This window comes from Amblyomma mixtum, chromosome 5 (genome assembly GCF_055824585.1).
Source record: "Amblyomma mixtum isolate Tamu chromosome 5, ASM5582458v1, whole genome shotgun sequence".
NCBI classification, from domain to species: domain Eukaryota; kingdom Metazoa; phylum Arthropoda; class Arachnida; order Ixodida; family Ixodidae; genus Amblyomma; species Amblyomma mixtum.
Window position 1 is genome coordinate 92,705,850 of NC_143016.1, and position 67,230 is coordinate 92,773,079.

Genomic DNA, 67,230 nt, shown 5'->3' on the forward strand with positions numbered 1-67,230 from the left:
CGGGCATGTTGTCAGCGCGCGCGGTATTCTCCCAGATCCCGCTAAGAAAAACTGCTGCCTCCAGTTTCCCACGCCGCACTGAGAAAACGCCTCTACCACGGGTTTTGGGGCTGTGCTTTTACTATCGACGATACGTCGTGTCTTCTGTCTTCGTGTCGTCTTTTTTTTTTTTGCGCATAACCTTTCATGATTCGTCCTAAAATTCTCAACACATCACACCCATTTTGTGGGCAAGCGACCAAGAGGATGCTTGCGTGGAGCTCCGCCGCCACCTGCAGCGTCCACCGATACTCGCCCATTTCGGTGACGCCGCAGCAGTCGACATACACACCGAAGCCAGCAACGTAGGCCTTGGGACGGTCCTGGTAAAGTCGCAGGACGGCGCCGAACGCGTCATCGCTTGCGTAAGCCGTACACTTTCGCGTCCTGAATGCAACTGTCCAACGGCTCAGAGTGTCTTGCGGTACTCTGGGCCATCAGTAAGTTCCGCCTATACCTCTACGGAAGACCCTTTCGCGTTGTCAGTGACCACCACTCGTCATGTTGGCTGGCCAGCCTAAAATATCCATCTGGGCGGTTCACGAGGTGGAGCCTCCGTTTACAGGAGTACGACGTAACGGTCGTCTAGAAGTCTGGGCGAAAAGCAAGATGCGGATTGTTTATCACGCACGCGAGTGGACCTGGCTTCCCTGGAAATCATTGAAGACTTGAATTTCCTTGGTGCTGTTAGCGCAACCGATATGGCGCAGCTTCAAAGGGAGGACCCAGAGTTAGCGCCACTCATCGCGTACCTGGAAGGCTGCGATGGTACCGCATCCTCGTGTGTTTATTCGTGGGCTGAAATCTTTCACTCCGCAAAACGGCGTCCTCTACAAGCGCAACTTTGAGAGCAGCACAGTAACATTTCTGCTCGAATCCCGGCACAGCTGCGACCCGATATCCGATATCCGACATCACATCGCTCGCGATGTCAGTGTGCTCCTTATGGATATATTCAACCATATCAATACGCAGTGATTGGGTGGATGAATAACCGACCGCAAATGACAGTGTCCGAGTAGTACTCAGAGCTACTAAGCACTTCTTCTGGCATCTCCACTTCGCATACTCCGGTTCTGAAATTCGGGTTACAAAGATGGTAAACAACAAGCTAATTTATGTAAAGCCCTCTTTCAAGTCGTAGTTTACATCCGGTAAAGCAGTCATATAGAAGCTGGGACTGCAGAAGCTACAATTTCTCGGGAAAAAAGAAAATAAAGTTCAACCCTGCACCCAGGCAGAAAAGCGACCGTGTTGATACGTTTATCTTTCCGAGAAATTGCAAATGTTTGACAGTAGACTTCTCCGTGACTGTATATTTTTATGTGTTTGTACCACGCATGCTTCATGAGCATTGCTCTCTCCTGTTTTGAAAGAAAACAGAGTGAGAGGAAGGGGAGGAAAATCGTAAAGGCTTTCGCAAAAGGGCGAAAGTCTTGGTGCTTTGTTTTCCTTTAAAGGTGCCCTGCGACGCAGATAAAGCATGATGTCTTTATTCTTTGTATGCAGAGTAAGGAACATTGTCAGTCCTAAACGCGCAATGGGATCGCCGAAAACGTAATATTTGATATTTTAATCTTCGCCAGAAATGCTTGTTTCGAGCCGATGGTGTGGCAACGCAGCGGCCATTTGCGGCAGCGGAAATGAGGTGGCATCCAGATTGGGCGCTGCCTTTCTCATTGGTTGGGCGCCCAGTTTGCATATTGTTGCCTTTATACTTGCGAAATCGATCCAAAATATTATGTCTCTGACTACTGAAAGCTTTTCACATGCCACAAAAACTGGAAATAAACAGGGAAAGCGAACGAAAACTAAGAACAATAAAGCAAGAGGCGACACTTTCCATTCCGCTACAAACCTTCTTGGTGGCCAGCGCTGCTCAAGAAACGTTGGCTCGAACCACACCAAGACGGCAGCAAAAAAAAAAAAATCCTGTCTACACAACTTGACCAAAATTGTGAAGAGAAAGGCCGGACAGGAGACGGGAGTCGAGTTTGGGGTGGAGGGGGGTTACGGCCGACCAGCCTTCCAGTCCGACTAAAAAAGAAACATCGGGGAGCCTCCTTTGTCGTCACCCCTGCCCTGACTACGGCGCCGCGTATACGGGGGGAAGTTGCACGCTTCCGCTGCGTGTGTGTGCTTGGCGCGGTTCTGATTGGAAGCGCCCAGTCACGGTACTGGGTGAGTGAAATGGGCGAGTGAAATGCATTTTCGTCTGAGCTTTTCATTTCGAATTTTCAGAGTGGAATAACTTTCGTTTGCATGCTCCGATTTCAGAAATTCTTTTTCCTCTGCTCACTGGAACGCATGATGAATCTATTTAATGATATTAATCTGTACTGAGGAAATCATCGCAGTGCCCCTTTAATGAGCTGAAGCCGAGCTCCTCGAGTTCGTCGATACGGCGATAAACAGAACGCCGTATCGGTAGATGCTGCATGCGACCAGCACCGAGCCACAGCGGTTGCGTGCACTCCGCATACCCCTCCAATTATAAAAGAATCACCCCAGGGAAATAAGCCAGACGAAGCAGAAGAAATAGCTATAGCACTTGCGCTCGGCAGCTCCAGTGCTACCTATATACTCAGTGATTGAAAAACTCACTGCTAAATTAGGCTAGGGGCAGAGTCTACCCTGCCACCTACCAAATACTGACCCAGTACCAACCCCCCTCCTATCCCCTTTCTCCTGCAGCACTGAGCTCATCTGGGTGCCCACGCACTCTAGAAACCCTGGCAATGAGGCCGTCGATTCTTTGACCCGAGGGTCTAGAAACCGGGCACAGTCGGACCTTATGGGTAGTTTCTCAAAGGAGCGTACGCGTCCCTTCGCTGGACTCATTGCGAATGCTCGTGCCGAAAGACAAATATACCCACCCCCGAATCCTTTCTCACTACCAGGGAGCCACACCTTTGGCGCCGTCTGCAAACGCGCACCATACGTACCCCCTCTCAACTCTCCCACTATTGACCCATACCACCTTCCTGCCCTCTGTCCAATGTACAGAAGGCAAACCTGACCCATATCCTCCTGGCAAGTCCGGCTTCGCCTCCGCCCGGAGGGCCGGTGCCACACCAAACATGGGAGGACTGGGGGAACTCACTATGCTCCATGGACACGGCAAGACAAAATATCGTCGCCAGCGCGCTGCCAGCATCAGGACCTTTTAGGAATGAACGTTTAAGTGTGGTGGGTTCGTGCGGACACCCAGGGACCTAGGAGGCCCGAATTCCTCTGCACAATAAAGTTTCTCTATATCTCTCTCTCTCTCTCTCTTTCTCTCTCTCGCAACAAGCCTCCTTTGTTTTCGTCACCTATCACGAATAATAGACAACGAATACGAGATGTACTCAGGCAGATAGATGCCCAGGGGACCGTTACACGCCGATTGCATTGTGACGACTCGCGGTCAGCGTTTTCGCGTGCCGAGATAAGTGCGCACAGTGGCCAGACCTTCGCCGCTAAATTGTAAGAAGCAGCTATAAAGAATGGTGTTTGCCCTGCAAACGTGTATGAGATAACTCCAAGGTACTCCAAAAATTTAAGGAAAGGAATGAAAACCAAAACCTGAAGCAGGAAGCACAATTAAAGACAGTCGATCTTGCCCTGCACGTACCAGCATCGGGACACGTTAAACTTAAAGGTGCACTGAAGAGGATTCTGAACTCGTCTTTTTGCCGCGGGAACTCGATCTACACGTTCCTAGCATTCTTAGAAACTGCAACTTATTGCCCTGTATGGCCGATTTCCCTAATTAAATCGAATTAACGTCCAGCTCCCGCCCTTTTTTTTGAATTCTGCCTCGTACGATGGGCGGAGTCGACCAACGCGTGAAGTTCCTTTCAGCCAGCTCCGTGGAGGCTTTGCTTTCGCTTTATTTGGTTTTTTAGGTTTCCATGAATAAATAGTTTCATTCGCAGATAATATAACTGCAAAATAAGCCCGCAGAAATAAAAATACGCGCGGACTATTTGCTACTACGGACTACTACGTATTACTCCGCCGATGGCAGAGCGGCAAGCCGCCACGGGACTGGGTGAAAGGCACTCCACGCGTTGGTCGACTCCGCCCACCGTACGAGGCAGAATTCAAAAAAAAAGGGCGGGAGCCGGCCGTTAATTCGATTTAATTAGGGAAATCGGCCGCACAGGGCAATAAGTCGCAGTTTCCAAGAATGCTGGGAACGTGTAGATTGAGTTCCCGCGGCAAAAAGACAAGTTCAGATTCCTCTTCAGTGCACCTTTAACATTTCGCAACCAGATGTCACGGCATTGCAATGCAAATTGTAGATGCACTGAAATTCTGAAATCAGTAACAGCGCACCTTAGGCTACAGATTATATGGACTAAGTGTTTCTTTTTTGTTTTTGTCGGCCGCAATCGTATTTGTTTGAAAAAAAATAGGTGCACGACACAGTGGTAGAGTGAAATAACGATGCTACTCGCCAGTGACATCACCGCAGCCGTGGCCTAGTGATTGTTGGGATGCAGTGTTCTACTGGGATGTTTTGCAAAGAACCCTAAAAAAGGACTTGCCATTGACACCGCGCGGAATTCGGTACTTGACCACTGAAAGTGATGTTTTACAGTATGACCAGATTATGTTATTGGGCCTTCACAGCATTTGGAGGAGTAGAATGGCTGTTAGACATTGTGACGTGAATGCACGATCGGTATGTGATTATTTTGTGGAACATGTGTACAAATTGAGAGAAGTCTTGAAGCAACAAGATTACACGGAGGATGTATTGAGTCTGATGGACCAACTTGTGTTAATGAAAGTCCATTAGACACGGTTGTCTGCCAAGGGGCATGACAACTACGATATTTTACTTTTGTATTCATTCATGCAATAAAGAAAAAAAAAGCAGCCGTGGCCTAGTGGTCAGGGGCGTCCGCTTCGGGAGGTGCGGGGTTCGAATCCCGGCACCGCCGGGAACCCACCGGTTACAGACTTATGGGTACAAGCGGCCACCTTCGCCCGACCCCCGGCACTGTGTTGGTGTGCGCTTGGAAAGGAGCCCCGCGGCATGAGTCGACTGCGCTTGGAAAGCTCGAGTTGTTGCGAAATCCGCACAGGAAAGTTCAGAGCGTTCTTCTCGAGTGACTCCTGTGAGTGTACGCCGAGTTGCAGATCTGGGCTTCTTTTTATTTCCTAAAAGCAAATTACGTTTCTCTGTAGACCACAATGTCGTTCTATGGCACTGATTTAAATTACATCGAAGTTGTTTCTTTACTGAATTAAACTGACAGGTCAGTCGTCGCTTCATAATTGAATTTATGTCAGTGAATACCTCAACCTTCTTTTTTATTCCTCCACGCTGGCAAAACCGACCGTTGTGCTGTAATATTTTTTTTTTGCACACGAATCAATACGTTGTGCCTTCATAAAACAGAAAAAAACTGCGAAGCTCCACACCTTCTGTCTCCACCGGCAATCGATGAAGGGAGCGATAAGTCAGTTGTGTAGCTCTTACTTCAGATATATAATTTAATGACCGCTAATTCCCCTGGTAGTCAGGTAACTACTCGCAAGTAGCTACCTGAGTACCAGGAGAATCCGCGTTTTTTATCGGCTGGAGAAATTCTCAATGTATAAGCAAAGATAGCCCAAAGCACGATAGTTGAAATAATAAAAACAGTAATAGGAACTAATGCTCTATTTCCTCTTCTACTGTTTAGATCACCGCTGAGACAAAGAGCCGCCACTAATAACATATTAAGCATGAAATGCTTTTAGCTCCCGTTGTCGGCAGTGTGGTGACGTCACGCCGAGACCGAGAGCCATCATCCGGGCACTGAAATCCACTCATCCGGGCACTGAATTTCAGTCATCCGGGCACTGAAATCCACTCATCCGGGCACTGAAATCCACTCATCCGGGCACTGAATTCCAGTCATCCAGGCACTGAATTCCAGTCATCCGGGCTCTGAAACGAGAACATCCGGGCACCGTACGAGACTTAACGAGATTTAACGAGACTCTCTAAGCCCTCCTACGCGACCGGCATGCAAGCGCCGGTCGGTCTCCAAACGAGACAAAAAATAACTGCTGCCAGTGCCTTCTCAATGTTTATCAAGATATCAGTGGAGCTGTGGGTTTGATAATGCACGGAATTATAATTTCCGAATTCTAATAACGCGTGCAAAAATCACATAAATGCCATGTTACACTTCATTGTCGTACGTGATCCGGGGGAGAAGCGCTGCGTTCAAAGGGCAAGGCATCGCGCCGAACGGGTGGTGGCGTTCCTCCCTTCCTTTACGGTGCGGTTCGGGTGTCCACCGAGATGGCAGAGAATTACTGCGCCATTTCCTTTCCTCAAAAAACCTTGCGTTCAAATGGCAAGGCATCGCGCTGAACGGGTGGTGGCGTTCCTCCCTTCATGTACGGTGCGGTTCGGGTGTCCACCGAGATGACGTTAGGCCCGTAAACATTTCATGCTTACTCTACTCTCGTTTACGGGAGAGGCAGAGATTTTTTTAACCTACCGCTTTATCACAACACTTTTTGTCAAAGGCTATTAGAGTACAATGGTGCTCTGATATGGAATAAGATTTCCGATGACATCAAACTCAAGCTTAAATTTTCGGCCTTATTGAAGACATTTTTCTTGTCTGTACATAGCTGCGGGGCTAAATACTTTTGTGTTTGGTTTTGTACATTTCAGAATATGTTTGTTTTTCAGGATATGTATGCGCATTACATATTTGCAATCCCACGATTGTTGTAACTCACGTGTTTTTGTACATGTAGTTTGAATGTCTACCATTTCTTATGTGAATATCTTCTATCTGGACCTTTCACTAGCCGAGCTGGCAATCAAGTTTTGATGTATTGGTTTCACAAAATAAAATGATGATGATGATGATGAAAAAATGCGTCTCCAAACTTGGCAGCGAAGACCATGACAGCGTGTGATGTCTTGCATTGGTGATTTTTCAGCTCTTTTCATACCCAAAAATTATCGACAAATGCATTTTTGAGCGGGAAACCATTTATGAATACAACTTTTGTTAGATTTCATTATAATAATCCATATATCCGCGGATCACCTGATGGCAGTCTTGTATTTTTTATTAACATTTTTGCTATCGTCAAAAGTATTCCCCTTTGGTTTTCCGTGCCTGTCTTAACTGTCTGTTCAAATCGATGGAGACATTTTATACTAAATATTTTGCTGTATATCAGAAGAATAGTTGATTATCTTCAATATTTACATAACAGTGTCTTACCTCTTTCGAATTTTCAAACTTTTTCTCCGAGAATGCTGGTGATGACTAATTCAGAGAACAATTCTGCAATGCTATTATTATTAGTAGCACCAGCTATCATGATTGCTGTCTTGCGCAGAAGCAGAGGTTGCTTCAGATCTCGCCAGGCGATTCGAACCCATTGGAATTTCTGGGAACGAGGTATAAGCTGGAGCTTTCGTGAGATGAAGAAAAATTATTGCATTGCTGTAATTTACATTACAGTAAGGGTATTACATTGCAGTAATTTAATTACTGTTTTGTCTGCTTCGTGGTGCTGCCATATAACTCATTTAAGATACGGAACCGCGAACATGCAATGTTTCGAATGCGAACCGAATATGAATCTAGAGCTTGAAATATCTAATTATTTCATAGTTTTTGGGGAGTTTAATGTCCCAAAGCGACTCAGGTTATGGCGAACGCCGCCGTGAATGGTCCCGTAAATTTCGACCACTTCGGGTTCTTTAACGTGCACTGACATCGCACAGTACACGGGCCTCTAGAATTTCGCCTCCATCGAAATTCGGCCCCCGCAGCCGGGATCGAACCCGCGCCCTTCGGGGCAGCGGCCGAGTGCCGTAACCACTGAGCCACCAAGGCGGAAAAAATATCTAATTAAATATTCAATAATAAAGAAGAAGAGCATTTGATTATTCCTGCGTTTTTATTTCACATGCCGCAACACTGAGGCTGCTTTATCGATGGGCAAGTAAGGCATAACGCTCAGACGTGTCACATCGCTGGTGAGTCCATAAGAGCCGCAGTTACGAGAACATAGTGAGTGTCCTTTCCCAGGTGGAGAGGCCTAGATATAGCGAGGGATAAAATACGGTCACAGCTTGAAACAGCACATTTCGGCTTGTAATAATAAGTTATCAAAATGTGTTTCGAGGTATCAAAGACACAGCTGACTTCACACGCTGTCATTTGAAAACAACTAGCCTGCGTGACCAAGTGGAAGTCGCTTTATTACCGCATTGACAGTTTATCCAAGCGATAATATTGGTGATTCACCTGGTACTCAGATATCTAATTTTGTTTCTTACATTTTCATAAACCGAGATATCTGAAGTAAGGGATAGTGAAGAGTGAAGCTGATTCATGATAAGGTTAAAATAAAGGGACGTTTTTTCGTCTGTGATAGTGAGTGTGATGATATGGTGAAATTAAAATCAAAACACGGCAGGGAAAGCAACGTGGAATCGCGAGTGACCCGGTCTCGAAGACGTCAACATCCTTGTTAAAGTTGAATGCCCTTGGCCTTGTGAACAAAACGGAAGCCCTAGAAGTTACCTTACTGACATTTAGACCCATCATTCTCTGTGTTATAGAAACAAGGTTACATGCAAATATTTCTTATCATGAAACTGCTTCTCCCAGTTATGTGATTGTACGTAGAGATGGGGCAACGATGGGCGGGGGCGTAGCCATTCTTTTTAAAGATGGCATATCTTATTCTATCATGCCAGATGTTCCGGGCGTTGAGGCTTTGTGGTGCAAGGCCTTTTTCCAAGAATGCATTGTACACGTGGGTGTCATTTATAGACCACCAAATTCCGAAGTGTTCCATCTAGACTGCCTGTATGTTTACATGTTTAAATATACGTCTAAGAGCAAGATTATTATGGCTGGTGATTTAAGTCTTCCTGAAATAGACTGTAGCACTCTGAGTCCAGGAGGTGATGAAAATAATCGGATTCTAGATTTCTTGTTCGCCTTTAATCTTGATCATCTTGTAACTACACTGACTCGTGTTCAGGGGGCTTCTAACTCTTTTCTGGACTTAGCCTCTGCAAGTAATGATTTCCAAAAAGCAGTACCCATGTAGAAATACTCGACGGTCTGTCTGACCACAAATTAGTCATGTACTTTCTCATTGCCTCGTGTTGAACGTGACTGCCATGTAAAACATGTCCTTGCTTTTAACAGTGATGATGTTGCTGCTATTGTAACATATCTGGTTCACAAATGCCAAGACTTTTCCAATTTTTGTACTGATTCGCAGTCGCACATTAATGACGTATAGCTGCAATTTAAGTCCCACGTCATGTATTCCATCATCGGGCTCGTACCAAAAGTAGCTAAGGTGACAAGGAAACACAATACATGGATTACACGGGATATAATACACCTAAAACGCAAAATCAAGACTTCGAAAAGCTAATAAAATATGCAAATGTTCTGGGCACCACTCCCAACAGAATGGTCTTAGCAAATTATTAATGCTTAAAATACAGAGCGCTAAGCAACGTTTCAATATCACCACTCTGCACAATTTTATTAAGAACTCTCCTCAGAAATTTTCCCAATACATAAAACCCCTGCAGCGCTCCAATGTATCGTCTCATACGGATGGCATAACTCCGGCAGAAATCTTTAATATCTATTTTCACTCAATGTATTCATTTGATGTGAACACTCCAGATCAAATATTTATACCTTTAAAGGGAGACAAAAAACTATTACGTTTGCCTACAGTCTCAGAATCTGGTTTACTGTCCATGTTATGAAGTATCAATCCAAAGAAGTATGCCGGGCCAGACGGAATACCTAACGCTTTCTTAAGACAGTACGCCGAACCAGTCAGCAGATACTTACACCTGATTTTCTCGAAATAAATGCAAGATTGTCCCCTTTCAGATGAGTGGAAATGAGCCAAAGTTATCCCAGTTCACAAATCTGGTGACAGAACATATCTGACTGACTACCAACCAATCTCTTTAGCCTGTAGCTGCTGTAAGATGTTGGAGCATGTAATTTTAAAGTTCATTACAGAATTTGTAGAACCCAACCACATACTTCACCAAAATCAGCACGATTTCAGACGCGGACTTTCCACCGTTACACAGATAGTGGAAATTGTACACAACCTAGCTGAGGCGCTCGACAACCAGTCGTAAATTGATATAATATTTCTTGATCTATGAAAACCATTTGATCGGGTCTCCCATGCAAAACTTTTCAAACTTACCGACATTCTCGGAAACGGCCCGATGATGCACTGAATAAGCTATTATTTTATTTATTTATTTATTTATTTATTTATTTATTTATTTATTTACATACCTACAGCGCCCTTGCGGGCACTAGTGTAGGGGGAATGAAAAAAACAATATGAGTGCACAAATGCTATAATAAAATTCAGCAGCAAATTGAAAAGAATGAATCATCACCATTTGCATCAATTAATCACACTGTACCGTGGTAACGGAAACACAGGTATGCGAAGTTAAAATAAATGCTAAAACCCATTAAAAAAGAATATTTTTCAGATCCTGGATAAAAGACGAAGGGGTCCCGTAAACAATTTCGGCAGGCAAACCATTCCACTCATGTACTATTTTAGGGAAGAAACTGTTCTTAAATAAGTTTATTCGACAAGCATACTCACGCACTTTTCGGGAATGGTCCGTTCGTGCAGATACATATGTTGGTTTTTTTAGATATTTATCTTTATCGATGCCTGTTCTAGTGTTAAGGATATTATAAATTAGCGACAAGCGCAGGAATTTTTTCTCGTTTCAAGCAGCGGCCACCCTAGGTTTCTGGAAATATCGCGAGATCTTTTTGAAAAGTCATAATTACCTGTTACAAAGCGAGCAGCACGTGCCTGTACGCGTACAAGTTTTGCGATGCTACACTGGGTTGACGGATCCCAAGTACTGCAAGCGTACTCAAGAATAGGACGCACATTTGACATAAATAATGTTTCCTTTAGCTTTGTTGGTGCCTGATTAAAGTTTCGGTTGAGGAAATTTAACATTCGACTAGCCTTCATAGTTACGTTATCTATATGAGCATTCTATGACAAATTGGCAGAGAATACAACCCCCAAATATTTACATTCTCTTGCGACCGACATGCAGATTCCATCCATAAAATAATTGGTAAGAATTGGCTGTTTAATAGTTTTAAACCTTATAAGATTGCATTTGGATAAATTAAGAGACATCTTCCAGGACTCACACCACAAAAAAACGGAGTCCAGGTCGTTCTGTAATTGTTGACAGTCCGTCGCACTAGTGATTTCGCGGTAGATACAGCAATCATCTGCGTACAATCGTACACGGCTGGTGGTATGGTCAGTAAGCTCATTGATATAAATAAGGAAAAGTAGAGGGCCCAAAACTGACCCCTGTGGGACACCAGATAACACAGGCACAGTTGATGAGCACTCACCGTCCAGATCCACGCACTGTTTTCTTTCAGAGAGGTATGCTTGAATCCATGCTAAGAGATTGGCCGGTATAGTAAGAAGGGACATTTTGTGCAACAGAAGTGCATGGCAAACGGAATCAAATGCCTTCCGAAAATCTAAAAATATACAGTCAACCTGCGTGCCTGAGTTAATTGAGGCTGCAATATCGTGAGTAAATTCAATTAATTGCGTATCGCAAGAAAACCCAGCCCTTAAACCGTGCTGCGTTGGTGAAAAGAAGTTATTACTCTGTAGATGATTAATTAGGTTTGTGTAAATTACATGCTCTAGTGTTTTGCATACTACGCTTGTCAATGAAATAGGTCTGTAGTTACATGTTACGTTCTTGTCACCGCTCTTACGGATAGGAATAATACTTGCATTTTTCCAGTCAGGGGGCAAAACTTCTTGCTCAAGAGAGGTTTCAAAAAGTAGTACTAAAAACGGAGCAATGGCTAACGCGCAGTTCTTGAGGACAAAATTTGATATGCCATCTGGACCAGGGGCAGAATGTACATCAATCTTCTGCAATAAGGACACGATCACCGATCTTACCGATTGGAGGAAATTCGTATAGCTTGGCAGCCATAATTCTGACACAATTAAAGTTATTTCCGGGTGCCACAGGGCACCGTCAGATCTCCACTTCTGTTCTTAATATTTATAAATGGTCTATCAAATGAAGTTGGCGTTAAAATCTGACTATCTGCAGACGCCTGAGTGCTCTACCAGGAAGTCAAAAATATTAATGACCAAATTAAGCTTAATAGTACTCAGAACAAAGTTGTACAGGGGTGCGACACATGTAATATGTGTATTAACGCAGAAAAAGCAGTTTCAATTTGTGTTACGAAGAAAAAAAAAGAAACTAGTTTTTTCATACTCCCTGAACAGGACCGCACTATCCTTTGTCACTTCGCATCAATATCTAGGTGTTCTATTCGTCTCTGACCTAACCTGGGCACCGCATGTGCGAAAGGTAACTAATACGGCGATGCAGAAATTGTTCTTTATCAAGAGAGTTTTCAGACAAGCGACTACTGAGACCAAATCCCTTGCCTACGTCAGATTGTCAGACCGACCTTAGAATATGCAAATATTCTATGGTTCACACACACAAACGACAGTATCTACTCACTGGAAATGGTTCATAAAAGAGCTGTACGTTTTTTGTTTTGTTTTTTTAACCGCTACAGACTTTTCGATTCAGCTACAGAGCTTTTACAGCACGCTGGTCTTCATACTCTGACAAGCAGAGCAAAGCAGTTTTTGAAATTTCTTGATTTACTTCTGCACAACTGGTTCCAGCTAAATTTTTCAGACTTTTTGAAATATAAGACACAGGCGCCAAACCAGACACATACACTCAAATATGATACAGGAATTTTCTAGCAATAGTAACTCGTTCTGGTATTCTTATTTGCCGCAGTCCGTACGCGAATGGAACGTTTTGCAACCATGTATTACCGCGCAGCCAGCATTGGAAAAATTCATTGTGCTCGCTGAAAAGGCAGTTCTTTCTTATACGCACTGCTGACCCTGTTTCCTCAAGTGTATTTGTTTTCTGTTATTTTCTTCATTATTCAACCCACTCCTGCAATGACCCCTCGGGGTTGGCAGTAATCAAAATAAAATAAATAAATGCCCAGACCAGTGGCTGTCACTTTTTGGAGTGTTGGAAGAGACAGAAGGATTACATTTTAAATTTCGTATTGCTACTCAGCGATCACTGCTTATTAAGAAGTTGGTAAGGGTAACGTGTACCGACACTGGTACGTGTGGTCCAAGATCAACTGTGCTTAACTGTCCTTCGTTCTTGATGAGTTGTTCTCATTGCATTTCTTTTATTGTAGCCGTATCTTGGAGTTGTCCGATTTAGCAGTCTTGCTGGTAGGCTCCAGTCTTTAGCTCCTTCCTAGAAAAAAGCAGGGATCGGCTGGCCGCTCTGTGAACTTATCTCGGCACGCCAAAACGCTCGCGACGAACCATCGCAATGTGATCACCCTGTAGCGGTTGTCCGTGGCGGCTATCTGAACATTATAAAAGGATGTTAGCGCCAAGGCTACACATAAAAATGAAGACAACAGGGGCGCTTACTCAAAACAGCTTAATAAGGTGAAAGCGTTCGACATATGCATGCGCAGGCATGCTGTCAGGTATGAATACCGCAGCGCCCGACTATGCGCGTAAATCTAGTATTCAAGGTCACACAGATGGTCCTTGATAGAAAGAAAAATTGAAGGCAAGAGAAGGGGGAGGACTCTGTGATTTTCAACCTTCCCATTAAAGGTGTTTCTAGCTCTAAAATACAAAAGCTCGTTTTCAGCGTATTCGAGGTGAACAAAGTCCCATGTCTTTCACTTTTTTCGGCTGAGAAGGAACAACAAGAAGAGTGCCACGTTCTCTTCAGACGTCCTCGTCGCCCTCTCACTTCCCTCTTGTCGAATAAAGGAGATACAGCAATGCGCGTGACGCAGACTTGGCGCCTATACACAAAAATAAACAACGACGGTAAAGCCAGATCTGAGAAAATTGCAGGTTTCCGGAAAGAAAGCTTCGTCTTTTCTTCTAAAAAGCTACCACGGTCGCTTCCTCGCTTGGGAGCAGGGTTGAAGCTTTTTTTTTTTTTTCTCGAGAAACTATGATCCCTTGAGCGCCGACCTCTACTTGACTACTTTACCAGTGTCCACGAGAACTTGAGCCAGGGCTCTACATAAATTAACTCTTCGTTTCCCCTTACGGCAATCAGAATTTCAGTGACAGCCGGATTAGGTGAAGTAAAGGTGCCAGTCGAGGTGATTAGTAGCTTAGGGTACGAAACACGCAGGCCACGTGTGGGAGCTTACCCTCCACCCAATCAACCCATTTGGATATGGACGGTTCCAACCATACGAAAGGCACACGTCACGAGTGATGTCTTCCGATGCCGACCAATCAATGATTCGCCTACTGGCCCATTAGCATAGCAGAGTGCCATAAATTCATGCTTGACGTCACTTCAATCTGATCAAACAGCACGATGCTTTTCACGTGGTGTCTTAGGCCATACAGGAAACGTTGAGTTATATCTGTAGCTGTGAAATGTTCATGCGTTTCGGGAAGACTACATTCAAAGCATAATTCCTGGCCTTTAACCAGAACAACTTTTCTTTTACGGCGATATTTCATTATGAGAACTTTTCTGGTATTTATGGCGTGAAGTTCCCTGTACAACTGTGGCGCCAGGAAATTTTGCACTATGAGGGCTTCGAGGTTCACATCGCGGCCGATCACCCGAACATGCACCTGGACTAAAATGATTATTGAAGTCTACTTTCGGAACAAATTCCATTTCATTGCATCCAGGGCGCATAACTTCAGATTGTATGGTGCACTGTGTAATTCGAACACTAAGAGTAAGGCAGCACATACATATTTCTAGAGCGGCGAAGGAATTAAAAATTTGCGCTAATATTGCGTTCTATAACCTTTTCACTGCAGGTGTTACCTGTACAGGTTGCTGCAATATAAAAAGGAGCACACGACAAGCATCCATCCCATTACTAGTCCCCACATATGAGCGACAGGCACACCAGTAATTGCCCTTTGCATAATTTTCTTCAGGAGGAGTAGCCTGATGCCCGTACATTTTCAATTTCGCGGATTGATTGATTGATTGATTGATTGATTGATTGATTGATTGGTTGATTGATTGATTGATTGATTGATTGATTGATTGATTGATTGATTGATTGATTGATTGATTGATTGATTGATTGATTGATTGATTGATTGATTGATTGATTGATTGATTGATTGATTGATTGATTGATTGATTGATTGATTGATTGATTGATTGATTGATTGATTGATTGATTGATTGATTGATACAGGCAGATGGAAGCGTTTGTTTTCCCCGGGGCGGTGTCGGGCGATCGCTGTCCCGCCCTTTTGTGGGGACCCCGTCGAAGTGGCTTGCAGGCGAAGTGGGGATGGACCCCTTCCTTCCCGAAATAAGGCCGGTTCACATGCAAGCGACTGAGCGATTGAGCGGCGCGTCGCTGCGAAAATTTCCAACTTGTTGAAACCTCGCCGCTCGTCGCAGCGACGACTCAAAACAGGTTTTTCCGTCGCGGCGGCAGATTTCGCTAGCCTATTCGCTTCCATGTGAAACAGGCTATAGACGGGAGGCGCCGCCCCCCGCAGTCTCGTTCCGACGCCACGCTGTTGCGAGGATGGTGGCTTTGATGTCAATTCAAGGCTCCCGCATGCTCTGGGCCGTGTTGTTCGTTGGACCACCACAACCGCCCCTAGCTTATTCTACACACAGCCCGTAAGCAGTCAACAGTCCGCCTTGCACTATCGTTCCATTCACTGATTTTACGGATTTTCGCGCATATAAGCAAAAAAAAAAAAACAGATGTGATGTTTATCATGGCGCGAAATTCTATTTCAAGAGATGTGCTTTTAAAGCGCCATCACACAAAAAGCGACATGCTTAACAAGATTCATAGTTTTGAGGGCTGACTACGGGGGAGGAATCTCACAAGAAAGGTGACCGGAAGGAGGGCTTCCAACCAGTGGATACCGAAAGACGAAGCGCTTAGGAAAGCTAGTAAATTGTGTGTCGGCTTTTTCTGCTTTTGGATCAGTTCGTTTGAATCTGGGTTATGGGCAAGATTACAGTGTAACGCCTGGAGTTCCTGTTCGAAATTCAAACGTGACCCCGCCGGTGCATGCGCGCTCTCCGCGGCATTTTCATCCATTTATTCATACTCTTCTTATTATCAGCTGTTAAGTTCATTCACAATTAAAGCAGCCATTTTTTACTATTTATTTATTTAACCCTGCTTCTTTTAGTTCAGAAGGCCTCAGAAAGGGGGAGGATCATTCATAAAAAAATACCTCCGAATAACGCACAATACCTTATTTGTAATAACTAACGTCTGCTAGATTAAAACTTTGCGAACGCATTAGACAGGTTTGCGAGGTAATAAAAATACGTCATATAAAACATTATAAATTGTATATGGTTTATGGTTTATGGAGCTTTGACGTCCCAAAGCGACTTAGGTGATGAGGGACGCCGTAGTGAAGGGCTCCCAAAATTTCGACCTCCCGGGGTTCTTTAACCTGCGCTGAGATAGCCCAGTCCACAAGCCTCTAGAATTTCTCCTCCATCGAAATTCGACCGCCGCGGCCGGGATCGAATCCGAGTCTTTCGGGTGAGTAGCCGAGCGCCATAAACAATGAAATGTGTAGTCTAAGCAATAAAGATTTTAGGATGAAAACTAAAAGTACAAAGAAGTATTGCAAGGTTAAGATAATTAATAAATAGTCACAACAGACTATAAATAAACATTTGCAATAAATTTAGCCAAGGACAATGTATAAATCATAAAAAAATCAGGAATAACCTATATTCGGGGAAATAGCGTCAACGTCATGCAACATTGTCATTTCCATGATAAAGTTTTGAAACACCTGACTTACTATGGTTGATTGCAGCTTTCCTGAATGAGTACATTTGGGCGCCACATCATTGCTTCCACGAAGCTCTGCGCAGCTTGATTCGCTGTGCAGAACAGAAGCTTTAAGATGAAAAAAAAATAGTGTACTAAAAAAGAGTGGTTAGCAGTAAATGCCAACAATAAAATTAAGGACTGACATTTCATCCTGCTCATAACCAAGCAGCGAAAGCAGCAATAAAAAGCAGAAAAAGCCGCTACAGAATTTATTCGCTTTCCTACAACACTACAGAACGCTAGTGCATGACGGACTGTTCAGTTTATTCGAGCTCTGTATGGACTTAGCTATGGGCTCATTTTCACAACTTATTTCCAAAATATATTCTCTTAAGTCAGTTAGAATCACCCCAGCCTATCTTCACTTGCGCGTCATTTATAGTTACACCAGCATCACATGACCACTGTTGCCCCCTGCATACATGTCGCTACATTATGAAGTTCAACCGTCACTTTGCTCATAACTAGGAATTTTGTGATTATTTCAGCACTGAAGTTGAAAATGTCTTATAGCTAGTTACTCGTTTGGGCGGAAAACTGTACAGAGAAAGGGTTAATGTTGTCATAGTTGTCATAGAGATACATTGCTCTAAAACTAATGCAAGTTGTTCTCAAAATGACCAGGAAACACTTTTTGCGGCATCCTCTAATGTTGCGTCAGCATTTTATATCTACAGATATAAGACAACACTTCCCGTTTCTACTGCTTGGTCAATGCGTCATGCTGATTGGCCACTATGAAGTTAAATCTTCACATCACGCCATTTTGATTGGTTAGAATGGGAATCACTGATTGATCCGAACATAAACGCATCACTCGTGATGTCAGTGTGCTCCATATGTATTGATTCAATCATATCCATACGCAGTGATTGGGTGGATGAATAAGCGACCGCAAATGACAGTGCATGACTCAGACCTACTAAACACTTCTACTGGCATCTCCACTTCGCATACTCTGGCTCTGAAATTCGGATTACCAGGACGGTAAATATCAAGCTACTTTGTGCAAAGCCCTCTTTCAAGTCGTAGTTGACACCCGGAAAAGCAGTCAAATAGAAGCCGGCACTGCAGAAATTGTATATTTCGAGAAAAAAAGTAAATGTTCAAACATTGCTCCCGGGCAGGAAAGTGACCGTGATGATAAGTTTATGCAACAAAAGAATTAGCTCTCCTACGGAAAATTGCAATTGTTTCAGAGGTGGCTTTTCCATGACTGTATGTTTTGATGTGTTTGTATGAAGCTTGGTTCCCGACTACTGAGTTCTTCTCTATTGAAAGCATGGTGAGTGAGAGGGAGTGTAGGAAAATTCATACAGCTTTTGCGAAAGGCCGAAAGCTTTGGGGCTTTGTTTTCCTTTAAAGCGCTGAAGCTGAGTTCCTCGAGTTAATCACAGGTTCCTTTAATTGTGAGGTCGAAAACAAGCATCCTCCCCCTGCCGCCTTTGTTTCCTTCACCCATCACGAACAATTGACGGTGAATACGAGATGTACTCAGGCAGTCAGGCGCTGTCGGTCTCCAGATAGTTGCCCCCGGAGACCGTTACGCGCCGACTGCATTGTGACGACTCGCGGTCAGCGTTTTGGCGTCCCGAGATAAGTGCGCAAAGTGACCAGACGTTCACCGCTGCATTATAAGAAGCAGCTATAAAGACTAGTATTCGCCATGCAAACGTGTTGCATGAGATAACTGGTAGGTACACCAAAAACTTTAAGAACGGAATTAAAACCAACACCTGAAGCAGCAAACACAATTAAAGACAGTCGATCCTGCACTCCTCATACCAGCATCGGGACGCGTTAAACTTACGAATTTCGCAACCAGAGGGCGCGGCATTGTAATGCAAAATGCAGATGCACTGAAATTCAGAAATCAGTAACAGCGCACCATATACTGCAGACTATATGAATTAAGAGGTGTTGTTGTTTTGTTTTTTTTTTTGTTGTCGACAATCGCATTTGTTTGAAAAAAAAATAGGTGCACGACACAGTGGTAGAGTTAAATAACGATGCTACTCGCAAGTAACATCACCGCAGCCGTGGCCTAGTGGTCAGGGGCGTCCGCCTCGGCTTCGGGAGGAGCGGGGGTTCGAATCCCAGCACCGCCGGGAACCCACCGGTTACAGACTATGGGTACAAGCGGCCACCTTCGCCCGACCCCCGGCACTGTGTTGGTGTGCGCTTGGAAAGGAGCCCCGCGGCATGAGTCGACTGCGCTTGGAAAGCTCGCGTTGTTGCGAAAGCCGCACAGGCAGGACTCAAAGCGTTCTTCTCGAGTGACTCCTGTGAGTGTACGCCGAGTGGCAGATCTGGGCTCCTTTTTATTTCCTAAAAGCAAATTACATTTCTCTCTAGACCATAATGTTGTTCTATGGCACTGGTTTAAATGACATCGAGACGGTTTTTTTACTGAATTAAACTGACAGGTCAGTCGTCGCTTCATAATTGAATATACGAGGTCTGTTAGAAAAATATCCGACCTTTGGCTGAATAAAACAAACTGGCATAACTGGAGCGTTATAAACCTAATAACCTTCAAAGTAGTCTCCTTGGGGCTCCATATGCATCTCCCAGCGGTGCTGCCATTGTTGGAAGTATTCCGAAAAGGCCCTTTTCGGAATGGAATTTAGCTCTGCTGTCGTCGCAGCCATAATGTCCTTTCTTTTCTGAAATCGCGCTCCTTTCAATGACCTCTTGATTTTAGGAAACAGCCAGAAGTCGTAGGGGGACATATCAGGAGAGTAAGGAGCCTGTTGAACTACAGGAGTCTGGTTTTTCGCCAGAAAAGTCTGAATCAGATGCGAGGAATGTGCAGGAGCAATGCCACGAGGGATGCGCCAATTTCTTGTTGACCTTAATTCCGGTCTCTTGCGCCGCACAGCACCACGTAGGCGATGGAGGACATCCCTGTAGTACTGTTTAGTTATTCTTTGACCCTGTGGGGTGCGTACTCGTGGTGTGCCACACAGAGGGAGTCAAAAAAGCAGTCAGCATCACTTTGACATTGCTGCGCACTTGTCGGGCCTTCTTTGGTCTTGGTGACGTGGAATGCTTCCACTCTGACGACTGGGATCTGGTTTCCGGGTCGTACCTGTACACCCAAGACTCGTCACTAGTGATTATGATGTTGATGAAGTCGGGGTCACTGTTTGCGGAATCCAGCATCTCCTGCAAGACTTCAACACGAAGCTGCTTTTTCTCCACCGTCAGCAGCTTGTGCACGAATTTCGCCGCAACTCTCTCCATGGCCAAATCTTCGGTGATAATGGAATGTGCAGAAAAATTGCTGATGTCCACCTCTTCCGCAATTTCTCGGATAGTCACACAACAGTCCCGCATCACCACAGCGTTCACTTCGGCAATTACCTGGTCATTTTGGCATGTTGATGGCCGGCCGGAGCGTGGCTCTCTCTCCACGGATGTTCGGCCGTCTTTAAACCAGTTGCACCACTGCTTAATCTGTGTGCTGCTCATAGCATCATCACCGAAAGCCGTCTGAACATTTCGAACCATTTCCACTTGGCTATCGCCAAGTTTCTGGCAAAATTTGAGGCAGTAGCGCTGCTCCTCTCGCTCCGCCATTTTCCTTGAAACAAAAAACCGACGAGAGCACTGCGCACTCCCTCACTCAAACGCTGCTTCCCAGCGACTGACGCTATCGGCAGGCGGGAAAAAATTCGTGCATGCGCACGAGGGTTCAAGGTCGGCTGCTGTAAGCGCGCTTGTTTCATATCCATCAGGTGTTCGCAAAAAAAAATAAAGTCGGATACTTTTCTAACAGACCACGTATATCAGTGAATACTTGAACCTTCTTTTTTCTTGCTCCACGCTGGCAAAACCGACCGTTGTGCTGTAATATTTTTTTTACATAAGAATCAATACGTTGTGCCTCCATAAAACAAAAAAAACTGCGAAGCTCCACACCTTCTGCCTCCATCGACAATTGATGAAGGCAGAGCGATAAGTCTGTCGTGTAACTCTTACTTCAGATATATAATTTAATGAAGGATAATTCCCCTTGTAGTCAGGTAACTACTCGCGAGTAGCTACCTGAGTACCAGGAGAATTCGCGTTTTTTTTATCGGCTGGAGAAATTGTCAATGCATAAGCAAGATAGCCCAAAGCACGATAGCTGAAATAATAAAAACAGTAATATGAACTAATGCTTCATTTCCTCTTCTACTGTTTAGATCGCCGCTGAGACAAAGAAGAGCCGCCACTAATAACAGATTTAACCTACCGCTTTATCTCAACACTTATTGTCAAAGGCTATTACAGTACAATGGTGCTCTGATATGCAATGAGATTCCCGATTACATCAAACTCAAACGTAATTTTTCGGCCGTATTGAAGACATTTTTCTTGTCTGTACAGAGCTGCGTGACTAAATACGTTTTTGTTTGGTTTTGTACACTTGAGAATACGTTTGTTTTTCAGAATGTATATGCGCATTACATATTTGCAAACCACGATTGTTGTAACTCACATCTTTTTGTACATGTAGTTTGAAGGTGTGCCATTTCTTTCGTGAATATCTTCTGTTCGGACCTTTCACTAGCCGAGCTGGCGATGAGTCCAGTCAAGTTTTGATGTATTGGTTTCACAAAATAAAATGATGATGATGATGCAAAAAAGCTTCTTCTACTTGGCCGCGCAGACCATGACAGCGTGTGATGGATTGCGTTGGTGACTTTTCTGCTCTTTTCATACCCAAATATTATCGACAAATGCATTTTTGAGCGGGAAGCCATATGAATACTATTTTTGTTAGACTTCATTATAACAATCCATATATCCGCGGATCACCTGGTGGCAGTCTTGTATTTTTTATTAACACTTTTGCTATCATCAAAAGTATTCCCTTTTGGTTTTTTTGTGGCTGTCTTAACTGTCCGTTCAGATCGATGGAAACTTTCTATATGAAAAATTTTGCTGTATATCAGAAGAATACTTCATTATCTTCAATATCTACATAACGGTCTCTTACAAGTTTCGAATTTTCAAAATTTTTCTCCGGAATGCTGGTGATGATTAATTCAAGGAACAATTTGGCAATGCTATTATTGTTATTAGCACTAGCAATCATGATTGCTGTCTTGCGCAGAAGCAGTGGTTGCTTCATATCTCGCCAGGCGATTCGAACCCATTTGAGTTTCTGGGAAGGGGGTATAAGCTGGATCTTTCTTGAGATGAAGAAAAATTATTACATTGCAGTAATTTACACTACAGTAAGGGTATTACATTGCAATAATTTATTTACTGTTTTGTCTGCTTCGTGATGCTGCCATATAACTCATTTAAGGTACGGAACCGCGAACATGCAATGTTTCGAATGCGAACCGAATATGAATGTAGAGCTTGAAATATATAATTATTTCATATTTTTCCGGGAGTTTAACGTCCCAAAGCGACTCAGGCTATGAGGAGCGCCGCAGTGAAGTGTCCCGGAAATTTCGACCACCTGGGGTTCTTCAACGTCACTGACATCGCACAGTACACGGGCCTCTAGAATTTCGCCTCCATCGAAATTCGGCCGCGGCGGCGGGGTCGAACCCGCGTCCTTCGGGGCAGCGGCCGAGCGCCGTAACCACTCAGCCACCACAGTGGGACAAATATCTAATCAAATATTCAATAATAAAGGACAAGAGCATTTGATTATTGCTACGTTTTTATTTCCCGTGCCGCAACACTGAGGCTGCTTTGCCGGTTGAGCAAGTAAGCCATAACGCTCAGACGTGTCACATCGCTGGTGAGTCCATAACAGCCGCAGTTACGAGAACATAGTGAGTGTCCTTTCCCAGGTGGAGAGGCCTACATATAGCGAGGGATAAAATACGGTCACAGGTTGAAACAGCACATTTCGGCTTGTAATATTAAGTTATCAGAATGTGTTTCGAGGTAGAAAAGACACCACTGACTTCACACGCTGTCATCTGAAAACAACTATCCTGCGCGACCAACTGGCAGTCGTTTCGTTTCAGCATTGACAGTTTATCCAAGCGATAATAAAGGGGATTCACCTGGTTCTCAGATATCTAGTTCTGTTTCTTACATTTTCATAAACCGAGATATCTGAACTAAGGAATAGTGAAAAGTGAAGCTGATTCATGATAAGGTTAAAATAAACGGACGTATTTTCGCCTGTGATAGTGAGTGTGATGATAAGGTGGAATTAAAACCAAAAAACGGCAAGGAAACCAACGTGGAACCGCGGGTCACCCGGTCTCAAAGACGTCAACATCCTTGTTAAAGTTGAATGCCCATGGCCTTGTGAATAAAACGGAAGCCCTAGAAGGTACAGGGACGTCCTAAATATGTGCGAACACGGCTCAGCGTGGCCGCGGAGCGCGGCCACGCTGAGCATTCGGTGTGGCCGCGCATCGAAGCTACGCGGTGCAGGCGCACATGGGCCCTGAGGCGGTGCTTCGTGTCGTCTGCTACAGCGCACCGTGCTTGCTTTGCTGGTAAGCGCTCCCAAAGTAAACGCGCTCAGATGGCGTTGCGGGAAAGCGCACTTCACTCATTGCAGCGCGTTGTTGTTGGTTCCACGCACCACAATTAAGCGGCCTGTGTTCTCAGTGCCGCGATCTCGGTTAAATGCTGGCGTTGTTTCAACTTTTTCAGCTCAAATTTGGATTTTTCGATGTTGTTAAGCATCCAAAAGCGACCCACGCTTTGAGGGATGCCACACGGTTAGGTGGCGATCGGCGACCTTGGTTTTCGCTGGTTACTGCTGGCTTCCTTGTTTAGGTTTGGTTTATGAGGGCTTAACGTCCCAAAGCGGCTCAGGTTAAGAGGGACGCCTTAGTGAAGGGCTCCGGAAAATCCACCACCTGGGGTTCTTTAACGTGCACTGACAAAGGACAGTACATGGGCCTCTAGAATTTCTCCTCCATCGAAATTCGACCGCCGCGACCGGGATCGAACCCGTGTCTTTCGGGTCAGCAGCCGAGCACCGTAACAACTGAGCCACCAAGGCGGCCTCCTTCACGTGTGTGTGCGTGTGGAGAAATTCTTGTTGATGATGGCCCTTGTTAGAAAGAAAAATTGAAGGCAATAGAAGGGGGAGGACTGTGTGATTTCCAACCTTCCCATTAAAGGAGTTTCTAGCTCTAAAATACAAGATCTCGTTTTCAGAGTATTCGAGGTAAACTAAGTCCGTGCCTTTCACTTTTTTCAGCTGAGAAGGAACAACAAGAGGAGTGCCACGTTCCCTTCAGACGTCGTCGTAGCCCTCTCACTTCCCTGTTCTCAAGTAAAGGAGATACAGCAATACGCGTGACGCAGACTTGACACCTATACACAAAAATTAACAACGATGGAGAAGCCAGATCTGAGACGATTGCAGGTTTCCGGAAAGAAAGCTTCGTCATTTCTTCCAAAAATCTATCACGGTCGCTTCCTCACCTGGGAGCAGGATTAAAGCTTTTTTTTTTTTCGAGAAACTATGATCTCTTGAGCGCCAACCTCTACGTGGTTGCATTACCAGCGTCCACTAGAGCATGAGCCAGGGCTCTGCATAAATGAGCTAAAGTGTGCCCTCAGTCAATTCTAATTTCAGTGACAGCCGGATCAGGCGAAGTGAAGGTGCCAGTCGAGGTGTTTAGTAGCTCAGAGTACGAAACACGCAAGGATACCTGTGGTGGCTTATCGCTCCACTCAATCAATTCATTTGGATATGGACGGTTCCAAACATATGAAAGACACACGTTACGAGAGACGTCTTTCAATACGGAACAATCAGTGACTCGCTTACTGTCCCATTAGCATAGCAAAGCGCCATAAATCCATGCGTGACGTAACTTCATTCTGAACAGACAGCACGATGCTTTTCACCTTGTGTGTTAGGCCATACAGGGAACGTTGAGTTATATCTGTAGCTGTAAAATGCTGATGTGTTTCGGGAACACTACATTCAAAGCTTATTTCCTGGCCTTTCATCAGAACAACTCGCTTTACCTTTTCGGCAATATTTCGCTATGAGAACTTTTCTGGCATGTATGGCGTAAGGTTCCCTGTACAAGTGCCGCGCCAGGAAAATTTCACCATGAGGGCTTCGAGGTTCTCATCGCCGGCGATCACCTGGAACGTGCATCTGGAGTCAAATCTTTATGGAAGTGTGTTTTGCCGAACAAATTCAATTTCATTGCATCCACGGCGCATTACTTCAGATTTTATGGTGCACTGGGTAATTCGAACACTCAGAATAAGACTGCATATATAGTTTATGTGTTATGTGCAGTTGCACGAGAGTACACTTGCCTCTCTTGAAAGAGGGGAGCATTATGGGGGCTGCAGGTCTGCTTCGCGGAATTTAGTGCCCAGGAACAAAATCTTCAACTACGACTCTAGCCAATTTAGAGAAACTTCGAGCTCTCAAAAAGTGAGTCTGTCATAGCATTTCAACGGGCAAAGGCTTACTTAAAGGCTTACAAAGGCTTACAAAGGGCGATAATATGTACAGTCTTTGTCAAAAGTAGCCAGGCTGCACGTTTTTTTTTTTTTCAGACTTTATTTCAGCATCAGACGAAACACAGTCTGATGCAGGGACAGAAGCTAAAGGCTAATGGTGCCTGACGAGGCCTCTGACCCTACACAGCTCACAGCGGTACAGATACAACAAGCATCTTAGAACCAAAATAATAAATCGTGCCTCCCAGCGGTAGTCACAAAAGATAAAAAAAAAACGCAACATTTGACACCTGTACATAAACGTATTGCATATACAGGTGCACACACTACTGTGCACCTTTGAACAACAAATCACACATAATCGTACGCTACACAAATAACTTGAACAAATTAGCACAAATAACTGCTGTACAAAATAATACATAAATACATAATGCACTTTTTAAATTTTCAGTGAAAACTTCATAATACTGTTTGAAGAGACACAAAAGCAAGACACAAGCAACTGAAAGTCATTTTAAGTTATACAGAGTTTTGTGTTTCTTTTATGAGACGACAGTAAAACATGAAAAACACTGTTCAATTATGACTATATTTAATTTGACAACATAACAATAGCTCCCTAAGTTGGCATTTAAATGCTTTTAATTTGCATTCAAAGATTAGCTTGCCTTCAAATTTGTTTAAGATGGTAGGTATTTGATACGCCATTGTCTGTCTTCCATAATTTGTTCGGATTTTGGGTGTACGGTGTTTTCGGTGCCTCAAAAGGTATTCAGCGTTCTCGGAGGCAATAATTCCGTACAGTTTCTCCTGGTGTATTACTTGCAGTGCTTTGAAATAATACAACTGGTCTGCCTTTAGGATGTTGTGTTTTTGTAAATAGAGGAGCGGTTCTTAAGTCCTGTGGAATGCCACGATAAGATTCGAAGCAGCGTAGGATTTTCTTCTGTAAAGTAATTAGCTTAGTATAATTGTATTGTGTAGTAGTGCCCCAAACCATTAAGCCGTAGGTTAGTTTGGAATAAAAAAGTGAGTAATAAACATTCTTTTTCAGCCAGAGAGGTATGAGCGCAGATATTCTGTAAAGACATCCAACTGTGCGGGCAAGTTCTACACTTAAGTTTCTTACGTGTACAGACCAGCTCAAGTCTTCCTGAAACCAAACCCCGAGAAATTTTTGTGCCTGAACTTGTCTTATCAAGGTGTTCTCAAATTTCACGTTAAGGTTGTGGTAAAGAGGTTTGTTGGCGGGACGAAATATGACATATGTTGTTTTTGAGGCATTTAATCTTAACTTATTCCTTCTTAACCAGTTTGAAAGTTGTACAAGGTAGTCATTTACAGAAAATTCTAATGTCATTAGGTTATGTGAAGAGAAGAAGACATTGGTATCATCTGCATACATTATAGCTTGAGCAGAACTATCTATTCCGACAATGTCATTAATATAGATTAGAAATAGTAATGGGCCCAATATTGATCCCTGTGGTACTCCTTGTTTTAGCTTCGCAAGTGTTGATACTGCATCATTAATTTTCACCAGCTGATAACGATCATTCAAATAGCTATTTAGAAGATCTAGTGCAATACCTCGGACACCGTACCTTGATAATTTTTTGAGTAATAAGTCGAACTGTATGGAATCAAAAGCTTTCTGAATGTCTAAAAACAAACCTAGTGTATATTTTCTACATTCCATGTTTTCAATTATCCTGTCTTTGATGTGTACGAGAGCATGTTCAGTCGATCGATGCTTGCGAAAGCCATACTGACATTGAGTTGTTACCTGATGCTTTTCAAAAGGAAACTAGTCTCTCATGAATGACGCTTTCAAATATTTTAGATATTGCAGGAAGGACTGAAATAGGTCCGTAGTTTGATAAAGTATTTGCATCACCTCCTTTGAATATTGCAGTGACTTTGGCGATTTTTAATTGTTTAGTAAATACGCCTGTTGTCAGAGTGAGGTTAATTATGTAGCTGAGAACTTCACATATGAAAGGCGATATTAATTTTATTTCATTTGGACGAAGTTCATCCACCCCTGGAGATATATTATTTTTAAGCTTGCCGATTATACTTGAAACTTCACTTGGATCAGTAGGCCTCAAGAAAAGAGAGTGACTCAGTATTGTGTCCACTGGCAGGCGGTCGTCGCAGGCAGCTGCATTCGTGATACTGTAGGAGCCAGCATCCACAAAATGTGTGTTCATTGCATCAGCTAGTCGTTCACCACTGAATGCTTCACCATCGACTATGAGCTGCGTAATGCTATCCATTGTATTTTTTCTTGAAGTGAGCGAGTTTACAACCTCCCATACTCGTCGCTGATTATTATATATGCTCTCAAAAAGATTCTGGTAGTAGCACTGTTTTGTTTTTCTTAAATCGGCCGTTAAAGCTCGTGACCAAACATTTTTCTTCTCAGTCGTATATTATAGCTATTATGACAGCCCTCAAGCTCTAAATTTCTGTATGGTAAGGAGAACCCCTGCCCTCGCCTTCAAAGGACTTTTTGATCTTTAGGGAAGCTGTGAGGGCTCTGTAATACGAATGAGGAGCAAACCATGGAGCCTGGTTACTTTTGACAAAGCCTGTACATAAAGCCGCCAAAAAATTCCTGCTTACTGTAAAAAAATGGCTGCGGGCTTCTTTATGAAGGAAAACACCATTAAAAAAGGACACCGCCATAGTACCTTTCACGAGTTGTTTGGTCCCTGTACTCTTTAACAATGTAATTTTTTTCGAAAAACAGGGAAGCACGAAATTTTCAAAATGCACTGTACTGTTTGGCGGCTTTGTATACCATTTTACTTTCTTCGGTTACACATTAAAATGCGGTCGCCAGTCAGAGCCCCGCCCTGTCTTTTCGCGCTATGTCCATTTTCTGTTATTCGCACCCGCCTGTAAAAACGCGTGCATCAACGACTTCAAATCGCAGATCATTGGTATAAATGATAAGAGAGAGAAATACATCATTTTATTCGATAGTGCAAATCACTATCTCAAGATACCTTGGGCCTGGACGACCATGGTGAACTGGCCTTACAGATACGCCAGGCCCGGGTGCTGTCGCCAGTAGAAGATGACTGGAGGGATATAAAAGCAGTGGGCAGGGTGACAGAAAATGAGAAAGTACGATATTTAAGAGTTCCACAGGGAGGTGGGCAGCTGGTTGCACAATCGTTCATAGCGGAGTCGAAAGAGTCGCGCCGCCGTAAAGTGATATTTTTTACATATATTCTGCACAATATCTGCCCTCACGTGACGCTCAGCCGTGTATGTTGACACGGCCATGTCACTGCCTGTGCTCTTTATAATATGTTTTCATTCACTTATCTTTACATCCACTCGTAGCACTTAGACTAATTTTACAAAGTTGTCTTCCGTGCTAGGTACCAGCTGTAACAGTTAATGGCACAGAATTCAGTCTCAGTGATGATGGCATTGACATCCTCACTTCAATGAGGTAGAGGGTTTCAGCAGGAGAATAGGAGAAGGAAGTCAAGAGAGAGCAGATGGTAGGGAGGGAGTAGGATAACAGATCCGCTGTGCACAATGTCAGTGAAAGTAACCAGCATCGCTAGGACAGCTACCGGCGTCTTCTCGCGTGAGGCAGCATATATAGCCCAAAAGTCTCTCACTGTTTTACTGCAAAAGCAGTGACCTCCAGTTCAAGCAAGGAGCCTCCACCACCACCCTCCAAAAGAGCCATCCATCACCCACTCATCCAACATTACCCCACTTACCGCCAATGCCTCCACCTCCAGCGACCACAAGGCCTCCACCCGTTAGAAGTCCACGCAGCATACCAGCGAAAAAGCGACAGCGAAATCGATTTCAAAGGCACAGATGAAAAAGAAAGCCAGCTGCTCTCCAGATGCGGCAGCCACTTCCTCACCCTCCAAGCTAGTGCACTGGCCACCCACTGGCCGCCACCCTCGACTCAACCCGTCCACCCTCCAGCAGAATTCGGTGGCTTGTGTGAAGCCCCGGCTTAGAGTAAAATCATTCAGGAGAGTAAAACCATCAAAGGAACCGTGGAGGCTAAACACAGCTGATTTCGCAGAATTGTCGTCTCTGAGTGACAATCCCGTAATTTTTATTGCGAAATCACCCATGCTCTCCCCAACACCGACCGTGAATTATGTCAACCGATCTTACGATCTTGAGCCGTTGCCTAGCAATAGCCACGCCATGTTAAGTTTCGCGTTAATTAAGTGAATAAATAATAAACAATATAAGTAGTGCTGCGAGTCGGATTGGCACCCGTGGCGGCGCGAATACATCAGCTTCGCTGGCCAGTGCATCAGAGCACTATGCTGCCGCTTTTTTTTTTAAGCATAGTATTTATTACAGTGACGAAATGTTTTATGTAGATGAGCTAAGTACAAACTCAACTGATCACGGCCGTGTTAACACATTGTCGCGCTGTGCATTGCACATCGTCGTCTTCGTTAACTTCCATCTGCGGAGCGAACAGATCAGATCACCATAACCTGGATGAGAGCTTAACTTGAGTCGAATAACGTTGCCAGACGTGCAGACTACTCCGAAAAGCAAAACCATGAGCCAACCAGGCTAAACACATGCTTTCGCACATCTACTCGGTTTAACTACGTTAAAACCCTACCTTTTTTTTTTATCTTCCTTTTTGGTTCTTAGCTGGATACTGACGATGACTGTATCCATTTTTTTTTTTTGTAGTACAAATGAACTTTTTACCACTTTTAGATATGTTCATATTTCTTTGGCAGCAAAAAGTTAATTTAATGTCTACGAAATTTGAGTAAAAAGCGAACATCTTTTCTCGTCGTCAGATTCGAATTCGTCCCGTCAGCAACAGAAAGAACTCAGTGAGCACTGTTTTTAAGTAACTGCCTGCATATCTTGGCCTTACGAACTGACGTGCAGTGAACCGTACTGACCGTACTGACAGAATATCGATGGTGACAACACCTTTATTTCATTTCTCTGCCAGTACGGACTCATAAAGCTTTCTTCTTTCAGTGGAAATAGCCACTTTGTCATTAGAACGCGATATCTATCAGCACAGGTCCACTTCAATTGTAGTGATCTTAAAGAAAGTAAAAAGCTCAGTCGCTTTGTCGCCAGCCTACACCTTTGCACATGGCAGTTATGCGACCCCCTTTTAATATGTGGGCCGTAAGAAACGATGCGTGACCTCATTTACTGTTGCATCGCAAAAGCCTCGCCGGGGAAATATATTATAATTATAATGAAGAGTGGTCAGCAGTGAGCCCCAACACGAACTCTGGAAGGATAATATCAGCTTCTCCATGTTGCATACCTGGGGAAGAAGCGATAAAAGAATAGAAAAACGCGCTAAATACTATATTCGCTTTGCTACAACGAAGGCTTATTATTGTTCGATGCCCTCCGTCTCGACACCCTTCTTCACTGAAGCTGGCATGGCTTCCTTTCCTGTGCGGTTCCTTCATTGCCATCAGCCCTGAAAATAAAAAAAGTATGTCGCTTTTTCTGCAGTACAATCTACTTAAATGCATTTGCTAGAGATGCATTGATGGATCATTCCGAATTGTGTCATGATTCACCAGAATTAGCATTTGTACATTTATTTAATTTCAAGTACTCTGACTGGAAAGATTTGTGTTGCCAATTGCAGCCCGATGCAAATATAGGTGCTATTCTAAAGAACGAACTACATAAATTAAGAATGTAAGTGCGAGCGACGCTGTAGTGTCGGGCTCCGGATTATAGACCACCTGCGGATCGTTAACCTGTGCAGACATCGCACAGCACACGGGCGCCTTTTGCGTTATAATACTTATGCCGTCTCAAGGCTTAGCAGCACGAGGTGCCAGACAAATTCAATGAGGAAGCTATGCAACGACGAGCAAACGTTTATAGCGTGATATGGAATCATAAAAAAAAAAATTTTTAGAGCCTTAGGAATATTTTTATTCCCCAACAGATACGTGGACCTAATGTATTGTGCCCGGTACATAATTTCTGTCAACGTGCCGTGCTTGCCTATATGCTTTACGTCCCGCGAGTGGCAATTACAAGCTTCATACCAGGCCACAATGGCAAGCTGACAAGCAAATTTCGTGCACGACGTCAAAAGTGCACAAAAGGAAATCAACGCCCATCCCATAGGTGCAAGTAAACTCGAGCAAAAAAAGGCCACAGCATATAGACAATGTCACCAATCATAAATCATCTGTCATAAATCAGAGCCCAGAACATTAGCGAAACTCACAACTCAAGCAAAAAATGGCCACAGCATATAGACCAAGAATCCTATGTCATAAATCAGAGCCCAGAACATTAGCGAAAGTCAGCCACTGAAGTGTATACGTATGAAAATCAATACGTTTCCTTTCGCATCGATCGCGGTAGTGCATTCACGACTATGGTAACCTTCACAGCCATCAAGGTCGTCTTTTTAACTGGGACGGTTTATAGTTTGTGGGGATATAACGTCCCCAGGAGACTCAGGCTATTAGGGACGACGTAGTGGAGGACTCCGGAAATTTAGACCACCTGGGGTTCTTTAACGTGCACTCGCATCGCACAGTACACGGGCCTCAATAATTTCGCCTCCCTCGAGATTCGACCGCCGCGGCCGGGATCGAACTCACGTCTTTCGGGTCTTCAGCCGAGCGCCATAACCACTCAGCCATCGCGACGGCCCTTTCTAACTGGGAGGTCAGAATCTAGTTTGCATTATTTGATATGACATGTGCGGATACATCTTCAGTATTAGGTGTTTTTACCGTATTCGAGCAAAACTCAAAAGGAAAGGTGATTCTGGTGGCTCGGTGGCTTAACGGGTGTTGCAAATCAACCGAAGTAGGCTTGACAGTGAACAGTGACAGTGAACTCATGGCTTGACCGGGCGCACACATTTAGTTATTTTTTCCCCAAATACCACCAGAGATACGCGTTGATATTTCGATACTTTAGCGGCCCCCTATAGACGCATTGCACACGCTTCATGTTTCTGGGCCTCGACGGACTCGTTACCAAGGCCACGACTATAGTTGAACACGAAGTGTTGAACTTTTCTCGATTTCTCTTCTTTCAGTTTTTTTCTCCTCGATCATGCCCCTCCCGGGACATTGTTTGCTTGACATCCCTGCATTTTCTTCGTTCTAATTTGATCTCTTCCTATCGTGTTAAATAAATGACCACTGTTAGCGGACAGCGTCCATGGAAGAAACATCGAAAACTACGGCATCTGGCAAGACTGAGGTTAACGACTAGAAACAGCTGTACTATACAAATACTTCCTTGAAGCCTGTCTGAACCCAGGGAAAGTAGTAGGATTGTTAATGATGGCATATGCTTTCACTGGGCGCACTCTGAAATGTCTCGTTTGCCTCATCGGTTACGAGTTGGACATTTAGTAGTTACATATCTTGATGGTTACGTATATAATACTGGACACCTAGTAACTAGCCACCTGATTTAGAACTAGAAATGACCCTTCCTTGCGCGAGGCTGCACTCTATAACAATCATTTAGGCTCCACCTTTTGACCACGCCGGTGTCTTTATTGTGTTGTCCGACCAATATGGAGCGTGTTCCATGCAAAGCCTTCTGGAGCCATTTTAGTGTTTGGCAGTCTATAGTACGAAAAACTAGTGGAAACAGTAGGGTGGCCCCGTTTGCTCCCTCCCAACGTGAGCACTAAATAAGAAGCGGCTCCCCGAGATACTCAGTGGATAGAAGGGTGACACAGGCCTAAGTCTCTAGCCCCAGACGCTAAGCACACGAATTCCACTTACTGCTTAACCCTCACCTTTAAGCGCTCATCAGCATTTTCTTTCTCATTCTCCCTCTGCCAAACGTCGCGCGCTCAACACGTCCATGTTGATGGTTTTTACGCCTAATTATATCTCACCGTGCGTTAGCACTCCATCGATGGCACTGACAAGAAAAGAGATTAAATATCTTGAATAACCTTTGACGACATAATGCGACAGGAGGATATCTCCTCGCCTTCCTTTGGTTGTTTTTTGTTTTCCTTTCCGGTATTTATTGCGAGCAATGCAATAAACCATGCAGTTGTAAGTTCAGCGCTGTGTGTGTGCGTGTCTTCTTTCTTCGTCCCGTGTAAGCGCGCTGTTTTACGGTGTGATCATGTACCAAGTGGCCCGGCAACTATCCTTAATTATATCTCTCCTCACCTGGCATTGATTCTCGTGTCCGAAGCTTGCGAATCGAACTTGCGCATAAAAAATTATTTGGAACCTGATCGGAAGAGGTAGAAAGAGAGTGAGAACTCGATGAAATAGGCTGTGTTGGCCAATCCCCCGCCGTGGGTATGTTCCATTAAGCCTGAGGACATCATCATCTCTGTTGGTCAAACTGAAGAGCTGTCAGAACGAAGACGATTGATATAACTTTGAAAAATCGCGCACTCGCAGTACGATACGACGCGTCTTGGCACCGATTTCGAGCGCTCCTAACGAGAATGAACCCAGAATTTTCACTCAATTTCTTGTGTACACGTCAAGCATTTTGGCTTCTGTATTCTATCCAGAAAAACTGCTCAAGAGGACAAAAAAAAATCAACAGCAAGAATGAGCAGCAGGAAAACTACTGAAGAAAATTTAAGCACCCAAATTTCGCGTTCAAGGCCCTAGGTTTATCTACTCATTGATGGGTGAGAGAATCCCTAAGCCAGGTTGTGCTTTAGATGTGCGATGCCAGCAGTGTTCAAATCTCTCGCATTTCGCATATCCGGTTCTACGCTTTATAGTCATTAGGTTGGAACTGACAACCGCCTCTTTTTCGTGGGTGTGCTTTCCGGCGCGAAGGCTCAAGTTGCATGCGCAAAAAGAACGTAATCTCAGCTTTGACCACTTTCGTATTTTGTCTTCCTCTTCTCCATGTAACCGTAGAGTGTTAGGTTATAGCATTCAATGTCAAATTACGCACTCGCACAGCGTATAAGGTTCGTTATCCTCTGTAAAAACATATGGCATTCTACGTACAACGGCCATGCGCAATATGAGGAGCCATGGTCCAGCAAACCCTCTCCACGCTTTGGCCACCCTGCATATCCTCGTAAATTGCTCGTAATGGGTCGTACCTTGTTCGCAGATCACCGTTTGTTGAAGGGATAGTAATCCTTCAAGATATTGTGGCACACCTTTACAATCGGGTACCGCTCACTCTGCCTGCAGTTTCCGGCGTAGTCGTCCTCGTCCACAGTCCATACGAAGACGCCACCCCACCGATGGCCCCTGAACCACTTCACCTGCGAGCAGACCAGTCAAACCAGACTGGTACTCTGCGACCACTTTTTCTGGCAGTGGAGCGGAATTTGCGAGAATAAGGATGCGAAATTCAGCTCAAGCAAATAAATCACTGCTAGGTTCAGCCCAATCTCAAAAAAAAAAAACTCGATTTCTCTTTATACGCAGTTGTGCACATAATGCGTCAAAGGGATACAAATAAAACAGAGGAGCTCCGCATTCTTCGGTCATTCACCGTACTCGGAGGAATGCAGCGTCACCCGTGCCTTAGCTCCTGCTACAGACATAGTTTATCAAAGCGCAGGTATCAAGGACGCTATGTGAGAGCCAGGCGAATGAGCGTTCTCATTGGCTGGAGAAACTGTCGAAGGCTACTTAGCCACAGAGGACAGTTGTTTTTCCAAGGCATCGTGTGACGTTCTGTATGCCGTTTTTTCTCATAACACATCCTAATATTCTATTATTGCAAGCTGTAATGTCGTGCCTCCACCTGGGACTGTATTCTTGCTCTGCACTTTCTCCGGACATTTGCTACTATAGGACCGGACAGGCATTTTGTTCTCGTAAACACGGCTATTCGGTTGTCTCAAGGTAAGCTTCTGTCAGACTGGTCAGAGTGTTATGCCCTATACTGGCCAACCTCCTCAACCACCTGCTACGCAACGTCGTGGTCACGCGGTGGAATGATGCGAGTGCCCCGTGCAGAGGATAAAAATGTTCTGCAAGACGTTAACGCACAGTTACTTGACACAACAGTGGCGCAGCATCTCTGTCATGGCTACGTAGTGTTAGCGCCTCCTTGGCGGTTCTCTTTTCTTTCCGACGAATGAGTGGAGTATGCGGCAGCACATCTACTGCTCGCAGCGCCACCGCAACATGTATCAGTCAGGAATCACATCTGTATTCGGAAAATGCCACACCAGCCACGTTTCTACGGACCACACTTTTTTCATCTGGTAACCAAGAAGTTAAGTGGCGAAGCCCGCGTGACAAGCCAGTTGCAAATATAACATTGGCTGTTAACGATGAAAGGGCGGGCGCTTCTGTGGTTTTTTGTGACCAGACAAGAGTTTTACATGCCGCGTGATTTGCAGCTTGAAACTGGGTGAGTGATTTGGTACCTTCCTGCAGTTGTAATGAGCGCATTGCAAGGCAGCGCTGGTGATTCTGCGTTCGCTTCCTTGACCTACATTCTCCTTTTGTTCTCTTCCTGGTATTCTTGACAAAAGCCCGCGAAACGACCTCATTATAAAGCACGCAGGAAAGCGGCTGTTGGTAGTTTCTAATAAAGCACTATTTAAAAAATGCCTGACAAGCGGCTTCAGCCTTGGGGAACGCTATCACTGAGCAGATACATGCTGAGGGGTTTTAATTGAAGGAGGGGAAGGGCGGGGGGGGGGGGGGGGGGATACGTTTCCCCTGCTTAACCTCGGCTGACACAGTTCAAACCGCTGGACCCCACCCCGTGGTCACTTACGCTACCGAGCGCACGCCGACCACGGCGGGCCTTGCTCTGAGGGAACAAAGAAACGACACACTGGCTGACAAGAACAGGCATTTAAAGCTACAGCAAACAACGCCACCTAGCAACAAAATACGCTAGGAATCGAGGACGTCTGACTCATCAGCCCGGTTACGAGTGAACGTTCACCCACGCCAGGGCAAGGGGGGAAATCTGAAGCCGGACGGGGCGCGCTGATTAGAGAATGTTCTCACCACGAGGCCTCGCCTAGAGCGGATTTCGCGCCGACACGTTCGTACGCGGCAAAATCCCGAGCCAAAGAGGGCCGCTTCCCCCGCGCGCGCGCGCAGCAATCACGCTGTCCGTGGCGCTCGTGGCGCTGCGACGCCGGCGCCCTCCCTTGTTAGTTATGGTAACTAACTAGGTGTAGGGAGGGTGCATCGCGGGGAAGCCAACTACAGAGGACGAGAAGAACAAGGTCCCCACAGTACCTAGTCTACTTCTAAATTTTTTATGATTAACATCTTATCATACAAAGCGGCAAAGTGCAAAGTCTATAGCCGCAGAGACCGCTTTATAAGCCACCAAATGTTGCGCTCTCGGCCGCGGTAAACTTAGCTTCTGCCTGAAAATAACAAAAGTGCAAAAAAAAACAGTCTTGCGCACCTTCACGTCAACGCTCTCTTTGTCGTCGTAGCTGACCCACTGGTCGCCTTTAGTGATGTAGGGTGTCGCTGCGTAGGTTGTCCAAACTCGCTTCCAGCCCATGTATCCAGCACGGCGACACGTCTGAAATCAAGCCACAAAAAAAATAGGGAAGCAGGGAAGTATATTGTTGTTTCATAGATAGCTTCCTCTATACCAGGTCATCATTTTGACAATAAACAGAGCAGCACCTAAGCCTAAATACCCCGTCCAGCAAACTGTGACATTCACAGTCTATATATACTAAGCATCCTGAGAAAATCGCCGGTTATAAGTGCACAACCTTCATCTGCTTATCTCTGAACGACACATAAAGCGAGGAAGATAGCAGAATATGGCCGACGTTTAAAGCAGCGTGGTATAGAATAAGTGCCTTTAAAGTCAGTTAACCCTTGACACATATTGTTAACACAAAGTAGCACCGAAACATTACAATAACGTTATTCTTTTTATTCAAATGGCAGTACAGTGTTTCTAATGAGACTTCCTCAAACCTTTCTATGTAAAACTTCACACTTGAAAACTGAAAGAACCTTTTGTTAACATTATTGAAACTCTTATATAGCAATTACGCAACACTAAAAGCCTATTGAAGAACAAGACCCATCAGTCGTGGGATCATGCGCAGGCACTAACAACTTCAATCAGCTCTGCGTAAAGCAAGCTACTACAAGGGCGACAGTAAAGCAGTACCACAAAGCACATGGCATGCCACCCTCAGGCACTCGCCTGATTTGTATCGTGACCCTTGGCTTAACTACCCGTGAGCAGTGCCCCAGTTGTGTTTGTGTCACCCAGGAACGACACTCTGGCTGACACAAACAGGCATTTATTGCTACGACAACAATAACGCCAGCTAGCAACAAAATACGCTGAGGAATCGAGGACGTACGTCCGACCCACCAGCACGGTTACGAGCGAATGTTCGCCCACGCAAGGGCAAGGGGAAACTCCGAGGCCGGAGGGGACGAGCTGGCGGGAGCATGTTCTCACCACGAGGCGCCCGCCGACGAAAAGCGGAGCGTCGCGCGGGAACGTCAGCGCGCTTCTCAGGTCCGAGCAGAAAAAGACGCCTCCCCCGCGCGCGCGCGCAGCAATCACGCCATACGTGGCGCTCGTGGCCCTGCGACGCCGGCACACTCTCTTGTTAGTTAAAGTAACTAACACAGCTAAGGAGGGTGCATTGCGGGGAAGCGAACAACAGGGGACGAGTAAAGCGCGTCCCCACAATAATTAATGAAAATAAGTTAAGTTCTTACAAGAATTTTGGCACTATGTATGTACTAACTGCCGGTAGCTTTGCCCCAGTAGTGTTAACGGTTGACTGTAAAGTTTTCTCAGGAATTTTGGCTCTATATATAATAATGTTTGGCACGAGCCAAGTGGTTTTTCTGGAAAAGTTCTATTTCGGTGTGTCATTACTGCCCACAATGCAGAAAGAAACCATTTAATAGTGCTTCAAGTCGATTTATTTTTATTTCGCACACTTGCCATAAAGGAAAAATTTCGGTTCGCTGTATAATGTAGGCAATCATTAAAGTATTTTTGTGTTCAGGAACCCGAAAAGGCTTCTGCTCTTATTGTTGTCGGTCAGCCACTTGGCGAAATCCTCCTCCCTTGTCGCCGTTAGTCCCACTTTCATTAAATTTCGTGTCCTTGTAGCCCTTGTCCCTGCACAAGTCCACAGCAAGTGGCGAACATCCACCTCTGCGGCCGGTGTGGAAAGTCTCGCGCAGGTGGTTGGTCCTGCGTGCTCTTAAGAGCACCATCGGCATGTTACCGACGAGATAAAGGCCGCCCCAGCCCTTATCCTTCTAAGGGATGCATCCTCCAATCCCTTTATGTTATGAGGGGAGGGGGAAAGTGCATGGCGGAAGGAGGGCACGTGAACTTTTCCCTAAAGAGGATGCTAAGATGGCGTGAGCGCAGCGGGCATCAAAAGGGAGCCTGGTGGGGGAGTCATTTGTGTTTGGAACTTGGTGTGTAAGGCTGCCTAGTTTTCTTCGCTCAGTGTTCTCAGTATCGTCTTGTCTCGCGTGTATTCTTGAAGTGAGCGTGTGTTGGTCTCGAACGTTTTCTTAACACCGTGGAAATGTTTCCTTCATCCATAAACTTATTGTTTTTGGGAATCCTCTGGGTGGTGCCAGCCTGGTTAGCTGGCTTCATGCCGTGCTTCATTTTAACTTGCCCCTGGCCCTGTCCACGTGACCAAATATCTCGCTGAGGCCAAGACAGACCTGCAGCCCGACACCCATGTCGCAGCCGGCTGGGCTTGTTGCAGCCGCTGCTTCCCGATCTATGATTTCTCCCATGCCGGCCGGTGTAAATTGAGTAGTCCGCAAATTCTGCCAGTTTTCCGAGCTGTGCTCCTCCCGTCCCTACCTCTGTACCCACCACGTCTCCGGCTGATGACTCGCCGGCAGACATGGATTTCACGTCCTTCCCGCAAGAAGACCATATCTCGCCATCCCCGGAAAGCGGCTGGAGCATCATATTTTTCATCCAACACCTGTGCAGAGATCACCCTTCCGGCCAAGCCAGCTGAAACCCTTGTATTTCCTGAAACTCATTCCTCCCTCACTGCGCACCTCCTACTCTCTTCCACGCATCTTCAGCTTCACGTGAAGTCCATCACCACCAAACCTTAAGATACAGCACAGCACAAGGCACAGCACAGGCATCGCACCAATAAAACACCCGTCCAGATTCGGTAAGGAACGAACCCTGTCCACGAGTACGGAGCGTGTAACGCGTTCGGACTTGCCGATGCTCGAACGGCACCAATGACTACGGAACGAGAGCCAGAGATGTCGCCACAGTTGTCCCAGGTTGCCCCGAGCAGCCTCGCGCGACCAATGATTAATTTAACCGCCACCTGCCAGGTTCAATGAGGACGTCATCTTTTATGGGCACCATCCAGTGTTAACACACACATACACACATACGGATTTTCGATCAATGGGTCAAGTAAGAATTACTCCTTAACTGTGGCTAATAATCCCTCTCGTAATCATTGGTCGTTTCGAAGTTAACATTCGCAGCAACACAATTAGTCCCCCGCCTCGGTGCCTGTTAGTGCCTTCTCGGTCAGAGGGTACGTATACGATCAGTTTCATTTCATTCAAAACGTGGGCACGGAGAACCACATGGGCATATAAGTACAAGTGTGACTAAAATATTACAAAGCAGCCTTCGACGTTTCAAATTTTCAGATTAATTTCGTAGAAAATGCATAATGGTTTCTTGTGTTCATGCGCGAGTGCACCAGTGGCATGTGCTAACATATGCGTAAAGTACTTCCTAATTTTCGTTAGGTAAATCATGAGAGAAGTGTGATCACCGAAGCATGCTCACTATTATTATGTCCGGGACACACCTGCACAACGTGCCAACTGTTTTGCACAGGGCAGCCTGCGTGGTCTTCCTGGTAACACTTATCCTCGTAGTGAGACTCGCGCTTACCTCGACGTAATTCATGTAGCCCTCTGTGTTAGTGATCTCCGCTGGGTTGCCGAGCGGGTGCTTTTGATTTAGCCCGGCACTGTCGCCGTCATAGGCCGGGTCATTCAACGTAAAGCTGCGTCCGTGAGTTGCAATCCCCGGCACTATTTTATACTTGGGCACCCCGGCCTTGATCCACTTTCCCACGCAGGTCTCCTGTGAACACAACAGATACGTAATTTAAATACTTTCACGTGCGTTGTCTCGTAAGTAAGCATAGAAACGGCAGCAAAACGGTCATAAGCGACCAATCGATTGGCACAAAAGGCGAAACGCATGCCTCACTCCGGAGATTACCTTTCCGAGTAGACGTCTTGTCTTCATCTTGATTCGTCGAAACGTGGGCCAACGGAATGAGGTTTGCCTTACTCCCCTTGTTCTAATTTGGGCTGTCAAGCATTCCGTCGTCCCTGCTCTCTATGTAAAGCCTTGGTCAAAAGTCTGCAAGCCGCTGTTAACGCGGCAGGAAAGGCACAAATCGTAGTGCCACTTTGTGCGCGTAAATGCGGCGGCTACAGCAAATCTTCGCGATGCAAATGCAATTCTTAAGCAGCCGTGAAGCCTCATGCAGTACGCTGTTTCATCGGCATTGGCCTATCCACCCGGATTCTACATAGCACTAATTTAAATGCCAGGCCTTTGTAGGGGCATACTCTCCCAATATTTTAGCTAATATTCAGCGCATGTCATAGCTTGCTCATATAAGCTATTGCATTTTCAAAGTGTTCCTGTTTGCAGCGAAAGCACAATATCAATTTTATTTGTGGCTAGTCTCAATACACCCTTAAGTAGTGCCGAGTTGCGCTGTAAATGACCTGTTTCTCCGTAAGTAACGCGGGCGCATTGTGGGGAAGACAGAGTGCTTAATCCTGCGGTTGGCAGGCAGAAGGCTAGTCAGTCATGGCGTCCTTTTGAACAACCAGGCTCGCGCACTAACAACCGGCCGACCTCGTCGTCGTCGCGGCCATGCACTCGCCTCAGGACATGAGTCTACGGAACGCTAAACAGTAATTTGTGGACGGGTTTAGTTCATTATAGCTGTTTTAAAATACGGCCAGAACCAGCGAGTTCCGGAAAAGGAGCGGGAGCGAGACATCGGCGACGGAGTGGACTGCCTACGGCGCTCTCTAAGCATGCGAAATGAACTACCTAGAAGAAAATGGTCTCACTGTCATCCAGCCGTACAAAGGCTGCTTCGTCGTCTTACCTAGCAGTGCATTCGATCAAAAGGCCACATAATCTATATAAAATAACTTAAAGCCAACAGAATTCTTCCCAAAAAAAGCAAAACAGAAGAGAACTCAAGTTAACAAAAGCATTGGTCAAATAATTGAGAAGTCTGCGCCCGTGGTGTGATTTTCTTTCCTGTCTTCCGCCCTGTCTTATTCACGTAATTCTACATTTTATTTCGTTCACTACCTTCTTCCTCCCTTCCCTCACGGCGCGGTTGAGGTGTCCAGCGAGATGTGAGACTTTTACTGCGCCATTTCCTTTCCACAACACCACTAAATTTCCTGGCAGAATTCAGGACCTCCTCTATCCGTTTCACAGCGTCACTCAGGTGTCTACCGAGAGTGAGACCGTTGTTATTGTGCGCTTCCGGTCCTCATAGCCAATTTTCAGTTTTTATTTAGTGGAAGCTGACGGGTCCCAGAGCAGCTTTTACAGACAAAGTATCATTCTGGTAATAGCAAATGATCGTGTACTTATTAGTTGCTACAAGCATGCTTAACAATAAGACTGCTGGGTCTCAGCAAGGACTGCCTCTTCTGCGCTTTTGCAGTATGAGGCCACGTGTATGAACAGCAAACTGTAAAAACTGTATCGCCGACGGCTTACCGTCTCAATTTTGGTGGGGCCATCTTCGTCCGAGTAGTGGTAAGCCCCGCTGGTAATCTTCGCTTTGGACAGATTGTCCAGCCTGTAGTCGAACGTTATGAGAAACAAGTAGTCCAAGCTCCTGCAATGAGCAGAAAAGTACCTAAGTATACTTACTGCACTTACGCGATCGGCTTGATCTAACACACATGCTTCACAGTATCGCAGGTGGAGAGGCCAAAACTGCGACACAAGCTGCGCGATAAAGCGCTTAAAGGTTCGCGACGTGATTCGGACATTGTCGCTATCTGGTTTATTTCATTGCCCTCCGTCGCTGTTTGGAACAAACTATTGGAGTGGCGTTGCTACTGCATTGTATGTTTTTGGGCTATCTGCAAGCGTTCTTTGGGAGGGGGAAATGAGTTGGTGACACAAATTATGTTCACGATGTGGGCATCACTGTATTGCATTAGTGATGCCATACCGTATCTCTAAATGGGCAGCACAATGGTGCCAATGGTGCATCATGCTGTCATAGCATGCTGAAAATTTGCAAGTGTGCCCTTTCGCTTTTTTTAAATGCACCAGACACGTTCAAGACCTTCTGCCTTTTGTTCTGTAACCTTTGTAACGTGTATCGAAATGAACGATAGAACACCAGAATGAAAATTTGCAGTCAGCACTTTCGCAGGAGCACACAACTTCCCAAAAAGTCCTGAAACATTGCAGACGTGGTCAGGTACACCTTTTGTCAACAGTATACGACCCAAGGGGTTTGCTTGTGAGGCCTGCTGCATGCCTCGCGGTGCATCCTCAGCGACCGTAATCTTTCGAAAGAGGAATCACTTCGCGTCCTCAATCCTCCCAAGCTTTGGACTGCAAGATATGCTAGGGAGCCTCGCTAAACAGATTAGAAGCAAACCCATTGGGCTGTATACTTTTGGCGGGGTCTTTACATTCTCTCTTCACACATCTATGGAACTTTCTTTCCAGTTAGAACGCTTATTGCGAGTACTAAACCTGGGAAGGAAAATTTTATTGAACACCAAAAGAGGTCCAATACGGGTTGGTTGGTTCATGCTGACGGAGAATAATTTAACAGCGATATGAAGACGGGACACGAAAGAACGAGGCAGGCACTTGCCCTCACGCAAGTTCAAGAAAGCAACAGTAGTGCGCCACCTGACACCAACTCGAAGTACGTGCATAGCGAACAGAAAAACTCTGTACCTGGACATTTTTTCGCTCATAAACAGGTTGCACTTGTCTTCCCGGCGGCAGGCAGGAAGCTGAGCAGTAATCATGACATCGCTGCCGACAGCCGACCGGAGTGTCTGCATGACAAAAGAATACGTCCCAGCAGATCTTGAAGCATGTCCATGATGTGGAGATTTCACTGTTTAGTTCAGGTTCCTGACAAAGCAGTGAAACAGTATATAAGTGACGGGGTATCAGAGCACTGGGCTATAGCCTAAATACAGCCAAAATCGACCGAATTTGAAACCTGCTCCTGAGTAGCCTCTTTTTTGCGAACTGTGACGTCGAAGTAAATAATGTTTGCTCTCTACACCTGTCTACGCATTCACTAGTCCGAACAGATTGGTATTCTTAATTAGCCCCATTACAAGCTTCTTATGCAAACTACTATAATTTAGATAACATAGTTGCAAAAAGGACACCTAATGTTTTCCTTGCTCTCCATTGGAAGCAGCCGGATGGAATCCCAAAGACCGGCGTTCAAACCAGGGTGTGCTTGCAGCGTCAGCCTTAGGCCAAATAAAATTTGGACGGTATAAAGAAAAGCTTGCGGAATATGCCGTCTCCCTTTCAACCAAGAACACTGCGGTAAGTTGAACGAGTAGCGTGACAGAAAGCATCTGTACAGAGATGCACACTTTTCCTCTCTACGTTGGTCGTGGTGGAGACTGACTCCTAGTCAGTAGTGGCGTCAGTGGATACAGCAGCAAATGAGCTGTGAGCCAACCTGCTGCTGCACCAGAAAAAGGCCAGACATTCATTACTATTTCTGAACATTGACTCCTATCGTTTCAGTGGATTAAAAAAGTTTCAGTGGCAATTCATTTGGTACTGAAAAGCCAGCTTAGGTGATAAAGCGGAGCGTCAACCAGAAAGGCATGGCAACCTCGTTCAGGGCGAAGCTTAGAAAGAGAGGCCCGAAAATAACGTCTGGTTTCCTTAAGGCGCCTCTTCTTTGGAATACATAACACTGTGGTCATTGCAGGGAAGCCACTCGGTACAAGTAATTTTTAAATACTGGCTTTTTTTATTTATTAAGGCGGATTTTCTAATACCAATACTAGTGGCCGATGTCAAAAAACTCTGGGACTCGTATTAATTACAAAGCTTCTTAACCAAATTACAATTTATTTAACCTTTACTACGTAGCGTCCTGGGCCAAAGTAACCACGCAATGGGGTTTGCTTTGCAACCGGACAGTAGAGCCCTTACTGCATACCTACAGACCAAAAGGTCTCGAAAGGTGAGGATAAGGGTTCTCTTTACCCTACCCATATTTAGGCTGAAAAGCAAACCAAGTTACCTGCTTACTTTTTGGCAAAGACAGCACAGCTAGCCTGTAGCTTATTTGTGTCCGGCCTTTAGTGATAGCCATACAAATTTCAAAATTTTCAAAGCGCAAGTGTGCTCGGCGCTGAGAAGCCGTAAAGTCGGGCCACCCCGAGCATCCTTCTCTATCTACGTGGCTGTGGAGCACCTACAGCAACACCCGCCAGCATACAACACTCGCCGGACCACTTGTCAATTGACCTTGTGTGTCCCGCCCTGACGAGTGCCTAGGGCATCGAGCGTAGCTGGGTCGAAGTGAGGGCATTAAAAAATTCATCTCTCGCCTCTTACTTTCTATGAAAATTTTTGACGCCAGGTGTACTTACTCGCGACAGGCTAAGCCGACCGTACGTCAAACATGTAATTATGCAAACTGATGCACAGTACCTTCTCATAGCATTGTTTCTGTCTAGTGTGCCGGCGCCCGGTCCATCCCAATTACTGCCTGCATTTTACATGATATCGAATCATGCAGCAGGCCGACTTCTTACTTCTAAGACCAGTCAGCCTTTCTATGAGTACATAATTCGTGTTGCTGAGGCTACTGCTCTTAGCCAATCGGAGGCCTTGTACGTTTCTTGGGACTGCAAAAATCACAGCAGCACGATTTTAGTCACAAGTCCAGACGTAGATAAACTAAGAGCAGCTAAGCTGCTGCCACGGGTTCTGCTGCCGACCACAAAGCGCGCTCGCATGCTGGCTCACCTTGACGAATTTTATTATCGTGTTGATTTCGTCATCCTTGCAAACTTGTGGGCCAGGTCCCTCCAGGTGGAAGTTGATTCCGTCCAGTTTTAGCTTGTTCAGCCAGAACTTTATGCGTTCAACGAGCTGCTTAGCTTTTTTGTCGTCGCGTATCCGGTTCAGGAGGCTCTGTATGTGTGCGCCGCCGCCGTAGCTGAAGAGGACCTTCAGGTTCTTCGCCCTCGAATCCTCCTTGAGTTTCCCTATGTCTTCCAGTATGTCTGCAATTACAAAAACGTAATGACTTGTGTGACAACTTCACTACTTTTCTATCGAGACGGACAGAGCAAATTATCAGGCGATAATGGTGATCGATAGATTCCAGCGGTTTGTTGTAAATTTCAAGTCTCAGGCAGTCATTGTGCGTGCGTGCGTGCGCGTGTGTGCGTGTGTGTGCGGCGTGCGTGCGTGTGTATGTGTGTGTATGTGTGTGTGTGTGTGTGTGTGCGCGCGCGTGTGCGTGTGCGTGTGTGTGTGTGTGTGCGCGCGCGTGTGCGTGTGCGTGTGCGTGTGTGTGTGTGTGTGTGTGTGCGTGTGTGTGCGTGTGTGTGTGTGTATGTGTGTGTGTGTGTGTGTGTGTGTGTGTGTGTGTGTGTGTGTGTGTGTGTGTGTGTGTGTGTGTGTGTGTGTGTGTGTGTGTGTGTGTGTGTGTGTGTGTGAGAGAGAGAGAGAGAAACTTGGGCAGGTGCAGCGGCCTAGCAAGCTCATGCCAGTGCAAAACATCTAGCCTGTCATTATCCGGATGTGAAATCCGCTGTCTTAAGATACATTCCAGTCGCTACGAGCGAAACATGTTCTTCCAGACAAATTATCCAACTTCTAACCTTTATAAAATTGGTCTCCTCTCACTATATACAACGCCACTATCACTCAACAGAAGTCTAGAAACCCTCATTCCCCGTTCACTGCTGAGAACAGCTGACACGAATCTCTTTCTACATAGAATTGGGCGTGCAGGCACCCCACGATGTGCATGCGGTCACAAGGATGGGGATGTACACTCGCGGTCAAAAATACGCGGCCTACGACTCCGGTGCAAGGAGCGGCTGTCGGGCCGCATCGCGGCGCTGCTATCTCCGTCGGGCGCTTGCTACTTTAGGTAACCAAACAAAACTCTAATGCTTTTGAGGGAACAAAAAAGGCGAGTAATTTCTGCACTGGGAAGGCGCACTGTACTCTATATGCGAACGCCTCAACCTCGCAGTGAGGAAGTGGGTGGAGGAGGGAGTAACAGAAAGGAGAGAGAAAGATAGTGGAGGACTCAGGATGAACTTAGACCACCTGCTTTTCTTTCCCGTGACATGGCATCGAAATAAACGGGCGCCTTCACATTTTGGCGTTATCTAAACGCGGTCGGGATCCGATCGCGCGAACTCGTGTTCTGCAACTGAATGCCAGCACCGCCGACCCACTGCGGCTAGCCGGTTAACCGCACAAGAATCGCATTTGATGTCAGTTTCGATAACTCAAATGATTTTTTTTTATTTTACACAGCCTATTATTTTATTTTACCATGCACATTGCGGATAGTTCGGCTACAAATTGCGAGCGCTGGTGTCTTCCCACGTAGTTCCTGTTCAACGCTCGAGTAGTGTGCATAATGATGTGCACCTTCATGTAGTAAATCAGATGCCGTACGAGCCCTCGATTCGTCAACTCTTTTGCCCCTGTTACCCCCTGCACACGTATTTTTTATTGCGTAAGCAATACTGCGCCGGGTTTCGAGCCGTCGCGTAGCTCCGGCAGTGGCCGAGGTCAAAAGATGGAGCGCCGTTGCCATAGCAACCGTTTCAGCCATGCTCCAACAGGCAGCAGGACCTTCACTGCGCCGCCGCCGCAGCCGCGCGCCTAGTCGCGCGCTCTCGACGCATGTGTCGGAATGTGGAGACAGGAGAGAGGAAGCGGGAGGGAAACGGGGAATAAATACGCGCGTTCGCCTCAGGCAAAACAGTTGCTGCTTGCCTACGCAACTTGCCCGGCTTAACCAGAGCTAAACCACAGCTATTTTTTTTTCGTCCGTTAATTTCACTTAACTTCATCTATAAATTTTAGAAGCCTAGTAAAGTACGTACCTGCGCGAAGAACACAGGACACTTCCAAAGTGTCCAAAGTGTCTGGTGGGTGCATACGTGTCCGCTTCTAGCTCTTTGTTTTCGAGTTGTTTTGCCTGCTTTCTCGAGTCTTGCGTGCGTGGGACAGTGCCCTCCGTGAGAACGAATGCCGAAGACGCCCCTGCGGAGAGATTCCCGGCCAGGTGGGCAGACTCTCAAGTGAAAAAACTCAGCCGGAACCAGAAGGCGCAAGCTAGGCTTAGCTCGGCGCTGCCGAGCGAGGCCGCGCTACGCGCCTGCATGGATTCTGCGTTGTCGACGACAGCTACGCGGGCGCCCGCTGTGTTACCACCTGACGCGGTCTCCACGTCTACGCTACCTTCAGCACCTACGGGTCTCCAACCTGTTCAGTCTCCCGATGCCACGACACTGGTCTGTGCCATGGACTGCTCCACCGCCTCCATGCCTGTGGCACTCCCTCAAGAAACAGTGCCCGTCACACCTGTTCAGCACTCCCATCAAGGGTCGACACCAGCGTCTGAGCCCCTGCAGCCTCCACTGATGCCTCCCGTGAGTCGAGCCTCGCTTCCACCTGCTGTTCACTCTTTCCGCGTCACCATCAAGCCCACACTGCGCTTTGATATAACTGCAATTCCTGCCCGGTATGTTCAAGCCACAATTGACCACGCTCTTGGCTCTTCTAACTACTGTGGATTCGTCGTTCATCGCCAATCTAACACCATCACGGTAAACTTGCCATCCTTGGTGGACGCCCAGAAAATGTGCGCAGTTACTCAGATCCCCCTGGACAATAGCAAGCATGTCCCGGTGCAAATATATTTTGCATCTAGTCCTGACACCCTCCGCTGCATGGTTTATCATGTTGACAGCACAAGTCCTCCGGAGGAGGTGCGGGCTAACATACGCTGCAAGTCTCACGTAGTACTGCAAGCACGGCCTATGGGACGCCGGGGCTCATACCTGCTCGTTCTGCAAGGCCCTTTGACTCTGCCGGAGTATCTTACTTACTACGGTGCGATTATCAAACCGCAGCCCTTCCGACCACGTCGTATTTTTTGCTATCATTGCCACAAAGAAGGCCATATGCAAACCACCTGCCCTAATCCTGCTGCTGTGGTCGACATGAATGAACCATCAGTTCTTCGCGCCTTATGCAAATCGCCGGACCACGATATACGCTCTCCCGCTTGTCCAAAGAAGAAACGAGCGAAGAAGCTGCACAAGCCATCTGTTAAACAGGATATTCCTACAAGTAATCGTTTTGCTGCCCTCGCATGTGATGATGACGACTTCCCTGAGCTTCCTTCAACTGACCCCGCTGGGCAGCACCCGTCTTCTCAGCACCCGTCTTCTCGGCAGCGTTCATACGCACAAGCGGCTCGCCTTCGTGGATCAAATGATACACCAACACGACCAGTGCATCCCTCACAAGTGGATTCCACAGATGAAGACACAGCTTTAGAAAATGCTATCGTGGAGGCTCGCCGTCGACTAGACGAACTCACCCAGCGCCGGGAACAGCGTCGTTGTCACTCCTCTAGAAGAACATTAATCACTCGGGAGCAATCTTCACAGGAATCACCCCCAATAACCACTGGACCACAGTCATGTGCCGACCACCCGTCAACCGTGAGTACCCCGACAGTGGATAAAATATTGGCGCTCATGAAGCAGTTGACCTCCCTCATCATAGAAGCTCTTCGGCCTCGCCATGGATAGTGCATCATCTATGGTGGTGCAGTGGAACTGTGGAGGCTTTGCTAATAAGGCCACTGAGGTGAATATCCGCCTTCGTGACGGAAAGTTGAAGGCATGGGCGTTCCTGTTGCAAGAGCATAATTCACTACCACGCCTTTCGGGATTCAGCGCATACAATTCACCCTCAATCCCTGATCGCCGTTGCATCGCCTCCTCCCTCACCCCAGGTAAATCTGCAATTTATATTCACAGCTCCATTCCCCATACTCCGCTAGACCTTTCACGGTGGTGCAACACACGTCAAGAGGTCGTCGCCCTTCTTGTTAAACCAGCACGCACCCCTCTTATTCTAGTTTCTTTTTATGGCCGTCCTAGCTCCGCATCTCCCAATCTTGGATGGGTACGTTTCCTTCGTTGTACCAACCCGGGTATCCCTATTCTAGTTGGTGGAAACTTCAACGGCGCACACACATCGTGTGGTTACCCAGCAGATTCCTCAAGGGGTGCGCACATCCAAGGCAGCTTTTCAGATAATTCCTTTCAACTTTTAAACCACCCGAATACTTCTACCCGCCCAAGAGGTGGCCCGTATTCACCTGACTTGACTTGGTGGTTAGGGCCCGGTAACCCTCGTTGGGATGTTGAATCAGATTCTTGGGGTAGTGATCATTGCCCTATTTTTATCTCCCTCACTCCTTCGCGTCTACGGAAAGTACGCCGCAGCGTACGCATAACATCATGGGACTCTGTACGCGCTGACAATCGTTTATCAACATTCAACCCGTCTTCAGCAGTGTCTACCCTCTCTGATGTTCTTGCAACTCATACTATTACCAGTACTGTAAATGAAGGCGACCCAAACCCGGACATACACCTCCTGAATCTGTGGGCTCTTCGTCGCCAGGCCGATCATTATGCTTCTCGCAACCCTGAAGACCCCTTGGCTCTTCCCTCTCTTCACCGCGCTACCGCCCGAGCGCGGCGTTATGCAAAGCAGCTAAGCAGGAAACGCTGGGCTGCATGGTGTGCCAGCCTGTCCTCTACGCAGGGCAATCGACATCTTTGGAGAGTGTTTCACGCCATGGAGCGCCCTTCTCAGGTTGCAGATTACACTGAAAGCATTCGCCTCGCGCTGAATGTGGACGAAGATTCATTTGCACAACAAGCGGCCTGTCAGTTTTTTCCACACCATGACTGCACCCCTACATCTCCTCCAGTCTTATCGGTTACAGAGCCTTCCGATGAGGTTACTTCTGATCTAACTATGGCAGAATTGCTAGCCTCCATTGAACGCCTCAAGACTACCACTTCTCCCGGGTACGACGGCATACCAAACTCTTTATTCCGTAACTTGGATGGGTCTGCTTTGCAAACCCTACTGGATACTTTCAACCAAGTGTGGCGTTCTGGTGTCATCCCTGGAGAGTGGAAGCATTCTATTGTGGTCCCAATACCCAAGTCAGGTCAGCCTCCAGTATCTCTTTCGGCCCTTCGTCCAATTTCTCTCACGCCTACCATCTGCAAGCTTTACGAAAGCATTCTCGCTGCACGCTTGTCGTGGTGGCTAGAATCACACGATTGTTACCCAGATTCCCAAATAGGTTTCCGTCCCCAGATTGGAACGGAGGATGGTCTTGCTACTTTGGCTACTGACGTGCTTCACCACTCTCCGCAGAGTCACCTCGTTCGAACGGTGATCGCGACAGACATAACAAAGGCATATGATAACATCCTTCACTCTGCCATTCTTGCCTCCCTTCAAACTCTTGGTCTCCCTCACCGGTTTCTCCTATCCATTCACGCCTTTTTAACAAATCGAACCTTCAGTGTACGGGTCCATGGAAAGCCCTTTGGTAACTTCACTTCCAATAGAGGAGTGCCCCAGGGCTCCGTTCTCGCCCCCACATTATTCAATGTGGCTTTTATTCCTCTTGTTAGAGCCCTAGAAACCATCCCTTCTATCCGTGTGCTTGCGTACGCCGATGACATAACCTTGTGGTGCTGTCACCCAGATGCGTCTATCCATCAGTCGGCCCTCCAACATGCGCTAGATGTCTTGACATCTCGCCTCCCACCTCTGGGTCTAACCCTCTCGCCTACTAAGTCATGTTTCATTCGCATTGGAAACAAAGCCGGCTTACGGAAAGCAGTCCCGTTAAACTTTACAGTAGATAGTTCTCCGATTCGTCAGGTAGAAACTGTTCGTATTCTTGGCCTCCTCCTTCATACCTCTGGGACTGGCACCCCTTGGCTGACAGCCACACGTAAATCAGCTCACGCTACTATAGGTCTGATTCGTCGCATAGCTATGCGATCTGGTGGCGCACGTGCTCATACGGCCCGCCAGCTTGTGCGCTCTATCCTTCAGCCACGGATAATATATCAGGCACAATTTCAACGTCTCACCCGCAGACAGTGGGACTCCCTTGAAGCTATCAATCGTGAGGCTATGCGCGCAATAACATTTTTGCCTCGTTTGACACCCATACCCGTGCTTCAGGAGTTCGCCCAAATTAATACTCTCAGTGAACTCATCGACCAGCGGGTGGCAAACAGAGCTCGCAAACAGTCTCTACAACTTCATCGTTTAAAGACGCTCCCTCCGTGGTCGTATTGTCAGCTCACAGACAATCGCCCCACTGTTTCCCCGTCGGTATCAGCCGCGCATCTGCCTGAAGGGTGCATATTGTACACCGATGCATCACATACTGCAGAGCGGGGAGTTACTGCTGTATATAGTCCCTCTCATCCGCATCTCAACTCTCGTGCGACGTACACCGCAGATACATGTACCCCACTGGCATTGGAACTTCAAGCCATTTACAATGCCATTGCTTCCCTTCCGCTCGTTCCCACATTCAATGCAGTTCATATTTATACAGACTCCCTCGCCGCCCTTAAACAGCTCAAGGCTGTTCGACGCACATTCCAGATTACACAATCAATTCACCTACTCTGCGCAAAATACCCATGTCCTGTACGCATACACTGGATTTGAGGTCATGCTCACGATCCACATAACATTCAAGCAGATGCTATGACTCACATTGATACATCAGACGACCCGCCACCTTCCCCTCTTCCCCCAGATCCGCTCCTGTCCCATGTCTCCGATTCACAAGCTCTGCGCCAGCGAACACGCGCTCTAATTCCTCCGTGTTCGCACCCTCTCCCCCGTAGTCTAACTCGGCAGGAGGAGGTATCAGTGCGCCGGATTCGGGCAGGGGCGGCCCTGACCCCATCTGTCCGTTATCGGTGGGGTGATAAATATCTGCCAGCAACCGACAGGTGCCCTCACTGCGGCGCTGCACCGGACATTTGTGATGTGCGGCACCTGTTGTGGACTTGCCCAGCGACGGCCCCTATTAGAAAACGGCTCCTCAGGGAGGTCGGCCTGTGGTGGAACCGCGACGGGGACTATGTGAAGTGGACTATGGACAATCACTTCACCAGCAGCCTATGCGAGTACCTCGCCGAAACTGGTCTACACTCCTTCTTTTAACTTTCTGTAACCTACATTCCCCTCCCCCTTTTCTCAACTTATGCCTCAAGGCAGACTTCACGAATAAAAAAAAAAAAAAGAACACAGGACACAACGAAAAACTCATACGACATGTATACAGAGCGCTTACAAAATGAAGCCTGCAGAATGATTTGCAGTTCATAAACTCTTTCCCCTAGGCCCGATGTCTTAAAATCGACTCTTTTGCGCTTTACTTTCAAAAGCATGCATTGAAAGCTTCGTGCCAGTACAAAAGGACACAATATAAATTCGAAGTGTTTTGCACCCTTCTACCAGTTGAGAGCTATTAATAAAGGTTTGGTTTGGTTTGGTTTATGGGGTTTAACGTTCCAAAGCGACTAAGGCTATGAGAGACGCCGTAGTGAAGGGCTCCGGAAATTTCGACCACCTGGGGTTCTTTAACTTGCACTGACATCGCACAGTACACGGGCCTCTAGAATTTCTCCTCCAAAGAAATTCCAGCCGAATCTTATGCTCCACTGGTGTCTGGTGTTGCCAGAAAGGAAGTGTTAAGTATCCCAATCAGTGTTTATTTTTCATCTGAGATCACAGTGCTGTGAGAAAAAAAAGCTATGCGTCATCCAGCTGATTTCCATAGCAACACTCCTTGACCATTCAATTTGGCGTAAGCTATACTCCTTTAGCTTTCGCAAAAAAATGTGCAAAACAGAATTCTTCGAAATGTGGCCACAGTTCTGGCAGAAAGCACTTGACGGGAATAACGACACGTACGGCATCAAACTCCGAACTATGTTTGCACGAGACCAGCGCATTTTTTTCTGACAGGAATATAGCAACTAGTTATAGCATATGAGGTCATTTTTATTTAGTGCTTTATGCGGACATATCCGCGCGCTTAAAGGGCAACTGCATAGGTTTTATAATTCGACGAGTCTAAAGGGGTGAAATATGTCAAACTTGGAGCTAACCTTTTAAATGGTAACGTAATCGCCGATTAAAACCACGATGGCTTTCAGGCTTACTCGCAGTGCGCAGCGCGCAGCGCCGCATAAGGGGGGGGGGGGGGGGGGGTGCTAATGACGTCATCTATGGCACCAGTACATTTCCAACGCAGAAGCACTTCACTTTAAGAGCAAAAGAAGGAACGCCGCCGAAGGTGTTTGGCCGAAGGCAGAGGAAATTTGAAATATTCCCGTGTTCGTGCCGTGATCACAAAGCTTCACCGTGCTATTCCTTCGCTATGGGGAGAAGTATTGGCTTTAATCAACGATTAAGTCACCATTTTCAACGCTAGCAAAAAAAAAAAAAACTTTTCATTCTTTACCTGCAGTCTGCATAAATTTGAATCCTTGAATATGTCGGAACTGAAAAATAAAGTGCTGCAGTTGACCATTAAATTTGTTGGAACCAACGGCGAGATGTTTTTTCCTCTACTAGAGATCCGCTTGTTTGTTCTAACTGCCTGTGGCGCGAGAGCGGATCATGTTCGAGTAAACGCCGCACACCGGCGTCTTGACAACACAGGGTGGAAGCTCACAGTACTTATAATAACTCCAGAAGCCATTTAACAAGTCACCAAAGCAATAATGTAGCCATAATATGGTGCTGTATTGCTCCCGTGTCTCTCTATATGTATTCTACAGGGCTGACGCAAGGGTTCTGCATCGCCTACGGGCAAAAAGAGCAGAGGAGTTCTGAAAGCGACTATGCCTGCGCGTGCAGCTTGCGATCGGGAGCAAATAGTCGACCTAAGAGCAAGGAAGCCCACAGATCTCAGTCGGTTCTTGGTGCAGGACGCTCCCTACCCCCAACCCAGCTTGATCAAAGCTTAATTCGTGTGCTTTTTAACGGACATCAGTACTCTTAGTGGCTGCAGTTAGTGGCCGTGGATACATCTTCCTGACGACCAACTTCATCCAGTACGGAAGGCTCTCGTAGACTGAACGTCGCTTTGCCATTACTCATAAAAAGGTATAACTATCTTACGCGAGACGGGCAAATGCAGGGAAAGACGAAAAAATTGACAGACTATTACTAGTCGGTAATGCGAAATTAACTTCTCACGTGGCAGCCACCTTCCGTTGTCTTTTCCTGCTTTCTCACTGTGGCAGGTGGCGTTTCGCTCTCATACTGCCTGCCACCTATTAGGTGACAGGGTGACCAGTAACCTGTCAGGTGGCGTGTTACGCCGACTACGCCAACAAGTACAACCACGACAAGGAAGCCAGGAACAGATGCCTAAGAGCAGGGCTCTAAAATCAACTTCCCCTTTGCTAGCGCATATTCTGAAGGAGGCTGCGTTACACGTCACTGACAGGCAGGCAGCCTTCTACAGCAGGCGCGGCTAAAGACTGGAAGGGGCGAGAACTCACTCATGTCTCCTCTCTGGCCCCTCTTGCGGAACATCAACTCCCCGGTGTTGTTGTCCGTCTCCAGGTAGGAGTAGATGATGTGCGTGCATCTGTCGGCAGGCAGGGTCCTGACGGTGAACCTCTGCACGCCCGACCGCTCGAAGGCCTGGGCGCGCACGAAACACGCCAGCGGAGCCCGCTCACGCTTCTTTTTTTCGGTGCGCTTCTTGTCTTCCTCCTCGGACTTGCGCTCGTCGTTTAAATGGCGCGCCATCTGCAGGGGCTCGCCCGCACCGGCAACTGCAAGCGTAGGCGAAGAAAAACAGTGTCTTTGTGGGAGAAACGCCGCTCGCTGTGATGCAGATATGAGCGGAGTTAAACGGTGCCGCTGTGCACGTCGTACATGATATATGTTACCGAAAGTATCCGACATTCGCCAGCTCTGCAAGAACAGCATTGCCCAAGTGGTCTTCATAATGAAGAAAGATGTACTGTGGGCAGTGTGCTGTCACCTAAATGCGCCAACAAAAGAAAAAAATGATGAATTGCTTTTAACGCCTGATTGGCTGATGGTCTTGCACACTGCCTCTGCTACATCAGTACAGCTTTAGCCTTCCCCTCACCATGAGTTCCGACTGGAGAGAGAAATTCCCATATACAAAGACGCTGATCCACACTCGATTATATTTACAGACCTTTGAGTCAGAGCTCTATACTAGGGTAGGTCCCTTCACTCGGGCACGCAAGTCACTTGGGATATTCAGTTACTTATCGGAAGTAACCAGGCCTGGGGCACACCTGGTTTGAACGCGTTTTATTTTCATTTTATTCCTATCCTCTCGTTTAGCTTTCCAGGACGTTCAGTAGGTGCCCTTTCAGTATAGTATTCATCTTCGTCATCGGCCTGAATACGCCCACAGCAGGACAAAAGGCTGTCTAATATCTCCAATAATTACGGTCCTGTGCCAGCTGCGGCCTCCTTTCCCCCTCAAACGCAAACTTCCTAATCTCATCCGCCCGCCTAACTTTCTGCCACCCCTTCAAGTTTCGACCCCTGAAAGCCCTCTGAATTCACCCCTGCATAGCAGGGTCTAATAGGGCTTTCAATGGTCGAAACTTGCTCGAATTCGAATAAAAAATGTAATAATGAACCGTTTCAAGATTGCCTCCGATTTCTCGTTTCGTTTATCTCATGTGCTACCTCATTTTTTATTTCTTCTGATCTGGCTTCACTTAAACACTCCTTATATACAGCTGCTTATGCACCAGTGTTTTTTTCTTTTTCATGTAAATAAACAAAGTGAGATTACGTCACGAATCGCGTCTCTTTTATTCCATATGGTACTGCGGAGGAAGCGTAACGCCCTTTGAAAACAGAAGCTGGCCATGCTGTCTTCTCAACGAGTTAAGTCTTGTTTGTTTTGCTTACTTTTTCCTTGCCCTCTCGTCCTGGAATCCTCTTAAAAGAACGCTGAGAATAACTCCATCGAATTTCTGCTGTTGACAAAAGACTATTCTACGGCTCTTTACATATATGTTAAATGGGCTCTGAAAGGGGCTCACAATAAAGGCGCCGTAATCCTATAGGATGTTAAGGACGCCGCTTCACGAGTGTCCTCCAGGAATAATTTTTTTAATGTTTGTTGTAGAAGCTGCGTTATCTATGGCCAGAATTTGAATGTCGGCTTCTTCGTGTCTTCGTGGCTTTTCATCTCCTCTCGACACTTTTTGCACGCTCAAAGGTCGGCGCTCCTTCACCGGCCTCATCGTCTACGCGAGCAGAAATTGCCCGGGAGGTGGAGCTTCCTGACTCCCTTAAGCATCGCTGCTGACTGGCCGTGGTCATAGTAGCTGCTGATGCCTGAAATAATCTAACCAATAGCGATCTCTGAACAGAATTATGCACGAGCGGGTGACGGGGGAGAGCGCGAGAATGAAAAAATCGCCCAGAAAGGACTCGCGAACTTTCGCGCGCGAAAGTGGGTTCTGTGCTGCGCGTAGAAATAGATTAGTTGGCTCAGGTGACAGAATCTAGCGAATGAAAAAGTTTATGTACCTTCCTCAGAAGGTGTTTCAGGGCCCCTTTAATATTTTTTTCTGGGAGCAAAAAGACGCATTTAGTGCAAATAAAACTGCATTCAAACATTTTTTCCCTACTCGATTCAAACTCGTGGCGCCTACACCGATATGGACTCCGTGATCACCATTTTCAAGTGAATACCATTGCAGCCTAGCCTTCGGTATTCGCGGTAAATAAGGGTCGAGGCACAGCAGTTTACTTGCGAAGTTGGGTGGTGGTGGCGAAGCCTGTAATTAGTCTCTTTCTTTGCCCTTATCTAGCTTATTACTGCTCCGTTTTCAGTGAAAGCAGCGTCTTTGTCATGAATCTATTCATACAGGTCGACTTAAATTTGTCCCAAGTGTCCTTTCAACCAAAAGTGAGCAGCGAGCAGCGTGGTCTCGAGTTTTCCATCATACCGGATTTTTTACGTTCCGTCAAAAGAGCAGGGAACTTACCTCCTCCCGAGGTATCTCCTTTTTTATCCTCGTGGCCCCCGTGATCATGGCATTGTCCCTTGGTGCCGCCGCCTTTGGTTCCGCCGCCTTTAACACCTCCATCCTTAACACCACCGCCTTTAACCCCACCGTCTTCGAACCCTGTGTCCTGGCCCTGAACTCCTTCAGCTCGCAACAAGACGACAGCTACGACAAGGAAGAGCAGGCCGACCCCCAACGGCCCTCCCATGACATCCTGTAGTGAAAACATTTGAAAGGGACTTAACTTTCCACCACATACAACTTTTAATAAAGCTACGGTCAGCAGCAAAAGTTCACGGGATGCGACTGCTCAGGCGCAAAGTTAGTGCAGCGTTCACTTGCGACCCAGTTGCCTGGTTGATCCCAGCAGAAGGAGCCGGCAAATCCCCTCATACGTTTGGGCATTTTAGGCTGCAGTCGCATGAAAGTATTCCTATGTTGTATTGAGTAGCGCTGACTGCGCCAAGCTGATAGCGCCGAAATGTCTTTTTTCTCCCACCCGCGTCCCGTCAATTTTCGCTGCCGAATGTGAAATGCTAAGCCTTTTTAGGTCAGTGAACAGAGACTGATGACTGCATCGTACACTTATGATAATACACCATGTCTTCAGGCATTACCTTTGTTGTTCGTATATCTGTAAGAACACTTGACCACTTCAGCAGTAAGCCTTTCGGGCTTTCAACATAGGGCCGTCTTTCAGTGAGGCCTGCGAGAACACTACAAGAGACATTGAGAAACCGTTTTAGTGTACTCATCTGTACATTCACACGACGTTATCCGACTAAAGAATCTAAGACAATAGTACTGACGCCTCTTCAATGTTCCAGGTCTCTCTCGTTGCCCAACAGAAATTTAAAGATTTCTTCCGTTTATGCGCAAGTGATCAAGCGGAAATTACTGGCATATTTATCGAACACCCATTATTTTTGCTAGGCCCTGTTTTAAGCTGCTTGAGAGATATCTTGTGCAGCCGAGCTACTTAGTACTTGCTCATCAGACGAGTTACTTATTAGTGCGATAACATTGCAAGCCTCAGCACGGCGTTGTTGTCTGCCATAAGATTCACTGACAGGTGAAGCTGGCATGGGGGTCTGTCATAAAAATTGCTGATTGGTCCAAAGTGTCAATATGTCACCAGGTCACGTGACGTGCCACTTCCGCATCGCTCCCCTCTTAAGCAGCTCGTTAAGGGTATGACGTGATAGTGTTAATGGGTCCCTTCAACGGCCTGGGGTCCTCTTTGTGTATCACTCCACCGACACGGACAATGTTCTTCATTATATTTTAATGCGAAAGCATTAGCAGTCTTATTACGCGAAAAGCCGGTGACGTCTGTGTGCGTGTCTGGGTACTCGCAGATGGTACAAAAAAACCCAATGATGGTACGAAAAAATAAGGTGACGTCATCAAGCAGCCGCACGACACACACAGCAAGCCGAGCACCACCACTTCAGACAGCCATATACATGTCGTTGGAATATATACTCCCCACTGGCCGTGAAGGCAGTGAAAGGCTTCTAAAGAAAACTGTTTATTGGGTTGACCTGCACCCACAAAGAACTGAACAACTTGGCGGAGGCGATACAAACGATCTTGATCTGCGGTGGTCGAAGAACCGGATTACTGCCACTCTCGATCGGCTGCGCTGAATTTAAAGCTGATGAAGAATCTTCAATAAGAGACACCTAGGCGCCTGCTGTCATCTCGAACAGCGTAGAAGCAGCATAACAAACAATCCAGAAGAAGCTCTTCGCATCTCTCATCAAAAACAAAGCCGTGTGCGAACGGTTTGCCGCATGAACGAACGAACTTTACAAAGCCCTGGGGCACTATTTCCCTCTAATGTTCCTTTAAAAAATTTTGGTTGCTAGGTATTGCTAATTGTGTCTCTAAAAACAACACTTTCCGCTTTGAAGTACACCGCTGTGGTGAGTTCCGAATTAATTTCTACCTCTCGCGACTCGTCAACCTGCAGCGTACTCTCAGTTGCATTTCGCCCTCTACTGAAATGCAGTTTCTGCGGCTTAGATGGAACGCACGGACTCACGCCAACCTTGGCAAAAAATAATAATAACAGGAGGAAAGGAGAACGGTCACGACAGAAGAAATGCACATGGACAAAGCTGGAACATAACTGCTTTTTCTGCTTGGAAAAGCTCGCGAACAGAGGTGGGCTCGCATGCGCCGAGGTATCACCACGCATTGAAATAAACACCGAAACTATCAATAACGTACAGCACCGCCCCTATCATGAATGTGGTCACCATGAACTGAAATTCCCTTGCTGAAAATGTAACCGAGTTACCCCTTAGTCATCCGAGGCCCAGATTATTAATTTCAAAGGCTTCAAAAATTTCCCGCTCAAGCTATGTTTTTTTTTTCTCCTCCCGTGAACGTGTTCCTCTTCCAGTGTTTTTTTTTCCCCTCTGTCAGCCATGCACCAGCTGCCGAGTATGTCACGTTCCTTCAAATTCGTGCCAAGCATCCAGTGACAACAATAACTGAGGCATCCCGATGGATTTGAGCAGATCGGTTCAGAGGTAAAACGCATATAATGTATGGTGCTCCAGCTTTTTACGCTTAATCGAGCCCGTTTTGGACGATTCTCGAAAGCTCACAGGTCGGGAGATGCCAGGACATAACTTTCTGGCAGACGTCTTTAGTAGTGCAGAATGCTCTATCTTCAACCGCTGTGAATGGGACCGGAAAGAACCATCAACATGGTCTCGAAATTTTTTAAAATACCAGAAGCCTACCGTTGCCATCCTGAAATGGCCATCACAACGGCCAAAACGAACAACACTCGAACGAAACCAACAGCGCCTGCCTTCACGCAAGCTGCCTCCCATTCAGTGCAAGGCAATATCGACAGCAGAAAAAGAAAGAACGAAGCACGATGACACTTCGGATCGTTGTTCGCATGTTCAGCAGCTCTCGCGTGCAGTTGTAAGAAGCTACTTTGACGTCTTGAAATTTACAAGGCCCTGGAAGTAACCGTCAAAGAACAATCAATGTCGAAGTTATCGCCAACAATTTCATTCTGTTTCTTGATCCTTTTTTGAAATGCTGCACCTCCCTCCGCAGACGCAGATGAAAAAGAAGCCGACGTATTAGACTACGTGGTAGACATCCCGCAGTTAACAATAAAGAGGATGCAACTAGTGAACTGCATTATTACCGGATTCCCCATCCTAACGGAAACATTGTTTGTTTAAGAAAACGGCACAGAAATGTTCATTTAGTACCTGTGCTGCCACGTATCGGCAAACAAAAAAAAAATAATTGACGAGGACACTTAAGCTCCGCCTTATCGCTACAGGTTTTGTTTATGGTTTATACGGGTTTTGACGTCCCAAAGCGACCTAGGCTATTAGAGACTTTCGGGTCAGTAACACAGCGCCATAACCACTCAGCCACCGTGGCGGCATAACACTTAAGGCCCATAGATGCAAAATTGGTCGTGCTCTACAAAACGTTCATACCCAACAATTATCGGACAAAACCGTTTTTGAACAGGGAAAGAGTTTATGAGCGCATTTTTTTCATACATTGTGAGATTTCAATTTAACAATCAATATATCCGCAGATCTTCCGTCGGCAGGATTGAGCTTTTTTTGCTATTATGGTTTTCCTATCGTCAAAAGCAGCCCCCCCCCCCCCCCCCTCCTCCCTTTTCTGTTTTCTATGGCAGTCTTAAATGCTCGATTCAAGCGATGGAAAAACTTTAAACGGAAGATTTTGCTACACATCAGAAGAATTGACGATTACCTTCAATATTACCATGAAAGTACCTTAGAGTTTTCTAATATGCAAATTTTTTTTCGGAAGATGTTGCATATGCATATACTTCTGGGAGTATTCATGCCACTCCTGACGCAGTGGTGCAGCGGTTAAGTGATGCGCCACGGCCCTGCGATGGCAGGTGCTGCCATCGGCGGGGTTCGTGCGACACAGGTTCCTCTTCCCGAACAACATCTCGTGACCAGTCATTAATTTAACTACCACCTACCGCGGTGCGCAGTTTGCTGACAATCCGGTGGACAGGTTGTGATGACGCCACAAGGTTACGCGACCTAGGTGGCCTACCAGCCCCCTATGTTGCTTCTCTGGGGAAATTTTGTGAATTTTTCGCTCACGGTCAGCGACGCCCATGCCTACGACGGCCCCCGACTTTTTGCGGTACGAGCTCTTTAACCCTATCGCATTAAAATGCTTCGGACGAGCCCACTCGTATTGAACCGGACGAACCGGACACACAGGGCGAGAAAACACGTACAAATTGGATTCGTAAGGAACCACAAATGAGAATCGTCTTATGACGAGTCTGGCTCGTCCAAATCGATAGCATGTATAATCTTGACAGAAGAGGCTTCAGAGCGACTGTCTCAAGCCTGAACAGCAGAGTAACCGAACCCGAGCTGAAGCAGAAACTTACCGCCTGTCAATGTCCCCTACAAGTGACCTTTCGGGGAGCCGAAGTTGCCTTGTTCCCTCTGTGCCAGTGTATGTGAGGTGGATAAATCAATGAATGTTCTGAGCGCCTAACACGCCTTCCAAAATAGACGTGTTCAACCAGCTGAGGTGCACATAGGGATAGCGATGCAAGCTTGCAGAAAGTAAACGCGCACGCACGCACATGCAATCTATGCGCGCACTCGTGAGCATATACTAAAGGCTCAAAAGAACAACGCCGCTATAGGATTCAATGCCTCTGCGCCCGGCAGCCGTTTGTAGCGCTGGCGCCGAATGATTTGGAACACAGCGCTAGCACGGAGAGGCAGTCTTGACAAAATTCATCCTCCGAGAGCCGTAAACGTCACGGACGCTTACGTTTTTTACTCAAAGGAAGCCCTTATTTCGTTTTTTTTTCTTTCTCAATTTCATACAACAGCTTCCTTCCACGCGCACCTGTCTTGTCACGTGATCCGCCGAGAGTGAGCGATGAGATAGCAAAAAGGAAGGAGGAGGTGTGGAGGCTGTATGCACAAATAAGGAAGCAGTGGCGACGCCAGCGCAAGCATTTAAAAGACGCTTCTTCCAGGAGAGTCGTCATGGGAGTAGGCGTTGTGATGGTGCCTGCTCCGAAAAAAAAGTTCGCCGTTTTTGTATTTCAGCAGCGCCACCGCAAAGTCGAGAAAGAAGTTTGAAGGGTCGCCCTTTTGGCGACTTCGTTCAAAGCTTAAATCGAAAACGTGCGTGAGCGTGCCCTTATATATTGGAGTAAGGGTACGAAATACGCGAGGCGCCTGAACGATGGCAGCGCTTCGTGACGATAGCCTGTGAGAGTGCGCTAGAAACATATGGGCCTTTTTTGCGAACAGTCGCACAGCTCCGCCGCCTTTTCACTGAAAAAGGCATTACTTCGATGCGGCCGCTGTCATTACTGAGCCCTTTGTGGTGAACGTTGGGTTGCCGAGTAAGCGTAGTGTCAAGCAAAAGTCTAGTCTTTTTATCGTCCTCTGGGAATAAAGCAGCGATAGCAAAAACTACCACAGCGCTATCACTTGTCCCACCGCTCTCGCCTGCCCCCCATACATGGCTTGCACTGATGTCATTTAAGGAAACCCTGGGATATGCTTTCGCAATGTTTATGAACCACGGGCCTTTGCAGTATGCATTCCGCATCATTTCATTATTGCAGTGTGCGCAATATTTAAGCGCACCAAGCATAGCGGTAGCCGCGATAGGAAACATCCGACGAGCGCAAACTTTCTCCCTGTGCGAGCAAACGAATACGCGCTGAACACAGCGACGGAGCTTGCCTGTGGTGCGCATTAGAAGGGAAAACTTCGAACGCGAGTACCGCTGCCATCGAGCATGTGGTGCGCACTGCATAACTATGAATTTTCAACTTATGCTATCGGGAATGTCATAATGGCGAAACAATTAAGGAAAGCGTCACTGGTTAACCCGAACGTTCTGCGTTGAAATGGTGACCACCCAGGTATCTCGAGGAGACAAATCCCGTCTGGGCCCCGTCCCCCTTGGATACAGCGCCAAGCATGAAGATCCCGCGCTACGAGGCGAAAAGCGGCCAGTTCAGGCTCAGAAACAGCATACCGAGGCCGACGCGGCGGGGACACCGATTGAACCGTGCTTAGGGTGTCTCGGCATCGTTCCGTACCGATCAGCCCAGCCGGCCGTTTGGCATCTTCTTCATGCCGCCGCAGCTAACGACAGAACTCATCGTTTCTGTGCAATGTGTTTAAGCAAAGGGACTAACATTTACAGGTAGTTATGTTCACCCGCTCAGAAAGCTTAAAATTAAACAAAAAGTTTCACTCAGACCCCTCAGGTTCAACTTCGTCTTGCTCGAGCTCCGCTGCTGACAAGATACCCCCAACGCACACACAAACGAAGGAACCGTGTAGTTATAGCGATATGCGTACTTTCAATCGAGGGTCGCAAAGTAGTCGACAATGTTAGCGTGTAAAGCCCGCGGACGGGCTAACGCCCCCGAGTTTCTCTGTTTATTGCCTTGAAGGTAGATGTTCTCGCACTGCTGAACGTTTTCATCGCACTAAACGCGCAACAGCTGCTACGATCCATTAAAATTTGTAGCCCTCTTGGAATGTGAGCACATTCGAAAGAGAAGGCATTTCAACGCAAAAAGCGCGAATGAGCCGGTCGCGGCACGGAACACCTGTTTATCCGCGTCTCGAAGCGCGCAGCAACGAAGCGGCTCGTAAACATGCCCGCCGTACCAGCGATCTAGGTGACGTGACGTCGCGTACAAGTTATGCGTACGAATCCCGTCCTTACCGGGACCACCTGGATGGCAGTCCCCAACGAAGACCTACAGCGAACCGTGGCAATGTCTTGTCAGGCTTAAAGGGATTGTGAAGAGAGCTCTATTAATATTTTTTTTTACAGCCAAATCCGATAGTTCGGCATTTCATGGATTTGTTGCCACTTGGCCGGCAGCGAAAGATGCATTTATTTCCAAGAAATTTGGATTCGAAGTTGAAAAAGTTTTTCCCGCCGCTCTGATTCAAACTTGGGATTCTCTTATGACGACACAGGACTAAGTGACGTGAACATGACGTGAACATGACCTAACGGAGACTCCGTGATTTCTGGCGCTAGCTGTGCGGCCTAGCAGCAGCCGAAACGAACGCTACCGCCGGCCGCACTGTTGAAGGCATCTATCGGCTATTGCCGCCGTCGCTACCGTCGCTTCGTTTACTTTTGCACCGGCGTCTTGCCAGCCTTACGATGGATCCCGTCCTCGAAGTCGTCAACGAAGTTCTCGCAAATAGGCACCTTTAGCATTAAAAGGGTGGAAATTTGGGCTGGTTGCTGCATGATCTGAGGCTAAAAACAGCGCTAACGGGGACGAAGCAGAGATAGAAGGACACGACGCTGTCCTGTCCCTCTCTCTGCTTCGTCCCCGTTAGCGCTGTTTTTAGCCTCAGACCTTAAGTATACCGTGTACCTTGTTAACGTTAGCGGAGTACCGGGAGCCCGCCTACCGCCGGTGAGCAGGTGCTGATTGGTCCCAATGCTGCAGGCGCGCGCGTAGCTGTCGGGTACATGTCGCCATCTGGCGACGTCAAGGAGATTTGCGCATGCAATGGATGCGCGCGGGCTTCCGGAACCGATAACGGGAACACGGCATACGGTATGCTAAATGTGTCTAATAACTACGGCCTGCACTTCAGCGACCTCAGTCACACAGAGCGTCAAGTAGTTGGATGTTGACTGGCACAACCGGCAACGTTTCGCCGGGCGAGCGTACGAAGACTCAAGGTGCTCTTTTTCATCGACAGTGGCGATCATCTGACCAACCTTAACAGGCTCCTTCAAAAGTTAATTGGAGCGGCACTTGGTGTTCCTCTGCTGTTCCGCGCTTGTAAATCGAGGCGCGTCAAAAACCAAACCACGCTGGCATGCAGAGCGCATAGATGCGAAGCGCCATGATATACCGAAACTCATCTGGCCGCCTGTGGCGCCGCTAAGTATTGATTTTTTTCGCTTACAACATTCAGGTTGTCTTTTGTCGGTCTTCCTTGTGTGATAAAAGCGCACTATTGGTTTCAAAACAAAACTTACTTCGGTATTCAAGCCCGCGACCTTCGTTTGTCAGCCTCAGTGATTCGTGGCGCTCGTATCCCTAGAACCACCCTTAGAACCATTGGTTCTAGCAACAGTGTATTGTCCTATGACGTCACCATGCTTGTACTTGCGAATTCGGCCTATGGCGACGATACCTGTATTTCGGTTCTTGCTCTTTTCTACGTTCCAAGAGCTTTGTTGTCAGTATGAGTGGCGTTCTTGTAATCAGGAGCTGGTAATTTATCGATGCAAGCCAAATTCAATTTCTCCTGAGTGTCCCTTTAAAGGCGCAAAACGCATTTCGTGGACAACTACCACCCCCTAGTGTTGAAAATTGTAACCAACGCGACTGCTGACTGTAATTAGTTTTTGGCAGTGGGAGCAACGACTCGTCAGTGTTGATACTGGTACAATCTCCCATGACGAGTACAGCTCGGGGCTGGTGGTTAAAAGGTTAAGACTGCCAATGAAAGTGTATTCCTCCTCCTACCACAGCCTATCTCCAAATGAGAGCGCCTTTCGTCTACGAGTAAGTTGGGAGTAGTTAGTCACAGTAATGTTTATTTTACCACCATAAAGTGCATCGGTGCAAGACGTATGTACATTGTTTGTTCTACGTAAATTTAACAAATTTATCTAAATCGGTTCTGAGGCCGCCGGGGAAAAAAACGGATCCTTCGATGGAAGGCTGGTTTTGAAACCGTTGGGCTCCTTTCAATGAAATTCTTGACATTTTCGACGAAACAAAATCACTGAGGGCACTCTCCATGAGTTTAAGTGGCACGCTGGCATGCAACATTATAACAGGTCCTGTGACAACACACCCAGGGGTGCACATTTCGGTACTGCTGTCTGGCAAATATTTTACGCGAGGTAAAAGTTGGTAAGGAGATCGGCTGAGCTTAAGACCAAAGGCAGAGTCATCTGGTCCACATGCCTGAGCAAACAAATCATGCCTGCGTCGTTCTATTCTGGTTGTGTACAGATAAAATCCAGGTTTGTTTCAAGACGGTTTGCCGTCAATGTGGAGAGATCATTTCTTGTCCGTGCTATAGTGATTGGGCTGTAGTGGTGATTGTAGCTTAATGAACTTACAAGCGGCGGTAGCGGTTGTAGTGGTGCAGTACTTACTCCTGCTTGCAGAGCGATGGCGCAAACACAAGGTAGAGCAAAATGCTCTTGTATATCCTCTGCGTCGATCTAATTGATCGTCCCTCAATTTTTGTTACTTTTTTAAGCTCACAACAGATCCGTTTTCCGGTGAAAATAACCTTTTCGTCATTAAAACACTGTGATCTGTCAATACAGGCCAAGTTCAGTTTCTTTTGATTGTCCATTAAGGAAGAGAAGAAGGTCAGCCGTAATTTGTTAGTCTTCGCTTTTACATGCGCGCATATATGCGACACACTGATAATGTGCCTTTGAGCCACAAATCTGAAATGTAGAATTTTTTTTTTTTTTTTCAGAAAACGTCAACACGGTTTCAGAAAAGGTATTTCAACAACCACTGAACTAGTTGAAACGGTCCACGCCACTTCAATAAATAAAGAAAA

At 46.4% G+C, this 67,230-nt stretch overlaps 1 pseudogene across 1 annotated transcript; it reads right to left on the reverse strand.

The window, feature by feature from the left end:
* Window positions 1–33,143: 33,143 nt before the first annotated feature.
* LOC149343044 (chitinase-3-like protein 2) lies at window positions 33,144–57,830 on the reverse strand (annotated as a pseudogene). Its single transcript, XR_016283320.1, has 9 exons — window positions 57,602–57,830; window positions 55,106–55,384; window positions 45,441–45,700; window positions 43,380–43,483; window positions 42,171–42,291; window positions 40,293–40,487; window positions 36,792–36,914; window positions 34,498–34,665; window positions 33,144–33,164 (listed from the first exon to the last, which is right to left on the reverse strand). The product of XR_016283320.1 is annotated as a chitinase-3-like protein 2 (transcript).
* Window positions 57,831–67,230: the final 9,400 nt, after the last annotated feature.